General features: G+C 45.5%; 3 protein-coding genes across 3 annotated transcripts; 2 read left to right on the forward strand and 1 right to left on the reverse strand.

Moving 5' to 3' along the window:
• The first annotated feature begins 6,211 nt into the window (after positions 1–6,211).
• Positions 6,212–19,923, forward strand: LOC123096108 (probable pre-mRNA-splicing factor ATP-dependent RNA helicase DEAH4). The gene is made up of 16 exons (XM_044517712.1): positions 6,212–6,519; positions 6,861–6,953; positions 7,039–7,143; positions 8,616–8,833; positions 10,409–10,461; positions 11,224–11,340; positions 12,459–12,550; positions 13,268–13,354; positions 13,504–13,718; positions 14,239–14,331; positions 15,433–15,556; positions 15,641–15,782; positions 17,039–17,108; positions 18,332–18,489; positions 19,186–19,361; positions 19,451–19,923. The coding sequence occupies exons 1-16, from the start codon at positions 6,296–6,298 to the stop codon at positions 19,599–19,601; spliced, it is 2,118 nt and encodes a 705-aa protein (XP_044373647.1). The 5' UTR covers positions 6,212–6,295; the 3' UTR covers positions 19,602–19,923.
• A 977-nt stretch (positions 19,924–20,900) lies between these two features.
• LOC123096109 (exosome complex component RRP43) lies at positions 20,901–24,703 on the forward strand. The gene is made up of 7 exons (XM_044517714.1): positions 20,901–21,460; positions 21,559–21,628; positions 21,710–21,815; positions 22,314–22,380; positions 23,000–23,075; positions 23,953–24,242; positions 24,444–24,703. Exons 1-7 carry the CDS (start codon positions 21,242–21,244, stop codon positions 24,534–24,536), a joined length of 921 nt encoding a protein of 306 aa, XP_044373649.1. The 5' UTR covers positions 20,901–21,241; the 3' UTR covers positions 24,537–24,703.
• A 650-nt stretch (positions 24,704–25,353) lies between these two features.
• LOC123096110 (dolichol-phosphate mannose synthase subunit 2) lies at positions 25,354–28,904 on the reverse strand. The gene is made up of 3 exons (XM_044517715.1): positions 28,705–28,904; positions 25,878–26,021; positions 25,354–25,787 (listed from the first exon to the last, which is right to left on the reverse strand). The coding sequence occupies exons 2-3, from the start codon at positions 25,965–25,967 to the stop codon at positions 25,632–25,634; spliced, it is 246 nt and encodes an 81-aa protein (XP_044373650.1). The 5' UTR covers positions 25,968–26,021; positions 28,705–28,904; the 3' UTR covers positions 25,354–25,631.
• Positions 28,905–71,694: the final 42,790 nt, after the last annotated feature.

Below are 71,694 nucleotides of genomic sequence, written 5' to 3' on the forward strand. Positions count from 1 at the left end.
GCATAATCTCATAGTCATAGGAACATGTATAAGTCATGAAGAAAGCAATAGCAACATACTAAACGATCGAGTGCTAAGCTAACGGAATGGGTCAAGTCAATCACGTCATTCTCCTAATGAGGTGATCCCGTTAATCAAATGACAACTCATGTCTATGGCTAGGAAACATAACCATCTTTGATTAACGAGCTAGTCAAGTAGAGGCATACTAGTGACACTCTGTTTGTCTATGTATTCACACATGTATTATGTTTCCGGTTAATACAATTCTAGCATGAATAATAAACATTTATCATGATATAAGAAAATAAATAATACTTTATTATTGCCTCTAGGGCATATTTCCTTCACCACCATCTTCACGAACTTTAACCCGGGAGCTCGCACCACCATCTTCACGAGCTTGAATCAGGGAGCTCGCACCACCATCTTCATGAACTTGAACCGGAGAGCTCATACCACCACCATCATCAATCACTTGGACCGGAGATTGAGCACGACCACCATCACCTCCATCACCACCATTCACTTGGCTTGTCGAGGCACCGCCTCCCATGCCGAAGCCACCATCACCGCCCCCACCACCCATGCTGAAGCCACCTATGTTGAAGCCACCACCACCAACCATGCTGAAGCCACCTCCTCCACCCATGCCGAAGCCACCACCACCAACCATGCTGAAGCCACCTCCTCCACCCATGCCGAAGCCACCACCGCCATTGCCGAAAGAAAAGCCCCCTCTAAAGCCAACACCACCACCGGCCATAAGATTTTGGAGCTCCATCTTCCTCCAGAGCATGATCTCCATTCTTTTCATCTCCCAAAATTCTCTTGCCATTGCATCCATGCCCTCCAGGTTCATCATCATGAACCGGTCCTCCTCGACGGTCCTCTCGTCCTTCCTCTTTTGCTCCTCTAGGAAGATCTTGCACTCCTTGAAGGCACACCTCTTTTTCCATTTCTCCTCCTTGTGCTTCTCTATCTTCTCGGCCAGGGCAACTTTTGCATCCCAATGCTTGGCTAGCATAGCCTCCTTCATCTTCGCCATCTCACCAATTTGATCCCTCAAAGTGATTGCCTCGGAAGTCCTCTTGACTCTTGCTTTCTACTTTTTGTTTCCATCCGACTTGCCCTTGTTTCTTCCTCCTCTTGGTGCATCATCACTATCATCATCATCTTCAACCTCCACTTTGATGCCTCTTTTAAGGGGATCCCTTGTCCCTCACCCTCCACTTCTCATTATCCCGGAGCCATTTCCAACAATGTTGAAGATTGAATAACCGGCCATTGGAGGCCGGTATTTGCTTGTAGTACTCATTGGCGATGCGATCCTACACATAATCATTTAGACAATTGTGAGCTCATAATCTTCTTATGCACACGGCTAGGGACTTAAAGATGAAGAAATGCCCACATAATCATCAATAGTGGAGCCACTTGGTGGTGCATTCCGCACTTGCTCCAAGCATCCAAACCAACGGGAGCAAGCTTTGTTGATGATGTCCCAGCGGCCTCGAAGGCCCTTCAAGCTCTGGCCGGATGGGAATGGCATCATTTGATGAACATTGTCTTTGATCCTTCGCCAATAGTTGCCATAAGTTTGATCCTTGCCGGCGATGGAGTCAAGAAAGATGCTTTCCCGTGCTTTAACTAAGCACACATCCTCCATCTCCGTGTAGTTGCCGGTCCTCCCGAACTGAGTATCATAGTCGGGCTCTGGGTTCTCTTGCACATCATCATCATCTTCATTCTCATCATGCACCTCCACGTCGACCTCAACGTATGATGCATCAAAATTACCAAGAGAGGCACTCAAATTCATCGTGCTCTCGGCCAACATCTCCGTATATGTGTAGGGCACATTTTCGCTACAAAAATCGACGGCCAAAGCTCAATCAAGTGTTCCCAAAGGCTGAAAATGAAGATGATCGGTGCAAAGCAATCAAGAGAACTTTTTTACCTCTCAACCGTTTCATGGAACACGTTGTGGGCATGGTCGTTGACTTGGTCATCAATATGGATGCCGAGGACGGCTGGAGGCTGAGGAGGAGCCCGACCCCTTGACGCGATCGCCTTCTTCCTCGGAGGCTTCGCTCACGCGCTGATGGGGCCGGTCGAGGCGGTCTTCTTCCTCTTGGGCGAGGCGCGTGGAACCGAAGCGGGGGCAACGCTCGATACTGCCGCGCCGGGTGCACCGCTTTGAACGAGATGGCTCCCTTGCCCCTTCCTCTTGAGGGTGGCGGTGGCGGCGACGGGAGGAGTTGGAGCCATGGGAGGCCCAGGCGGACGGACCAGCGACGGTGGCGGCGGCGGAGGAGCATGGTATGACGCACCTGGCGGCGGTGGTGGCTCCATCCAGCTGAATTCCGGCGCGGCGAGGCCAGACGGCGAGGTCGGAGGACGGATGGGCGGCGACATCGGGGCGGGAGGCGGGAAATGGAAGTCGGCGGAAGTGCTTCGCGACAACTGAAAAGGGATCCAACAAAATCGAGGGGATTCCTGCACATATGGAGGAAATGGGCTCGCAGATGCGGGATCCCACAAAAAAATCTGGGACGGCCCGATTTGGCGGATCTGCTCGGCCGGCGATACGGGATGGACCCTGCAAACGGACGGTTATTTTAGCGGATGCCCCGGTTTGCGGGATCTGCTAGAGATGCTCTATGAGATGATCTTCAGGTCGACCCCGTTCTAAGGTTGAGAGAGTCTGATTGAAGATGCTCTCCGACATCCCTCCGAGCTTGGGAGGCACAGGTAAGCCACATGGACCCTCTACCTCTAGGTAAAGAATTGAACTCATCGTAAACAACAAAAAACAGAAAATGGTGTAGCCGAAGAACAAGAGAGGAGCAACAACATTGGATCAGATGAAAGAGAAGGCATGAGGAGGAAGAAGAATTGGTAAAACTAGAAAACAACCAGTGGAAGATTAACACGCCAAAAATTACTTAGTGATCGGATCTCTGAAATTTGTGTAAGGGCAAATCTAGATTGGACTAGTTATCACTAAAATTGAAAAGAAATAACAAAGGAATTGAGGCTTCAAACTCTTTTCTTAGTACAATTCCAATGTAAATAGACTGATGTGCCCTCTATTCCTAAATACCTAGCCCCACTATTTATGTTTGTTGCACAATGATGAAGGCGCGTCATGCAAATTGTTCGAACCCTTGATGGAGTATAGCTCAACCATATGCGACTGTTTGATCAACTTTCACCCTTTGGCCGAGGGACTCCAGTTTTGTAATCATTTGCTTTCTTATAGTCCCACCAATTGTCATGAATATGTGTCTCTTCTCCTTCTTCCTCAACATCCATGCTAAATTCCTCCAATCTTTTTCTCTTGCCTCCAATGGAGAGGTTCCTGGCCACGGTCCCAAGCTTCCATATATGGAATCAGATGTTGCCCCTCATGGTTCATTGATTGTGAGGGGGTCGCTTGCAGTTCCTAATCTACAAGATTGCAAGAAAAATGGTGGGTGGCATTGGCAAACTCATTACCGCTGCCAACCGTGGCACTTTGGTCAAATTGGTCATCGTTGCTCAAAGTTGTTCACCACCTTACTCCTCTTATCCTGCCAAACGAGACGACCAAAATCATTACCAAGCTTCAACGATCTTTTCTCCGGGCAATGACAGATAAGGTCTCCAGGAGGGGGGGGGGTGCAAACTGATGTGGGAACTAGTATGCCACCCGACTGCACTTGGGGGATTGGGAATTCTTAACTTCGACAAAATTGCAAGGGCACTTCGGCTCCAATGGTTGTGCTTAGGGTGGGGTGGACCGAGGCCATCTATGGCTTGAGTGGGCTTGGGAACCCAGTGCAACATCGCGGACATGAACCTTTTCTAGAAGTGCACTGCTATTACTGCTGGAGATGGAAGGAAGACCAGATTTTGGCATACACCATGGCTCAATGGTGCAAAACTAAAGGATATCACCCCCTCAGATTGAGTTGTCCAAACTCAAGAATGAGGGGATATGTAAGGGATCACATGCAAGCTTTGTAAGATAATTCCTAAATTCACCATGCATATTATGCTTGGGATATCGATACTCCATTAATATCTGGACCATGGTCCGAGATTGGCTCGGCATTCATGATCTATCCTTCAATGATTGTCCAAACTTCCATAATTTTCATAGTGCTGGTCTATCGTGATGCACATCAACATCTATCGCAGGAAGGCTTTGGCATCCATTGCGATGCTCACGTCGTGGGAAATTTTGAATGAGAGGAATGCTTAGGTATTCTGGTATATTTATACCTTGCCAACATCAAGCGGAGGCTGCGTGTTGGGAATCATCGGGGGTAGACATTTGAGATCGATCATGGTGTGAGAGTAGTTCCTTATGTGTATTTCCACCCTCGGGCGGGCATTGTAATCCTAAACTGCATTCTTAATGAATGAAATGAGGCAAAATCTTTTCCCCATGTTTAAAAAACCATTTGCCTCCGCCTCCGCCCATGGCCCGTGCCCTTCACCACAAGGACGCCCCGCCTCTTTCATTGCTTCTGTCAATGGCTTGGACGACAGGGTCGTCCACCACAGCATGTTTACTTGCCACAAGAATGCCACCGCCGCAGAGGATCGCCACAACCAGAGGTCCACAAAGGTATTGCTATTCATCACCACTAAAAGTAGGACTAATGTTCTAACTCCATTGCAAATATTCTTCCTCTACTTAAAATCAAATCTAACTATCATCATTGAAAGAATTCCTCTTTTCTTTCCATGTTCTCTCTCACTATGGTAGTTTTATGCCTGCTAGGTGCTTGATGGAATTCCTAGACATGCATTCTCGAGGAAGGTATGACAAATAATCCAGATGAAGTGATTAATTGATGATATTCACCTGGCGTCCCTTCCTAGAATAGATATAAGTTCTTTCTTAGCATGCTAGAGACGAGATGACTCGTGATGGGAAAACCAACACACTCATAGAGTGATTCGTTACTGCGTGCTGGGAAAACCATCATGACTCCAAAAAAATATTCATATTTTCTTTTTGAAAATATGTGTGGGTTTTAAATTTGTTCATGTTTTCTTTATAGATTTAGAAAAATGCTCATCAACTAAGAAACGAAAAACAAAAGGAAAGAACCGAAGAGAGCTAGGTTAAAAGGGAAAATACAAGGGAAAAAACAGAAGGAGGAAAACAAGGTTAGAAAAAAGAATCAGGAATCTATGGAACTTGTGCGCACCCGCTGTTGTAGTTGGGCTGGCCCACCCCGTCACCCCTGCTGCTTGCGCGTTGTAGGTTCTATCCTTCACGACAAGCAAAGACTAGCATTTTTTGGAATATACGTGCTTGAAATATATGCACGTTTGCAAAGCAACATTTTAGTATTGTAGGACTAGCCAACCCAATAGGGCATATGCTTGAACTTTGAAATGGGATATGATGTAGCTCGGTAGCTCAAAACAAAAAGGTAAACATAAGATAAACCCAAGCACCCTGCTTCCTTCGGCCATGTTGTCATCGTCGTCATTGTCGCGACTTTCGGTGTTGGTAATCTACCAGTTCTTAGTTTCTTTCATTAACTTTTTTTCCTGCTGATTTTTGTTTTTATTCTTTTCAAAATTTATGAAAAATTTCAAAAAAAAACCCATGAACATTTGTTAAATTATTATTTTTAAAATAAATTTTAAATTTCAAGAAGACTTTAAAAATTATGATCATTTACAAAATCCAAAGAAAATTCTGAAACAATTCATGAAATCCTTTCAATTTATTTACATATTTTTCAAAGGAGAGTATATTTTAAAATTCATGAATATAGTTTAAACTTCTTAAACATTTTCTATGTTCATTATTATAAATTTGTGCCTTTTTAATATATCAACTAGGAAACACGCGACGCGCGTGTATGTTGCCAAGTCGCCGATGACATCACTTACAGAATCTGCACAGCGCGCATGCGATTTGCATGGTGGATCAACGGTTGGCCGTCCGTCGCGCCGCAGCACGTTCTTGCGCTAGCTATACGTTACAAACAAAGTTTTGGAAAAACATAAAAAAAGAACTGGGCTAAAAAACTGGGGCATGGTGTTCTCGCGGTCCCACTACAAAAACCGGCCGAAACCGGGAATGGGCCCAGCCCACATACGAGCAAGGCGCGCGTTAGCTCCTGTGAGTGGGGAATAGAACGACTGGGCGAGGAATAGACGCGCCCGAACCACGCACGCTTGAACTTTGAAAGCCGTCGACCATCTGCCTGCCCTCTGCGCAGCCCAGTAGCTCAAAAAAAACAAAAAAAAACTAAACCCTAGCACCCCGGTTCCTTCGGAGATGCCGTCGCCGTCGCCGTCGGGGCCGCCGGTGCTGCCAATCTCGGAGCACGAGGACGAAATCGTGGCCGCCGTGGAGGCGAACCCGGTGATCGTGGTTATCGGCGAGACCGGCTCCGGCAAGAGCACCCAGCTCTCCCAGATCCTCCACCGTCGAGGTTACACCCGCCGCGGTGCTATTGCGGTCACCCAGCCCCGCCGTGTCGCGGCCGTCTCCGTCTCCAGGTGCTCCCCTCTCTCCCAAGCGTGCGCGCATAGTTAAATTTGCTAGAGTGTGGGTTAGTTGCGTGGGAAGTAGGCGCCAGGGAGGTAGGGAGCATATGGTTCTACTTCCTGATGTATCATGCTACCATATTTGTCTTCCTTGTGGGCTGCGAGGGCGCAGTTAGATCAATTGGCTGGATTGCGGAGATACCAAACTCTGATATGTTACAAATTACGAAGGAACATAATGCTCGATTGGAGTATTGTTTTGTTGCATAGAAAATACACTAAGAGCATAAACACCTAGAAGGAACTGCCCTGTATGATACCTGAAATGAGAGACTAACTTCAGTTATTTTCAGGAGGGTGGCACAAGAGCTCGGTGTCTCAATTGGGGAAGAAGTTGGTTATGCTATTCGGTTTGAAGACCGAACTTCAGAAAAGACTAAGATCAAGTGAGCTTCAGAAAGCTTCAATTCTCTAGTAACTTATGTATTATGTCCTGAGTTCTTGGATTGAATATTTTGAATCAATTCGTAGGTACCTCACAGATGGTGTTCTTCTGCGTGAAAGCCTGTCAAATCCTGAGTTGAAGCAATACTCAGTAATTATCTTGGACGAAGCTCATGAACGTAGCTTGAACACGTATGGTCATCTTTATGTTACACAGATTTACAGGAATCTTTATCAAAATTTAGAGTGTTTTTAATCAAGTTTTGACATATACTTCTGCAGCATGTTCCTAAACCTTAATTCTAGCATTTCTTATTTATTACCCCCTCTGTCTCAAAATGTAAGACCTCTTTTGACACTATGATAGTGTCAAAAAACATCTTACATTTTGAGACAGAGGAAGTACTATAGAGGCCTTATTACTATAATATAATCTCTCAAGTTAAAAAGCGTAAGCTTATCGTAAAAAATATGCCATGAAGGCATGCATTATTCAATAGTCTATAATCTCTGTTGACAGCATAGTTTTATCTAAGATTCATTATATGAGTGTTGTACTTTTCTGTGGCCATCCAATTTTTTAAGTGATAGCCATCACTACCCAGCACAACTTATATTTTATTGAACTACAGTTCGCCAAGCTCTAGCATAAATGCATAGCACAATAGAGTAAGAACTTTGAAGCTATCAAACTAGTAGGATGACCAAATACTGTTATTTTGGCATCTCTTATCATATTGTGTATCGAGTTTGAACATATGTAACCTATACCAGCAATTTGACTTCTCTGTCCAATTTATAATCTGAGTTGTGAACTTGGGTTAAAATGAACTTTGTACTATCCTATTTGATGCCTTCTTTCTTTACTAGTAGGAATTTAGTGCACAATACATACCAAATAATTAATTAACCACTCACTAATATATGTTTTCAAATACTCCTCCGTCCTATACTAATTGATGCTCAAACGGATGTATCTAGACATATTTCAGTGCTAGATACATCCGTTTGAGCGCAAATTAATATGGGACGGAGGAAGTAATATATAACACATTACCTAAATTGTAATTTTCTCTAGTAGTACATGCTTGCTTGGTTACTCTTTAGATGAGATGGCCTCTGACTGCAAACATAAAGTAACTTCTAGCTCTTGGATGCATATGTTGATGTTGTACCGAAGTAGAGTTACTTGGGTTCTAGGTGTGAGAGGCTTTAGGGAAAGTTTGCCACTGGCATGCTATTGCTGGTTTGTTAATACGTAGAAGGTAATCGGGAAGACTGACAATTTAAACATTAGGATAACAACTGAAAGAGGGAACACATGGATTAGGATAGCAACTGGAAGAGTCACACTTAAATACTTAATGGTCAATGCTGATAATCACATATTCACACTCGTTGTTCTGCATGAGTTGATACTATTCTATCTTTACCCAGACTTTCTGCAGCGTAGCTAAACAGATTCAAAGGTTACATGAGAGAATAAGAAAATGGATTCAAACTTCCGATAACATACTCATCAGGACCAGCTAACTGGTTGTGGGAACCTGTGGATGTAATCTAGCTACCATAGTCTTGAAATGATAGTATTTTCTTCCTTCGTTTTAGAGTGGCGTTGATTGTGAACTTATCTGTAGTGGCTCATTTTGATTTTTTTGTTACAGTGATATCCTTTTAGGTTTAATGAAAAGATTGATCAAACATCGAGCTTCAGATTTGAAAGTTCTCATCACTTCGGCGACTCTTGATGGTTTGAAAGTGTCAAATTTCTTCTCAGGATGTCCTGTGTTGAACATCCCTGGAACTATATTCCCTGTGGAGAAGTTTTACAGCACAGATCGTCCAACAAATTATATTGAATCTTCTCTCAGAACAGCTATAGGTACGGATAATTTTTTGTTTGTGTAACTACTGCAGTTATAAACTTCTACAATAGAATGCCAATATGTTTCTGGTGCTTCCTAAGTAGACAAATAGCTATATGTATTTATCACTTTTCTATTACATCAATCAGAAATTGATTCATTGTCAGCAGACCTAAGATTTTTATCTAATGTCATGAATGGTTTCATATGTGCCAACGAGAGGGCATTTGGATTTATAGTGGTATGAGGGTAACAGGTCAGTACCCCTTGAGCTGCTGTTGGATACTGCGTTGGTCAAATTGGCTGGTAGAGACGAAAAAGTGTAGGGGCAGAGCCATTTCCTTTTATTATTTTAAGACTTCAAGGCACTTGGTCGTAATACAAAAATGCAGTTAACTCTATCATTCTAACAGAAAAGCACAATTTGCAAATCCAACTGAATCCAAGTGCACCTAACAAACTTCTGTTGTTTAGGTTGCTAGAAACCTCAGTGAGAGTAGGCTTATCTCCATTCGTGTTCTCTGTTGCTAGGTAGATACCACTGTGAGATTGGTGTGTGTTTTCCTTTTCGTTTCCAGTCTGCAGTGGCTGCTGTCTTGTATGGACTCAGTGCTCTCTTCTTAAAGATAAGATGTGCAAAGCTTTTGCATGTTCTCTAAAATAGACCATTTTTTCACTTTGGCTGTTTCTACTGATGGTTTATCCCTGCAAACTGGCTTAACTTTAACCACTTATAAGTCGATGAATGAAGTCACATTGTTTATCAAGAATATCCATTTGAGCCATTAATGTATGGTATATCGTACATCATTTCATGTGTTTTTATATAATATACTATCCAACAAAGTGCTCTTGTTATTTGGAAAAGGTAAAGAAAATAAAATGTTTGCTCTCATGAGGATTTGATCATCTAGGATGACTCCATCCCTTTCATAGTTGTTCGTCTGATTTTGACATATCCATTGGTGATTGGTTCAACATCTGATGAGAATATTCCCTTAAGTAGTAGCACTTTGTCCCTGATGAGTAGGTCCTGTACACCCCACCAAACACTAGGATACCCACATATCCCAGACCACTGACATATCCCCTCCCCGCTGTTGATTCTGCCACCGTACTGGCTGCAATTTGCCTCCCTTGTCGTCTTGTTGCCATCGTGTGGCTGTCACTGTCTTTGATGAAAAGGGAGGTGGTGCAAGTGTGGGGTTGTGGTGGTGTGAGCTGCTATGTCAAAAAGAGCAGCCTTGGGAGGGTCATGTACTACTGGTTGCTGGGCCATTCCCTTGGCTCTTATCCATTTGACACTATAATTTTGAAGGGCATTGACAGGAAGGCGTATACAAACTACAGGTTTGCCAGCTAACAGCCTGCATGCCTTTTGGTGGCATGGAAATTATTTGATGCATGCATAAATACGATCAGAGAGTAATGTTTATATTGTATGACTAATTATTGGTGGAAACTAACATAGATTATAGGGAAGTCATATAATTATGTCTCTAGGCTTTGTTTAAAGTTTTGGCCCTGATGATTTATATAATTATGGGAGATCTTATTTTCAGTAATAATGCCCATAGACTTTTCTCCAACAGATATACATGTTAAGGAAGCTCCTGGGGATGTATTAATATTTATGACAGGAAAGGTCAGTATCTCAAAATTGGCCACTGTTTATGCTCTTATATGCAACTTTGAAGGACATTATGTGGTCTTTGACACTAAGGAAAGACCTTGACTTGTTTCTTAGCAGATTTAATTGCAGAGTTTATATTAGTTTGTCCTCTTTTCTTGCATTGTTAGTGTATCTATATCTATCTATACCTACTAATAATGTCATTAGTGCTTCTGCCCGTCCGCCTCAATAATTTTGCAAAAAAGTCCTTGTGTTTTTGGTAATACAGAGAATCCCAGTTTGTCCTTAAGGTCAAAACAATTACTTGAGATGGTTTTAATGCCTAATACCACTTGGCCCTAATTTATGACCAAATTACAAATTATTCTTATAAGAGAATAAAATATTCCCTGTGTTTTTGGTAATACAGAGAGTCCCAGTTTGTCCTTAAGGTCAAAACAATTACTTGAGATGGTTTTAATGCCTAATACCACTTGGCCCTAATTTGTGACCAAATTACAAATTATTCTTATAAGAGAATAAAATATTTTCTCTTGATTATCTTAACTGATTCCTTTTTTAATTTTGATACTGTATTTTATTCCTCCTGTCTACAGTGACTGATAATTTTAATTTTGGAATAGCTTTAGAACTTTCATATGTTGTCATTGATATGGTTTTAAAATGTCTGGAAGTATTTTGCATAACTTTGTTCATGAAGGGGCTTTGTGTTGGATGCAGAACCCTCACTATTGTTTTGTCATACTTATACAAACTTGTTGGTACCTTTTTCAGGATGACATCGACAAGATGGTGTCAAAATTGGAGGAAAGAATTCAAAATCTCGAGGAAGGATCTTGTATGGATGCTCTTGTCCTACCACTCCATGGTTCTTTGCCACCTGAACAGCAGGCAATCAGTTAATCTCCCATTGCATATTTTTCTTCCTTAATTCTTTTACCCCAATTTTTTTCACATATCCATCTCATGAATGCTAGCTTGCTCTCAGTTTTATTTCGAAATCTTAGGGTGTGCTTTTTTCCCAGCACATGTGCAACTACAAATCACTTTAAAAAGGTCCCAATTACAAAAATTTCATGGTATGTTTTTAAATTTAACAATTAGGTTCATAGAATTCAAGTTTTGACTTTGTTTGCGGTCTACTTGAAGTACTTTGAAATTCACAGTGCACTCGCATAAGCTGAAATGAAGCAATATTTATTGCATAAATTCTCTCTTTGCTTTGCAAATTAGCCTGTGCTTTTTCTAGTTGAGGATGAGCAGCTGGTTTTCTGCATGAATAGTTGAATCTTATAATTTACATCAAGTTTTACTATTTGTAGCATTTCAATAAAACTCACTGGTATGTGTCAGTTACAAGCCTCCTGAATACCTTACTGGAACATATAATGTCAATCCATCTCAAAACCATATGGTCCTGTAGTAAGGCCTTCTGAAGATTTTTTTTCCGAGCACATCTATCACTCCAAATCACATAAAGACCTTTCAACTAAGAGGAATATATCATGATATGTTCTTTTTGTAGAATTTAGCTATAAGTTCCTGGAACTTAAGTTTGACTTTGTTTTGGGGTCTGTACGAAGTACTTTAAAACTGACAATTTGGCATAAGTTTGATTTATTTCGTAAAGTTTTCCTAGTTTGCTTATAAAAATTGTATATACTCTTTTATTTGACTATGAGAAGCTGATTCATCTTTCACTCATGATCATATGCTTTTAGAATGTTGCATTGCATTGCCTTGCTTTGCAATTGTTTCTTAGCGATCAATTATTGCTACTTGATAGTGTATTTTGTTTTGTGAACCTTTCTGTTGTTATCTTTGAGCTATCATATTGCTACAATATTACCTATTTAAGGTTTTGTGTTAACTATGCACATGATCTTGCTCTCTTACCTCTTTGCTTAGCAGCATCCATTTGTTTTATGTATGTTTGGTTTGATTTCACTTTGGTCGTAAGCATTTGATACCTATAGAATTCTTGCTGATCTGTTGAGTTTTATTTATAGGTTCGGGTGTTCTCTCCAGCACCTCCAAATTGTCGACGGTTCATTGTTGCAACAAATGTAGCTGAAACTTCGTTAACTGTAGATGGTGTTGTGTAAGCAAGTAAACATTATCAGTTAAAGTGCACATACGTCCAGTTTCCATCTCCATACTCTTGTTTTTATATTTAGTTTTGATTACCGAAATGTTGTGTTTCTAAATTAGGGAATCTATATCGACTTCGCGGTTTTGTAGAAAATATAATCAATCAAATACCATTATTTTACGGACTAGTGTATCACTGCATCCTGTTTATCTCCGACACTAGCTTACTTGAATTCTGTAGAAGATTGATTTGTAAAATGTAGATGGCATACTTTTGCCTGTTATGCCATGAATTTCCATCTAACTTGCACAACTTTCATTTGACAGCGCTAGTTACACATGTGAATTCATGATTCATGCATTGTATTGCATCCTGAGGTGTTAGTGCTATGGTTAATAGATTATATATATCACCAAGATAAACATTAAAACTGTCTTATCAATTGTTAAGAACTGATGAGATCCAGTTATCAACTTCAGTATATTTTAATGATTATATCAATAACGAATTATCTGTATTATGGTGTTACTTTGGATGAATGAGATGCTTTTGATTTGTTTTTTTTTCTCTCATGCTAAAATGCTGATGCAGCAGCAACTACCCAACTGAAACCGGACTATTAAAATTTGCAATATTTTCTGTATCTAGCTGAGTACTCAAATGTCCTGCAATTTTTATGTTCCCGGAGAGGCATTTTATTAATAGTGCTATATCTTATTTCACCAGGTTTGTGGTTGATTGTGGTTATGTAAAGCAACGTCAGTATAATCCGTCAACTGGAATGTATTCACTTGATGTAGTTGAGATTAGCAGGTAAATAGTAATGGGATATGCACTCTGGTTGTCTGTCTGCATCTTATCCAGACTACTTTCGTTCACAGATGTCTAGCTACTGTCTCAATTTTTTTGTCTAGCTTTAATACACACAATATGAATCACTGATTTTTTTCATGAATTACTAGAGTGCAAGCTGACCAGCGAGCTGGACGAGCTGGAAGAACTCGGCCTGGCAAGTGTTATAGATTATACCCAAGTTCCATCTACCAAAAGGAGTTTCTCGAGGCTACAATTCCTGAAATTCAACGAACCTCCCTTGCTGGAAGTGTTCTGTATCTGAAATCATTAAATCTTCCTGATATCGACATTCTAAAGTTTGATTTCCTTGACCCACCATCACGTAAGATAAGATTCAGAATCTTTTATTCATAGTAATCCTTCTGCGCTCACTTTGTAAAGCTAATTTTCATCTAATTAAGTACTATGTGTGGTAACCTAAGCAGCTGCGGGCTAGTCTTTGTTCAGGCATGTCATAACTTAGTCACCTTTCTTGTGCTGCTGGGTCCAGCCTTGACTATAGAATTTAGTGTGCCGCATCATGTTTGGTCAGCCCAATGACACTAGTTTTGTGGTGCACGAGCCTAACAGGAACGCCGATATAAAAGTTCTTAAAAAAGTAATTGTGCATAGGTCAGTTAGATGCTGTTTGCACTTACCATTTTCTTCGTGAGTTTATCATATTGTATTTCCTGAAATTGCCTACCACTGTCATTAGCTGCTTGGTGTCACTTGTCAGGAATCTGTGACTCCAAAGACCCTCATGGAAACCCCAATTATTTTTGTCCGTAGTGATCCAGGTGGATAAAATTTAGGATTATCTTCTGTCTCCCTATTAATGGACCAATGCTTATGACCTGCAGGTGAATCATTAGAAGATGCTTTGAGGCAGTTATACCTCATTGATGCAATTGATGAAAGTGGGCAAATAACAGATGTTGGACGCCTTATGGCAGGTATAAGTTTGAGCGTGAAATCAATTGTTATTCAAACCTATCTTGAATGATGTCTGTAGGAAAATTGCTATTATACCAAACCGCAAGCAGCTCTGGGTGGCTGGGTTTTGTGTGTGTGTGTGCGGGGGTGGGGTGGGTGGGGTGGAGTTACACCTATGCCCATTTGAAGCTGGGGCATTACCAAAAAATCACCTACAGAATTGAGATCAGGCAAATGAATACTCATTGTAAAGCACCTTTTGAGATCGACACGAGCTGTTCATGTGAACAGTACGCATGGGTACTGTACTACTGTTGCTCATGAATTCTTCGTGCAGCAGTCCTCCATGTGTTGACATTTTGTTGAGGAATGCTCTTGTATTCCCCCGAATCCACCCTTTTGTGTGGTACACCTATATGCATGGATTGAACTACACACCTGCTATGATGCCCTATCACTAGTTTTAAGTGCTAGATAATAAATTGTCCTCTTTGCTGTAAATCTTACTGTCCAGGTATTGTATCACATAATTATCGAACTATATGTGGTACTCTTAGGTAAATTGTTCCTATGCACTTAGTATGCTGAAGTGAATTATAGCATACTGTAACAGTATCCTGCATGGATATCACCATAATAACCACGCAAAGATTTTATAGTCAGGAGGGGACCAGTCTGCTGGTAGAGTTGATATTAGTAATGAGCATGGAGGATTTCTGTGAAGTACTCCCTCCGTTTTTATTTACTCCGCATATTAGTTTTGGTCAAAGTCAAGCTTTACAAACTTTGACAAAGTTTATAGACAAAAATATTAACATATACAATAACAAATCAGTACCATTAGATTCGTTGTTGAATGTACTTCCACATCATATAGATTTGTTATGCTAAATATTTATATTCTTTTCTATAAATTTGGTCAAACTTTACAAAGTTTGACTTTAGTCAACTCTAATATGCGGAGTAAATAAAAACGGAGGGAGTAGTTAATAAAAAGTTACTATTTCATAATTTTCGCTGTGTTATTAAAAGGTTTTTGTAGGATAAGTTTATTTTGTTCTGGTAAATTTTAAATAATCTGATTTGGTTGTCTAAGTTGCATGCTGTGATTTTTTTTACAGAGCTCCCTCTTGACCCTTCGCTTTCAAGGACATTGATTGAAGCTAATGAACTGGGATGTCTGTCTCAGGCATTAACTGTTGCTGCAGTCTTGTCTGCTGAAATCACACTGCGGCAAACTAGAAGGTGACCATTTGTTTTTTTTAATGTATTTCATGTAGAATGGTCCCATTAGCCAATTGTAATGAACTTGTTACTTCTTATGTACAGCAAGGAGATGGAAGGAAAGAGAAAACGGCAACAGCTCCCTGATGGTTCTGGCTGGGGTGACCATGTACAATTGCTTCAAATATTTGAAAGCTGGGATCAAGCAGACTATGATCCAAGATGGTGCTCAGATCATGATCTACAGGTGAATGAAAATAAACTGTGATTCAAATATGATGAGAAGAAAATTTGGATGAGTGAGCCCTTAATCGCTTAAGTTTGTGAACATACATGCAATCATATCGGACCTTCTTGGAACAGTCAAGCTGTATCAAGAACTGTTGTCATTGTTATAACAACAGGAGATTAGAGGGTAGTATCATTAGTAACGTAATCACAACAATGATTCGTAGGGGGTTGTACGGCGACCTTATACCGAAGGTCGTCGTACGCCGACAAACTTGACACTTTGATGTTTTTTATAATAGGTTCGGTCGCGACCTAGGCTCCCTGAGTCATTTGAGACTCCCAGACTTGATCCTAGGGTCCCTGAGTGATTTTTGGAGCTCTAGTGCCCTCCCTTTGTTTGTATTCAAGTGAGAGTCAGTGAGGGTACATGCCCATGGGGGGCTTATATAGGCTAGGGGTCCTTGACAAGACCAAGGCCACACTTGGTGGTGGTAGGTAGGAGGTGTACATTGGTGAAAGTTGGTCGATTAGTCCATGGTGGACTAGGGAGAGAGGGAGTCCATAGCTTATGGTGGACCAGATCCTCTCATCCCTCCACCGTTGCGGGCTTCTCTCATCTTGGGCCTTCCTTGACTTCTTCTTTTTATGTTCTCCTCTCTTATGACTTGTTGACTCGTGCTAGTTGCTTGGACTTTCATTGACTTGACTTGACTTTGTTGTCAAAGACTCAAAGTCTCATGATTCAAATTATGCCCACAACTTCTATTTGAGTTTGTCAAGAGGACAAAGGGAAATGATGTTCAACAGAACTGAGGACGCTGACAGTATATGGTTTGATTCTGATGCTTTGTTTAAATGTAAGGATCGTCTAGTATTTTAAATTGAGTGAGTTACTTGAAAGCTAGGGAATTATCTCTTCATAAACAATACCATTTTGTGAGTGTGGCAATGCCTAAGCCTGTAATTCACCGCTCAACGTTTGGCCCAACTGTTCTTTGTCCTTCATTTGTTGGGCATTTTACCTAAACTTGTACTCCCTCCGTTACATAATATAAGATGTTATTACAACCAATATGTATTGGTTGTAGTAACATCTTATATTATAAGCCGGAGGGAATAGTTTACTATTTACAGCTACATACATGACAATAGAAGTATGATTAAGTTGACGTGCATCTATATATTATCTTTGAAAGACTTTGCAGTCGCACTTTGTTTTGTACAAAACAAAAGGTTTCGTTCTTTATGTTGACCACCAGACTATCTTTGCAGGTACGGGGCATGAAATTCAGCAAAGATGTGAGAAATCAATTAAGTCAGATTATTCAAAAAATTGCTAAAGGTCAGTTTTCTACTTGTTATATGTTTTGTTTCTCAAAATTCATGACGAAAACTGCTCCCCTGTTTCTCCTATACCGAGACATGTCTCTCTGGTAGAGCTGCTTTTTATATAAAGAACATGTATTGCTTCAGTTTTGATTCCTAAGAATTACATTCAAATTGTAAGACAAAGCTGAAGAGTGAAGACTACTGTTATATGCTCTTAGGATTTTTTGCCTTCAGGATCACATGCACCCATTATTGGCTTCGAAACTTGTGTTCCAAAAAATCCACGCCTGTACAAGGGCATTCCCAATGCTCTTCCACCATCAGCTCTAAACCATGCAACGTTGGGTCTGAGCTGAGGTGGCAGGACAATTAGTGAAGACATAGATTAAAGTTATATCTACATGTAGATTGTATCTTGTCCCAAACTCCAATGACTTGGGAACTCATTTGCACACAAGCAGTCGATAACACCAATGGGCGCACCTAACATGTCTCAACATATGCCTTTGCAGAATTTGTGAAAAATAAGTATTACAGAAGATGGGTTCAATCCTTCTATCTTCTTTTTTTCTTGGCACTGCACTTATTGTGATATTCTTGCCAACAAAAATTGCACATGTTCGCCCCTCAAAAGAAAAATGTATACATGTTTGACATGTATTTTTCCCCCAAGTGTACAAGTACTAAAGCAAATTGCGGGTGCATATGATCTTAAGAGCATAAAATTCCAGTCAATAGATGCTTGATGCTCTCTGTAATTTGAATAATCCGTTCAGATTGTGTTGTCAAAATTCTTCTTTATAGAGTATTTGTAGGCTGTATTTTGTCTAATTTTATTTTGAAGTTAAATATAATGAGATAGCAACTAAACAGAACAGCAAATTTTGTTTGTTAAAATAGCACAGCAGATTTTGTCCGTGCATGTACATAATTAGTCTTTGTTGCCTAATGGCAGTATATTTTTTGTCCTTGAATTAGGGCTTCCTATTGTTGAAATGTGAGCAGACATGTGAAGTTATTAATGTATATGCTGTCTCCTATTGAAATTTCAGCACAACACGTCAAATAATCATATTTTATGCACCAAAAGGAGATATTATGACAGCTACACCATGTTGTCTATATCAGTTGAAATATCGTGTAGATTGCTCTCCCTGAGATGCTGGAAACTGATTGGAGTATTTCCCATCCAGTTTTGACTGCATTTTGTAAGCAAACTTGCTTTGTAAAATTCAGGTCCAACAGATTTGCAAGCAAGGAGAGGACGGAAGAGTGACCCTGACTACAGAAAATTGAGGAGAGCACTTTGTGTAGGATATGGCAACCAGTTAGCTGAGAGGATGATTCATCATAATGGTTACCATACGGTTGGATACAGGACACAACTTGTGCAGGTATAACCGTGGTAGTCTGTCTGTTAGATTCAGTTAGTTTTGCAATGCTAGGGATTACAAAGTAAGGAAGACTGAAACCGGCAGTCCATGCAGAAACTAACACCTCTGTTCAAATCCTTTATACTTGCAGAGATTAATATGTAAAATCAGCAAACCGCAAGCGGTTTTTCTAAAGCTGTGATCTACTCCTTCCGTCCCATAATATAAGAGTGTTTTTGATACTAGTGTAGTATCAAAAACGCTCTTATATTATGGGACGGAGGGACTACCATTTAACTCCTTTTGACCATTTAAATCCACCACCACTGAAATCGTCCTGCACAATTAAAATTTAGAGATAGTGGAATCAAAGGTAATAATTAGTATGTCTCATTTGTGCCTGTCTTGACTTTCCTATGGAATTAGTGAAGCTGCCAGTTGCTACTTGAAGTTCATAGTTATTTCTCAGAGATGCTTAATATGTTTATTATAGGGGACATAGAGTTTGTTGTTTGTGCCATTTGGAGACCATAGTTATGACATGCCGAATATTACTTGTGAAGAACAGTTGTGTCATGCCACAAGAATTCTAATTCATTGACATATTTAACCTCCTCTTGTGGAACTGTGCCTTTGTGTTGTTTTATCACATCGTGTAGTCTGCTACTTTAATTGTGCAACTCCACTGGCACCTTTCTAAGTACACCATTTTTGCAGGTGCATCCATCTTCTGTACTGGAAGGTGATGAATACGGGAAGCTGCCTGTGTATGTCGTCTACCACGAACTAATAAATACTACCCGCCCTTTCATGAGAAATGTTTGTGGGGTCGAGCAGACTTGGGTTAAACCAATTTTGAAGAAGCTTGAGAAACTGAACATAAACAAATTAAGGTATGAAAGCCATGTATCTGAAATGGTGATCATTCTGGTGTCATAATACAATGCTAGCTAGACAAGTAACCTTGAGTGTCTTGTTGCAGCGGCGGTTCAAGTGCGTTGACAGATTCCGGACCTCTAGAGGAGAAGCAACCAGGCTCGCCGACAAAAGCTGCAGCTGCTAAGCAATCTGACGTGGATAGTAAAATCCAGGCGGCCCGAGAGCGCTACCTTGCGCGGAAAGGCAAGAAGTGACATATTAGTGATCTTCCAGTAGTATGATTATTTTGAAGAGAGCGAAGGATGCATAGAGCGCATGAACACGAAAAGAGTAAACACATTCGGAACTGAGCTCGTAGAGTGATGTACCTCGCTCAGTTTGCTCTAGATATGGAGCTTAAAGCCCCAAAATTACCTCCGGTTATTCCAGATGTTTATAATTCCATATCTGCAGCACCTGCTATTGTGAACATTAGAGTGCACTAACACTTGTCGATGTACTGGTGCACTAGGTCGCCGAAATGTGCATCTAAGACTCCTAGATTTTCTTTACAGAAAGTACCAACTTACAAGCTGATGTGGGCTATTTTTATGGACCCCAGTAGCTAGCGAACGAGTTCGCTGGGGATGGTGGCAATTGTGAATATTTTACATGGCAATTTTAGTTGTATTGGGGTGGCAATTTTTGGAAAGAAGGAAAAATATGCGGCAAAAAAGGCAGGATTTGCCATCTCCTACTGCATGAAGTTGCCATTAAAAACGTTTGCTTGCCATCCCCTTTGAGCAAACGTTCACCGCATTCACCAATTATCATTTTTGTTTTTATTGAAAATTAGGGAGAAGCGGGCTCACCCTGAAATTGTAGGCTCTTTTCACATCCGGATATAAGAAATTCAGACGATACAACAAGCCAGGGCTCAGTTGAAAAAATCACTAAAGAAATACAACTGGTATTACCGCATACATGTTATCGTTGTCTTTGTTTATTATGCTTGTCCTCTGAGATCCAATCCATTAGGGAGACGATTCTACATTATTTGGACCACTCCCGCTTAACTAGGAGGTTAGTTTATCATGGTTTCTACCTCTTTCGCTTGACCGTATCAGTGCAATTTATCATAGTTTTGACCCTTTCAGAACGTGCTTGCCTTGCCACAACGCCGTCGCTACACACATGAATAATAACTAGCAAGCTAAAACCTATCACAACCCTGAAAATAAGAAAACAAGGTGCCTTAACTTGGTTAAAAATGGAGAACATTAGAAATTAATTTTCGACTGATGAAATGCATACTTCACATATAACTAAGACAGACTGGCCTATACGTAATTTAGGTACAAGTAATATAGTCTTGTACTTATTTTCTGTAAGAGTAAATTTCCATGATATATTTTTTATTTTATTTGAAAAACTTCAAAATGCAGTTTTCTTAAGCTGCTCATTTGGCACCCATATTTGGATCGGAATTCGCGGAATTCAATTGCGAATCCCGACACCAACACATTTCATAAGTCTTTTTTCCTTTTGCAATTACAATTCCAAATTCGCTCGCCCCCGACGCTCTCATTTGGCAGGAACCCTAAACCCACCGAGCTCATCTCCCCAGCGCCGCCGCCGAGGGAACCCCACCAAGCTCATCTCCCCGGCGACCTCCCGCCCCACCCCTCCTCAAATCGTACTCCCTCCACCACCAGGACCTCCCCGACCCCACGCACCGCCGCCGGCGAGGGTGGCCACGCGAAGCAGCCGGCGCTGATTAGCCGGTGTCCGACTGTACAGCCCAACAAGACCGCCAAAGATACCCAGGAGGCCGGGAGAGGCATAAACCCTAGGAAGCCCGCGGCTCTTCCCTCTCTCACCCGACAGAGCACGCCGCGACCCGCCGACCACGAGAATGAGCGCGGAGACCGACGAGACGGCGGCCGGCGGGCTCGCGGGGGAGATGGAGGTCGAGGCGTACCGCCGCCTCTTCCCCCTCGCGTTCCTCGAGCGTCACCTCCGCGAGTCCGTCCGGCCTGATGCCCGCCGCCTCGCCGAAGCCCGCCCCACCACCGTCGCGCTCGGCGCCGTCTCCTCCGCGCACGGCTCTGCCCTCGTCCGCCTCGGTGACACCGTAAGCTTCCCTTTCTCTCTCACAACCTATCTCCGGGTCCCATTGCCATATTGGCGTTGCGCGCCACCTGTTTGACGAAATGCCTTCCGTTGCCGCAGGCCATGCTCGCGTCGATCAAGCTCGAGGTGATGTCGCCCCCTGCCGAGACCCCGGACCAAGGATCAGTCGGTTCGTGTGGCCTTGCTCTTCCTTTAGTCGCTGCTGGTGCTCTAGTTTTACAGTTTGGCTAACTTCACTGTGTTTCCACAGCTGTGGAGTTTCACATGCCGCCTATCTGCTCCCCGCTTGTAAGACCAGGACGGCCAGCAGAGGCTGCGCCGGTCATCTCCAAGGCCCTGGAGGATGTCCTCATGAGGTTTTTGTTGTGGCTTGCCATTTTTTGCGTATCTTCACCTCGCTGATACAAGGGATGAATGTTTTACTGTATATTCTGCTTTCAGCAAACTGTTATGGTGTACTTTTAGATAGTGGGATATGACTACTTATGTTGGTTCATTCTTCCACATGAAATAAGGATGTCACACCTACAAGAGCACTGTTTGAAATATTCGTATGATTCTCTTTTACCACAGATGTAAATGGGTCGTTTCAGATATATTTACCAGTACCACAGATTATTTCTGTGAATTGAAATCTCAGGGGTGTGATTTTACATTTCTTTCACTGCATTAAATTCAATTGATTATTTGATTGTTTCAAATGGAAGTTATAGGATAGGTATTAGTGTGCTTGCTGCTCTGGGAGATTTAAGTTTGGTTGATAGATGATCACACAAATTTTCTACCTACGGTGCTGTAACCTGTCTTTTCTCATATATGGCACTGAAATTAATTTATTGTATCCTATTTTGTAGCTCTGGGATGTTAAATTTGAAGGAGCTCTGTTTGATCAGTGGGAAGGCTTCGTGGGTAGCATATCTGGTAATAGATTTTGATGTTGTGATCGCCGGTATTCAATTATTCATAGAATCAAAGTATATCCCTGACCAGTCATCTTTAGAAGTCATCAGGACAAAATTCATGTGATAGTGAGTTGAATAAGAATGAGAAAGGCCTCCACCCTTAGTGCCTATCCAAACTTCCAAGTTTCACTGAGGATTGACGCTTACAGTAGCGCTCCTCAGTGGAGTATGATCAGCTCTGCGCAGCAACAAACAAGATAAACAGAACTCTGCACAACAGTTAAAAATGATAAACAAAACACAGCACAAAGTAAAGAAAGAAAGAGCTTATGCGTAATACCTCTGTCTCTTTGTTACTGTGCTGATGTAGTTAGAATTTGATGATGGTGGTTAATTTTAGCACCTACCTCTACATTACGAGAATTGCTTGTGTAATTTTGTGTTCATGCCTCGCATATTCATATGGTAGCACCATATATGTTGTTTCTCTAGATTGCTGCACTGGGCAAGCATGTGTGATGTGTGCTTATTCATTGTACAAACCCAATGATGAAACACAAGTTTGAGATAGCCGTCTGTTAATAAGTTCGCCAAAGAGATATGTGCTTCTTTCGTTTCTTGACACCTCTATTTTGCAGGATGTCTATTGTTTGAATGCTGATGGATCTCTGTTTGATGCTGCACTGATCTCAGTGGTGGCTGCATTTACACATTGTATGTTTAATTTACTTTCACTCTTAATTGATTTGATATCCTTCAAATATTTGTTTGACCTATAATTGGAAACATTAGTATTGGTATTCTGCTGGTGTTCACTTAATAACGTATGAACTGTAATGATTCAGTCTTCTCTTCCCATATTTTGTATATTGCAATCGCCTCTTGTAGTTAACTGAGGAAGTTTGTATACATGCTCAGATTTTAATCATACCTGACCATCATATTGTTGGTTGTTTGTACTTCATATGGTTTGGTTTATGAGTTACGGAATTTATGTAACCTTTTGAAATGTCAAACAACAAGAACCATATAAAAAACAGTGTGTCCATCATATTGTGTGTGCCGAGTTTATGTTCTAATGCGAGTAAGTTACAATGGCATGACTCATGATTGACTTTGTTTTTTAAACTAAACTGACACTGAGTCTAAATAACCTCCTCATACGGAATAGTGAGGTGATTTTATTTTATGTTTGGAATAAGTATCTTTTTGCTCCTTGGTTTGGTATATTTTTATGTGGAATTTTCAAATGAATGTGAATAATCTCGTAACTTGATTTTCTCGATCTTGGTAGTTCAGTTTTGAATTGAGGATCTGGGTGAATTATGATAATTTGTTTCTACTGCATTAAGCTTATGCTGGGTTTTGAATATGAGAATACATTTCATTTCTTGAGAGCACCGGCCTGAAGTTGTGTACACAATTCTACGATACAAATGAACCTGTCAGAGGAAACAATACTGTATTACTTAGTTACTTTCCTTCAAAGGACTTGTTGTTAACTGACGATATTTGATTTTTATTCTCACTACATGAAAATCTTGCTTGATTTTTGTTACTTCTCATTATTAATACTATGTTGCATTCACAGTGGAAATTCCCCTAGTATCTGTTGGTGATGATGGTAGAGTGTTTACTGTTGGAGGCAATGAAGGCAAAACCAAATATGAATTGGTAAACAGAGAAAAGAGGAAGCTTACTCTTGGTGACATTCCATTTCCTCTCACATGTGCACTTCACAAGGATAGTATTCTAGCGGACCCAACTGCTGAAGAGGAATCAATAATAGAGACCTCTGTGACAGTTGTTCTAGATTCTTCCGGACGCTTAGTGTCAATACAGAAACCTGGAGGTGGAGTGACGTCCATGGCAACAATTAAGGTTTGATTTCCAATCCCTTTCCCCATATATATAAAAATGAAAATATGGTTTATTTCCTGATGTATTAGTAATTTAGTATCCATCCAAGTATGACAACAATTTTAGCTGATTGGTATTGGTTTTATTTTATCACGATAACTTAATGGATGGAAGGTTCACAGTGGATGTAATGGAAGAGCTAATGATCTTTTATTTGCGCAGGCGTGCATTGGCTTGGCAAAAGAAAGAGGACAAAAGTTGAAGGAAATACTCACGGACTCCGTTGAAGCAATGGAAGTCGACCAAGCTGAATAAGTCTGTGCAAATAGTTCTAATTCAGTGGTTGTACTGCCACTGGTAGTGACATAGAAATTTTGTTGCTTTTAACTGTGGGTGCTATTTTTCTAGTGATGAACGCGAAGATATAACATTCTGTACCCTGCATATGACTTTTCGTTAGTGGCGCCGTAATTTTTGTTTGAGAACGTTCTTGATATTTATTTTCCCAGTAGCTCCTCTAGAGAGTCTAGACGTCGTTTCTGTATTTGTGTGCACCCATTGTTCAGTGGTGGTTATCTATGGTTTTGTATTTTTCGTTTTGATTTATTGGTAGTCTAATAATTTTGCTCAAGGAATGTCAATCTACTTCATTTCAGTGAAAACATGGGGAAAATGTTTTAGAGTCAGAAAGTACTTTAGCCTTTTGTTGTAGAACTCCCGAGGCTTCAGAAATACTAGTACTGTATCCGATTCATATTACTTTGTCGCTTAAACAGATGTATCTATTTCAGTGCTATATATATTCATTTGAGCGACAAGTAATATGGATCGAGGGAGTAATTGTTTTTCCTATGTCACATGAATAACTAAGAGAATATAACTATTCCCTTGTTCACCCTATTTATGGTTGGTTCTGAAAAGAGTCTGCTAGGTTCTACATTTTCGACCATTTGGAGCGATCATGTGCTTCCGGGTTCACTGACGAAAGCACTTTGGCTGACATTGACACCGAGAGACGAAAATGAGTTTAGAGACCCCAATAGTCCTAGCCGTAAAAGATGGATACATGTACCCGGGCAGTGCTGTAGCTTTATGTCAAACTTTTGTACCCGCACCAAAAGAGAACTACACAGAAGCAGAAGCATGATACATGTTGAGTGCCGACTACATTGATCAAACACATCATCCGAGAATTATCGATGTAACAACACTTGATATTTGACCCATGTTTATTCTTGGAATGGCATACACCTTGCGATCGATAACTACCAAGAACACGCAGTCACGAGAAAGCCTTGGATCACAAGTGAAGGCGACTCAATGAAATACAATCATCCACGAAACCTGTCTACTAGGTTCTACAAGTAAACCAGAAATTCCACTGGAACAGCGGGGGAGTCGCCAAATCCATCAAGCAGCCTTCTTTTTCTTCGATTTCAGCATCACAAGACCGATGAATATACTTAAGAACGAAAGTAGCACCACACCGGCAAACACAGGGATGAAGATGGCGTATTCTTGAGGTAGAAAGTATTGGTGGACAAAATGGTCATCGTCAACAAATGGCTAGTTGGGAAAAGAGAAACAAAATCACCATCGATACATTAACACAGAAACATATAGAAATGAAGCATGTAATGCCCAGAAGTTACTAACCAAGATTATGACCCAGAAAGTGTAGTAGGTAAAGATGGATAAACTCGTCATGGTCAACACAAGGCCGACCGCCTTGTCTCCCATTTCCATTTCTTCAGAATTTGTAGGAACCTACTCTTGATTTGAGATACACAAATGGGTTTCCTGCATACAGGTAAATGCAAACATGGTGAGTATCCAAATAACTTCACACGGTAAGGTTCATAAAATGGAGTGTCAAGATAGTGAAACTACATCAAAATAAATAAATACTCCATAATAATACCAAAAGTCCTGGTGTACTCTGAGGTGCAACATGGTATGTAATAAACCTGAGCAACCACTCCACCGATAGAGCAATAAACTACACTAGATGCAAAATCATCAACCAGATATCTAGTGTAAGCATTAACTCGATTGTGCCATGACCAATGCCATATTATACTTTCGGCCTAAATTTAGGCGAAATATTTCTGCATTATCATATTTTGCTGAACTTTTGACGACTAATGGACGCAATACTAGGTAAATCTCATATTGCAAATACGACAACTGGGGAACTCAGCCTGAATTCAGTAAGCAACCAACCAACAAGCATTGCATTTCAATGTTGCAGCAAGTAAAACTTGCTCACTGAATTCCTAAGCACCAACCAAATAGAGTTCAAGGTGTCACATGTCATTTGGGACAACCGAAATACAGAGCTATTATTTTCAGGGCGGTGAAGAAGCAACAAAGTCATGAAGTCAACAAGTACGCAGATAAATCATCTCCACCGACCACTGCTAGTCCTGCAAACTTCTTACATGAAGAACACAAAAACCTTGTACAATGAAACTTGTTTGATGCTTACATATATTCAGTATACCAAAAAATAGCTGCCAACAGAACACCTTTCTTTTGAAATGGATTAACAGAACACCTTTCATCGGCTAGATCATGCTTTGTTATGGGCAGTGGTGCTACTACAATAACTAAGATTTTGCTGTCCCTTTTTCAAGAATATAAGAATTTTCTAACGACATGGAGTCACATTACACATGATGCATCTAGGAGATACTGCAAAAGGTAATTCATCCTTTGTTGAATTTCAATGATATGCGAGATTTCACTGTTGATGGTAACACACAAGGTTCTGCAGTTCTTCCGCTTCATTACAAGAGGTAGACCCGTAGATCCACAAGTATGGTTCTTGATTTTGATTAGCGCAAATTATATGGAGTTACTACAGTTCAAATAACGTCCTGTCATCGATTTGTATTTTGGTCTAATCGTTTCTGAAGTAGTAGCTACACAAGCACCGCTGAGCAAGAACACAGTATACAGAGATCCCCAACAAATTCAAAAGCAGGCAGGTGAAATCAACCAATGGCTCCACAATGAAGCAGCGAACTCAAAAGTGATATGTATTATTACGTAGTGAACTTAACTCTTGCGTCCATAAATGTCAAACCTTTAGGAGAAAATTCGAGCTATTTAATGGGTAAAAGGGAATAATCTCTTCCATCATTTCCTATTTAGACCTTCTGTTTCTACCTTTGTGTCTTTTAAAATAAGATTAAAGCATGGACTGCCAGAGGCAACAGGTGACCAAATTGGCAACATAGGTGATCAGAAATGAAATAGATGCACGTTTCTTTCAATATCATATACATTGTACTCTACGGCTGTATGTGTAAATACAAGATAAAATGATAGATAGATATTTTGTCTGGATGCTTGTATAATAACCGAACAAGAGCATCAGCATGAAATAGAGGATATAAAAAAACCCCACCATTCTAGTTACTTGTTTATCTGATTTGTTCTAACAACCCAAGCATAACCGCAAGCACCTAGTGGTCCTGCTAAAGATAACACACTGAAGCAAGTGCTCTCTCAGTGAATGGGGTCAAGGAGGACATGCAAATAATTTGTCTAAATTACGCATCACATATTATAGGAATAGAGTTAATCAGATCTAAGAATGCTTCAGTCATGTATGCGCTACACACTTGGTTCATGGTCCTCATACAAAAGCTACCAAAGACTGGAAAAAAGACAGAGGGCCTAACACGGGAATGGAGAATGGGTTCATTCTCGACCATCCAGTAAACAAATTCGCGTCAAACTGAACGCTTTGGAACATGTTACAAATTTGATATGGACACAATAATCAAGCTTGTGGTATGTCATGTGCAAGTATGCATTATATCCCAGTCATGCATCCTGAGCAACATCTTACATACAAGATGGCATTACTTTTTTTCTTGCATTCAAATACTACGGAGGAAGGAGACATTTCAATCTTTCTGTGTCTCTTGACTTTTAAGTCTGAACACACCTCAGTATATGCACCAAGTTCAAGACAAGAGAAACAATATGTGGTAAATAAAGCAGAACAGAAATTAACTGGCAACAAACTGAATTCTACTATTTCTTTGATAGGAGAGTGTTCGCTATCTGAGTTGCTAGTTTCTACATTTTGTAAAAAGCAAAGACGATTGGAATTGATTTTTTCAATCACGAAGTCGGATGAACAGCCTTATGTCCGTTGTCACAGAAATTAACTAATCCCAAGCAGATCAGGTACTCGCCTTGCTCCCAATTGGCCCCTGCAATCAGAGAAGAGCCTCGTGCTCTGGCTCAAGCCACCGCCGCCGCGAGCGCACACAGCCAGCTCATGCTCTGCCTCGTGCTCAGGGCCAAGCCACGCACATCAAAACGCCGCCCGGTCGCGCGCATCGGGACGCCGCCCCGAGCCTCACCTAGCCCGCCCGAATCGCCCTTACGCCGCCCCCGCAGCGCCGTTCCAGCAGAGGCGAGAGAGGTGAGGAGAGAGGGGAAAAGGGACAGAGGGGACACGCACCTACGCCCTGCCGCAGCCGTCGCCCTTCAACCGCCGTCGCCGGAGCGCCACGATCTAGCCGACGCCGCACGGGACAGGGATGAACGAGGGATGGAGAGAAACCAAACAGGCAAACTTTGCCTGGAGTCCGATCACGAACGTCCGTAGATAATCCGACGGAGCCGGATCCTGCATCTGTTTGGCCAACTTGTCAACCATACAAGTCCTCCGTCTATCAACTATAGCTGGCCAAACGGGCCGGCCCGGCCCGGCCCATCTTAATCGTGCCTGGCACTGCCCGGCCCGCCGAGGCACGATTATTATACCGGCCGTGCCGTGCCAGCCTGCATGCTGCAGCCTGCAGCCTAGGCACGACCCATATGCTAATCGGGCCAGCCCACAGGCACGCTAGGCCCGCTAATCTGCCTCCTATTTTGCGCACTGGACGTCTTTTAGCCTATTTTTACCTGTTGGGCCACATTAGGATACGTAAAAAAAAAAAAAAATCGGGCCGTGCCGTGCCGGCCCGCGTGCTCGGCCTTCAGGCCCAGGCACGGCCCCTGGCGTGCCGCGTGTCGGGCCTGGCCCGTTTAGCACGTGCCGTGCCGTGCCGGCCGTGCTACCGGGCCGGCCCAGCTATCCCGGCCTGTTTGGCCACCTATACTATCAACCCATCGTAAAATAAGCCCCTAAAAAATTCAGTGTAAAATAAAAATAAAAATTCCAGCCAACTTCATCTTCCCGATGCGCAACAGACGGATCTAGTGTCGACGAAGGGCCTTTAAGAGTTTGTGTCACCAGATTTGTTTGCTCTCAATTGATTGGCTGTTAATACGACGACTTGGATATCTCTTTCCATGTTGTTCCGCAGCATTGTTTCGTTTCTCCAGCTCTCTGAACCGGTGGTGATGGATTGCAAGCCCGTATTGCGTTGGATGATGCTCTAGCCGATGCAAGAGATGATTGACTATTGCGGTGTTTAAAGCCTAGGATAATGAGAGAGTTTGCAGGTGTCCCTTTTCCTTACCGTTGGTTTAGTGCAATTTCAATCTTCGGTGGATAGTGTATAATTGGAAGAAGAAAAAGGCCAGTGTCACAACCCTAGTTGTTGGTAATGTTCTAGAGTAGCTAAGCATAGCATGCATCATGTTTAAATTCAAATGAATTTGAAACCGAGGGATTTTCAAAGCCTCCTAATTTAATTAAAAGGGTTAAAACCCCAAAATTTCTTCAATGAACCCAAAATGCGCTTATAAACCCTAGGGATTTTGGCAAGAGCTCATCTTAATTATTTGAACCTATCCCAAATTTTTTAATGAATACAAGGGTTTATTGTGGACTTTGAATTAAATAGATATTGTATTTGATTTTGGGCTTACATTCAGCTATAAAAGAAAGATAAACCCCAAAAATTCTGAACCTTTTTGCATAGCGTCGGAAAGGTCCAGCGAAACTACACTTAAAATTTCAGAAGATTTGGCATTAATTTGGTCCCCTTTTAAATTCAAATCAGTGGCCATTAATAGAAAACAAAAAATAAAAATAGAAAGGTTTTTACCCCATGGCCCAGCACTGTAGCAGGCCCACCCCATCAGGGGCTAGGTCTTCTTCTTCCTCGCACTAGTCAGACGAGTAGCGTGTTCACCGCGCGCCACATCCCCTCGAACCTGTTGGGAAACGTAGTATAAAAGAAAAAAAATCTGCCAAAGGATCACTATGAAGACACAAATAGGTTGATCTAATCTTTACCAATGAACGCAACGAAGATTAGAGGTTGGTGGCGAAGTTGATGACGGTTCCTGTAGCTAGGATTTAACCTCCCAACCGCGATAATTTTTCTCCTCTTGATCTAGGATCAAAGAGATGATTCCTTTTTCGGTATCCACGCGTATGAGATCAGATCCGGCTGGACTTCGACATCCAGAACGAAAGCCTATGGTGGAGCAGCCTTACGGCGGAGGGAGTTTTTCCAGAGAGAGAGAGATTTGGCATTGATTTGGGTCCCCTTTTAAATTCAAATCAGTGTCAATTAAAAGAAAACATAAAAGAAAAGTAGAAAGGTTTTTACCTGGCGGCCCAACACTGTAGCAAGCATAGCCTACCAGAGGCTAGGTTGTCTTCTTCCTCGTACCAGTCGGACGAGGAGCGTGCTCGCTGTGCGCCATCCCCCCTAGAACCTGTTGATGCTGATTCCTGCAGCTAGGATTAAACCTCCCAACCATGATAATTTTTCTCCTTTTGATATAGGATCAAAGAGATGATCCTTTGTCGGTATCCACGCGTACGAGATCACAGATCCAGCTGGGCTTCGCCATCCATAACCAAAGCCTATCGGAGTATTAGATGTATGGTGGAGCAGCCTTACGGTGGAGGTAATTTTTCCCTTAGAGAGAGAGAGATTTGGCATTGATTTGAGTCCCCTTTTAAATTCAAATATGTGGCAACTAATAGAAAATGAAAAAAATAGAAAGGTTTTTACCTGGAGGCCAAACACTATAGCAGACTCAGCCCACTAGGGGCTAGGTCATCTTATTCCTCGCACGAGTCAAACCTCCCAACCACGTGAATTTTTCTCCTCCTAATCTAGGATCAAAGAAATGATCTCTCTGTCATGCGTACGAGATCACGGATCCATCTGGGCTTCACCTTCCAGAATGAAAGCCTACCGGAGTACTAGATGTGAAGTAGCCTCACGTCAGAGGGAATTTTTCTAGAGAGAGAGAGAGGTGGTCAATGGCAAAGACGACAGTCCCGTCACCCGTGGCTGTGGATGTCGATGATCGAGATGTCCACGAATCGTACCTTGCCGAAGATGGAGCAGTCCAGCTCGTCGAACGCCTCGGCTGATCCAGCCATGTAGTTCTTGTGCCCATGTCAAGGAACCAGACCTTGCCACACTTGTCATCATCGTGCGTTAGCGTGATCACCGACCTCTCCTCGTTAAGGAATGTGTGCCCCCGCGTGCGTGTTGGCGGGTCAATCTCCGCCAATGCCATGGCCGAAGCACGAGCGTCTAGAGGCACCATGCTCTCATGCACATCCTCGATCTGCGCCATCGTGAGCCGTAACCCTCGCCCTTCTCAGCCAAGACGAGGATTGCTGCCAAGGCCACAAACTCGTTATGCCGCTTTCTTAGGCCCTTTCCAGTGCTCCAAGGTGTACCGGTGCTAAGGGTGCCACATAGGCAAAAAAGTGATGTGGCAGATCAATTAAAGAGGAGAGAGAGCATAATGGTGACCCCAGGAGGAAACGATGCTAAGTGCGTGGACCTATGCAAAATGACTATCAACCAATGCATGAAGGTGTTTTGGTGTTAAAACATTAAATGAGTGAGGCTTAGCTACAAAAGTTAAGCACCCATGCATTGGGGAGAGTAGTTGCTAAGCTTTTAATGCATTTAGCACCCCACCTTAGCACCAATGCATTGGAAGAGGCCTTATCACAATACCAGCATTTTCCCAGTCGTCTTCGTTGTCAGGACCACGTGTCGGCACTCCCGGCTGTGAAGATTGCCTCGATTTGCACCCGCGGTTGCCACCGCCTCTGCGTCCACAACTGCCAGCATTACCCGAGGCATTGATTCCCCGTTGTTGTTGTTGTTTATTTCTGGCCTCATAGCCCCCTTATGTCAGAAGCAGACGTCCGTCGCTAGCGCTCTCCCGACCATCATCTAGCCGGTCCTCGATCACTCACACAGCTGCCCCGTGAGCTCCTTGATGGAGAGTGTGCGCAGATCGAACTGAGTCTCTGTGGATATCATCACCCGCGTGAAATGGGAGGGGATGACGCAAAGATTTTTTTGGACGTGTTTGGTTTTGGTAATTGATGACAATCCCTATGGACTAATGGTGAAAGAGCATGGTGCCTCCATGTTTGGTTTTGGTAATTGATGACAATCCCTATGGACTAATGGTTTGTCCATAGGCATTGCTTGAAGACCATTTCTTGGTTTCAAGGGTATAAGAAGAAGATTATGTGTTGACCGAGGTGTTATTCAAGGAATTACCCAAAGATTGGTCATGTGAGAGTTGAGCCTATTGCAAGCATGTCTTGAAGAAGATTGTGTGAACATTCATGTTTACCTTCAAGACATCATCTATATAAAGAGAAGATAAGTTACAAGGTTGATCGACTAAGTCAAAGAGTGATTCAAGTTGATCAATACACAAAGTGTATAAGATGTACCGAGTGGGATCAAATGATCTCATGGTATGGTAAGCATTCTTCATTAGGCTTTTAGTACTAACCCATGATCTATGTGAGGGTTCTTTGTGGGGTTAAGTATTTTTCCATGGGCTTGCATCAAGATGAAGATCTCATATAACCCATGGAGGTTGATATCAAGTGGTGATTGACATCAAGGTTGTGTTGCGCAAGTTTAAGTGGAGCATCACGAAGAGATCACATGCTTGAAGCTTGCCGTCTATTGTGGTGACAATGGACTCATGAATATTTGCTAAAGAGTGGCTCGCCCATAGTTGAGTATGGGGGAGAAATCTACTAGTATTCATCGAGCCAGCGCAATCAAGAAAGGTGGTCCAACTTGAGGTGGACAATATCATCATCATCATCCAGGTTATAGGATCGATAGCCGTACTATCGGGGGGGGGGGGGCTCTCGAGTGAGTAGCTTGTTCGTATCGTGCGTAGAGAGCTCAAACCTTTGCATCCTTGGCATCATCTTTCTTGGTTCTTGTTTGTCCTTTTCTCTATGTGAGTTTTAAAGCTTGTACTTATCTTCATGATAAGCTCAGGTTCATCGAAAACATATTTCCTTTGCATCTTCCTTTGTGTTTTCGATGTTGAAGTTTTTGTTTGTTCTTCACTCATGGAGGTTTTACACCTCTATATCATTGGCATATTTCTCTTGCCACTTCTGAAGATTTCCAGTCGTGATTTATCAGAGTTCATTTGCAGAATTTATGATAACTCTGGTTTTACCTGCTCCAGCGGTTGTACCGCTGGTGTAGGCGGTTGTACGAGCCGGGCCGGTGCTTCCTGTGAAACCACCGCCTGAGGGGTGATTCCCTCGGGTAGTAGGGCTCCAAGTAGTGGCAAGGCGGTTCTACCGCCGTTCCACGAGCAGTTGTACCACTTGGAACTTAGCCACTACAGGAGCACTACGAGGTGGTGGTACCGGACCTGCTACTGGCTTTAGTACCGCTCGAGGGTGATTCCTCTTGGGTGCTATGGGTGGTAGTAGGCGGTGGTGGCCCGATAGTTCCCATATGGCTTTGGCAAATCGGTATTACTAGTGGTCTTGGAGCGGTTGTACCGCTCCAGACTTAGCCAGCACGAGTGCGTTGGTCTGGTGGTAATTGTACCAGACCATGTACCAGTTCTAGTACCGCTCGCGGGTGATTCTGCTTAGGTTATTGGAGCGGTAACTGGCGATTTTTGTCCGGTTGTTCCCGCTGAGCTCGACTTGGCATTACTATCAGTGTCACCTCTGGTTGTACCGCCTAGTGCCCTAAAATGGGGAAACCTGCAAAAAAGCAGTTGCACCGCTCCTTGGACCAGTTGTATCGGTCCTATGTATTTCCGTAGCATAATGGGCAGATTCATGGGGCCTATAAAAGGGGGTCTTCTTCCCCAACACCCCAAGGTTCTTGAGCAAGTTTTCCTCCATCATTGTTAACCTCTCGGAGCTTGCTTTCTCTCTATTCCCTCCATGATTCTTGCTTCTATTTGAGGGAAAAGAGAGAGGAGATCTAGATCTACATTTCCACCAATCCATCTCTCCTCTAAGTGAGGGGAACACTTTGGATCTAGATCTTGGAGTTCTTTAGTGTTCTCCTCCTTTGTTCTTCCTCTCATATTCCTCCATAGCATTAGTTCTTATGGTGGGATTTGAGAGAGAAGGACTTAAGCACTTCGTGTGCTCTTGCCATTGCATTTGATGCATAGGTTTGAGTTCTCCATGGTTATTCGTGGAAGTAAAAGTTGAGAAGCTTATTACTCTTGGGTGTTTGGGCACCCTAGAGCTTGTTTCTCTTGGGTGCTTTGGTGCCCTAGGCGGCTGGTGTTGTTGAAGCTCAATCATTGTGCTATAAAGCTTCGGACAAGCTTCGAGAGCCTCCAATTAAGTTGTATAGATTGCCCCGGGCAATTTGTACGGGTTCGGTGACCGCCCCCAAGGGTTGCCAACTATACGGGTTCGGTGACCGCCCTCAAGGGTCCCTTAGTGGAATCACAACACCTTGCATTGTGTGAGGGCGTGAGGAGATTACGGTGGCCCTAGTGGCATTTTGGGGATCATTGTGCCTCCACACCTCTCTATCGGAGATTAACATCCTCAAGGGTGTGAACTTTGGGATACATCGCCGTCTCCGCGTGCCTCGGTTATATCTTACCCGAGCCCCTTACTTATGCACCTTACTTTGTGATAGCCAAAGTGTTCATGTTATATATCTTGCTATCACTTAGTTGTTTATATTGCTTAGCATAAGTTGTTGGTGCACATAGTTGAGCCTAGTTGATTTAGGTTTTGTGCTTGATAACTAAACTCTAGTTTTATTCCACATTTGTTCTAGCCTAAACCGTAATTGTTTTAAAGCGCCTATTCAGCCCCCCTTTAGGCAACATTGTTGGGGAACGTAGTAATTCAAAAAATTTCCTACGATCACGCAAGATCTATCTAGGAGAAGCATAGCAACGAGCGGGGAGAGTGTGTCCACGTACCCTCGTAGACCGAAAGAGGAAGCGTTAGTTAACGCGGTTGATGTAGTCGAACGTCTTCATGATACAACCGATCCAAGTACCGAACGTACGACACCTCCGTGTTCAGCACACGTTCAGCACGATGAAGTCCCTTGGGCTCTTGATCCAGTAGAGGGTCGAGGGATAGTTTCGTCAGCACGACGGCGTGGCGACGGTGTTGGTGATGTGATCCGCGCAGGGCTTCGCCTAAGCACTACGACAATATGACCGAGGTGGTAAACTGTGGAGGGGGGCACCGCACAAGGCTAAGAAACAACTGTTGTCTCTTTGGGGTGCCCCTGGCCAGGTATATAAAGGAGAGGGAGGAGGCCGGCGGCCATGAGGGGGCGTGCCAAGGGGGTGCCCAACTAGGATTCCCAATCCTAGTTGGACTCCCTTTCTATTCCAAGAGGGGAAAGGAGGGAAGGAGAGGGAGAGGGAGAGGAAAGAGGGGGCCGCGCCCCCTCCCCCTAGTCCAATTCGGACTGCCCTTGGGGGTGGGGGGCACGCGCCACCCTGTGGCCTGCCCTCTCCTACTCCCTTATGTCCCATTAAGGCCCATAACTTCCCTGGGGGGTTTCGGTAACCCCTCGGTTCCCTGATAAATATCCAAAACGTCCCGAAACCTTTCCGGTGTCCGAATACCTTCGTCCAATATATAATTCTTTACCTCTCGACCATTTCGAGACTCCTCATCATGTCCATGATCTCATCCGGGACTCCGAACAAACTTCGGTCACCAAAACACATAACTCATAATACAAATCGTCATCGAACGTTAACCGTGCGGACCCTACGGGTTCGAGAACTATGTAGGCATGACCGAGACACATCTCCGGTCAATAACCAATAGCGGAACCTGGATGCTCATATTGGCTCCTACATATTCTACGAAGATCTTTATCGGTCAAACCGCATAACAACATACGTTGTTCCCTTTGTCATCGGTATGTTACTTGCCCGAGATTCGATCGTCAGTATCATCATACCTAGTTCAATCTCGTTACCCGCAAGTCTCTTTACTCGTTCCGTAATGCATCATCCCGCAACTAACTCATTAGTCACATTGCTTGCAAGGCTTATAGTGATGTGCATTACCGAGAGGGCCCGGAGATACCTCTCCGATACACTGAGTGACAAATCCTAATCTCGATCTATGCCAACTCAACAAACACCTTCGGAGACACCTGTAGAGCATCTTTATAATCACCCAGTTACGTTGTGACATTTGATAGCACACAAGGTGTTCCTCTGGTATTCGGGAGTTGCATAATCTCATAGTCAGAGGAACATGTATAAGTCATGAAGAAAGCAATAGCAATAAAACTAAAGGATCATTATGCTAAGCTAACGGATGGGTCTTGTGTTGGGGAACGTAGTAATTTAAAAAACTTTCCTACGCACACGCAAGATCATGGTGATGTATAGCAACGAGAGGGGAGAGTGTTGTCCACGTACCCTCGTAGACCGAAAGTGGAAGGATTAGAACAACGCGGTTGATGTAGTAGTACGTCTTCACGATCCGACCGATCCAAGTACCGAACACACGACACCTCCGAGTTCAACACACGTTCAGCTCGATGATGTCCCACGAACTCCGATCCAGCAGAGCCTCGCGGGAGAGTTCTGTCAGCACGACGGCGTGATGATGGTGATGATGATGCTACCGACGCAGGGCTTCGCCTAAGCACCGCTACGATATTACCAAGGTGGATTATGGTGGAGGGGGGCACCGCACACGGCTAAAAGATCAATGATCACTTGTTGTGTCTCCAAGGGGTGCCTCCCTCCCCGTATATAAAGGAGTGGAGGAGGGGAGAGGCCGGCCCCCTATGGCGCGCCCCATGAGGAGTCCTACTCCACCGGGAGTAGGACTCCCCCCTTCCAAGTAGGAGTAGGAGAGGAGAGGGAAGGGAGAGAGGAAGAGAAGGAAAGGGGGGCGCCGCCCCCCTCCTTGTCCAATTTGGACTAGAGGGGGAGGAGGCGCGCGGCTGCCCTGGCCGCCCCTCCTCTTCTCCCACTAGGGCCCAATAGGCCCAATAAACTCCCCGGGGGGTTCCGGTAACCCTCCGGTACTCCAGCTTCCGGTGTCCGAACATAGTCATCCAATATATCGATCTTTACGTCTCAACCATTTCGAGACTCCTCGTCATGTCCGTGATCACATCCGGGACTCCGAACTACCTTCGGTACATCAAAACACATAAACTCATAATACTGATCGTCACCGAACGTTAAGCGTGCGAACCCTACGGGTTCGAGAACTATGTAGACATGACCGAGACACGTCTCCGGTCAATAACCAATAGCGGAACCTGGATGCTCATATTGGTTCCTACATATTCTATGAAGATCTTTATCGGTCAAACCGCATAACAACATCCGTTGTTCCCTTTTTCATCGGAATGTTACTTGCCCGAGATTCGATCGTCGGTATCTCAATACCTAGTTCAATCTCGTTACCGGCAAGTCTCTTTACTCGTCCCGTAATACATCATCCCGCAACTAACTCATTAGTTGCATTGCTTGCAAGGCTTACAGTGATGTGCATTACCGAGAGGGCCCAGAGATACCTCTCCGACAATCGGAGTGACAAATCCTAATCTTGATCTATGCCAACTCAAAAAGTACCATCGGAGACACCTGCAGAGCACCTTTATAATCACCCAGTTACTTGTGACGTTTGGTAGCACACAAAGTGTTCTTCCAGTATTCGGAAGTTGCATAATCTCATAGTCATAGGAACATGTATAAGTCATGAAGAAAGCAATAGCAATGTACTAAACGATCGAATGCTAAGCTAACGGAATGGATCAAGTCAATCACATCATTCTCTAATGATGTGATCCCATTAATCAAATGACAACTCATGTCTATGGCTAGGAAACTTAACCATCTTTGATTCAACGAGCTAGTTAAGTAGAGGCATACTAGTGACACTCTGTTTGTCTATGTATTCACACATGTACTAAGTTTCCGGTTAATACAATTCTAGCCTGAATAATAAACATTTATCATGATATAAGGAAATATAAATAACAACTTTATTATTGCCTCTAGGGCATATTTCCTTCAGTCTCCCACTTGCACTAGAGTCAATAATCTAGATTACACAGTAATGGTTCTAACACCCATGGAGTGTTGGTGCTGATCATGTTTTGCTCGGGAGAGAGGCTTAGTCAATGGGTCTGCAACATTCAGATCAGTATGTATCTTGCAAATCTCTATGTCTCCCTCCTTGACTTGGTCGCGGATGGAATTGAAGCGTCTCTTGATGTGCTTGGTTCTCTTGTGAAATCTGGATTCCTTTGCCAAGGCAATTGCACCAGTATTGTCACAAAAGATTTTCATTGGACCCGATGCACTAGGTATGACACCTAGACCGGATATGAACTCCTTTATCCAGACTCCTTCATTTGCTGCTTCCGAAGCAGCTATGTACTCCACTTCACATGTAGATCCCGCCACGACGCTTTGCTTAGAACTGCACCAACCGACAGCTCCACCGTTCAATATAAATACGTATCCGGTTTGTGACTTAGAGTCATCTGGATCAGTGTCAAAGCTTGCATCGACATAACCATTTATGACGAGCTCTTTGTCACCTCCATAAACGAGAAACACATCCTTAGTCCTTTTCAGGTATTTCAGGATGTTCTTGACCGCTATCCAGTGATCCACTCCTAGATTACTTTGGTACCTCCCTGCTAAGCTAATAGCAAGGCACACATCAGGTCTGGTACACAGCATTGCATACATGATAGAGCCTATGGCCGAAGCATAGGGAACATCTTTCATCTTCTCTCTATCTTCTGCAGTGGTCGAGCATTGAGTCTGACTCAACTTCACACCTTGTAACATAGGCAAGAACCCTTTCTTTGCTTGATCCATTTTGAACTTCTTCAAAGCTTTATCAAGGTATGTGCTTTGTGAAAGTCCAATTAAGCGTCTTGATCTATCTCTATTGATCTTGATGCCTAATATATAAGCAGCTTCACCGAGGTCTTTCATTGAAAAACTCTTATTCAAGTATCCTTTTATGCTATCCAGAAATTCTATATCATTTCCAATCAACAATATGTCATCCACATATAATATTAGAAATGCTACAGAGCTCCCACTCACTTTCTTGTAAATACAGGCTTCTCCAAAAGTCTGTATAAAACCATATGCTTTGATCACACTATCAAAACGTTTATTCCAACTCCGAGATGCTTGCACCAGTCCATAGATGGATCGCTGGAGCTTACACACTTTTTAGCATCCTTTGGATCGACAAAACCTTCAGGTTGCATCATATACAACTCCTCTTCCAGAAATCCATTCAGGAATGCAGTCTTTACATCCATTTGCCAAATTTCATAATCATAAAATGCGGCAATTGCTAACATGATTCGGACGGACTTAAGCATCGCTATGGGTGAGAAAGTCTCATCGTAGTCAACTCCTTGAACTTGTCAAAAACCTTTTGCAACAAGTCGAGCTTTGTAGACAGTAACATTACCGTCAGCGTCAGTCTTCTTCTTGAAGATCCATTTATTCTCGATGGCTTGCCGATCATCGGGCAAGTCATCCAAAGTCCACACTTTGTTCTCATACATGGATCCCATCTCAGATTTCATGGCCTCAAGCCATTTTGCGGAATCTGGGCTCATCATCGCTTCCTCATAGTTCGTAGGTTCGTCATGGTCAAGTAACATAACCTCCAGAACAGGATTGCCGTACCACTCTGGTGCGGATCTTACTCTGGTTAACCTACGAGGTTCGGTAGTAACTTGATCCGAAGTTACATGACCATCATCATTAGCTTCCTCACTAATTGGTGTAGAAGTCACAGGAACAGATTTCTGTGATGAACTACTTTCCAATAAGGGAGTAGGTACAGTTACCTCATCAAGTTCTACTTTCCTCCCACTCACTACTTTCGAGAGAAACTCCTTCTCTAGAAAGGATCCATTCTTAGCAACGAATGTCTTGCCTTCAGATCTGTGATAGAAGGTGTACTCAACAGTCTCCTTTGGGTATCCTATGAAGACACATTTCTCCGATTTGTATTCGAGCTTATCAGGTTGAATATTTATCACATAAGCATCGCAGCCCCAAATTTTAAGAAACGACAACTTTGGTTTCTTGCCAAACCATAGTTCATAAGGCGTCGTCTCAACGGATTTAGATGGTGCCCTATTTAACGTGAATGCAGCCGTCTCTAAAGCATAACCCCAAAACGATAGCGATAAATCAGTAAGAGACATCATAGATCGCACCATATCTAGTAAAGTACGATTACGACGTTCGGACACACCATTACGCTGTGGTGTTCCGGGTGGCGTGAGTTGCGAAACTATTCCACATTTTTTCAAATGAAGACCAAACTCGTAACTCAAATATTCTCCTCCACGATCAGATCGTAGAAACTTTATTTTCTTGTTACGATGATTTTCCACTTCACTCTGAAATTCTTTGAACTTTTCAAATGTTTCAGACTTATGTTTCATTAAGTAGATATACCCATATCTGCTCAAATCATCTGTGAAGGTGAGAAAATAACGATATCCGTTGCGAGCCTCAACATTCATTGGACCACATACATCAGTATGTATGATTTCCAACAAATCTGTTGCTCGCTCCATTGTTCCGGAGAACGGCGTTTTAGTCATCTTGCCCATGAGGCATGGTTCACAAGTACCAAGTGATTCATAATCAAGTGATTCCAAAAGTCCATCAGAATGGAGTTTCTTCATGCGCTTTACACCAATATGACCTAAACGGCAGTGCCACAAATAAGTTGCACTATCATTATCAACTCTGCATCTTTTGGCTTCAATATTATGAATATGTGTATCACTACTATCGAGATTCAATATAGATAGACCAGTCTTCAAGGGTGCATGACCATAAAAGATATTACTCATATAAATAGAACAACCATTATTCTCTGATTTAAATGAATAACCGTCTCGCATCAAACAAGATCCAGATATAATGTTCATGCTCAACGCTGGCACCAAATAATAATTATTCAGGTCTAAAACTAATCCCGAAGGTAGATGTAGAGGTAGCGTGTCGACCGCGATCATATCGACTTTGGAACCATTTCCCACACGCATCGTCACCTCGTCCTTAGCCAATCTTCGCTTAATCCGTAGTCCCTGTTTCGAGTTGCAAATATTAGCAACAGAACCAGTATCAAATACCCCACTACTGCGATAATTAGTAAGGTACACATCAATAACATGTATATCACATATACCTTTGTTCACCTTGCCATCCTTCTTTTCCCCCAAATACTTGGGGCAGTTCCGCTTCCAGTGACCAGTTCTTTTGCAGTAGAAGCACTCAGTCTCAGGCTTAGGTCCAGACTTGGGTTTCTTCTCTTGAGCAGCAACTTGTTTGCCGTTCTTCTTGAAGTTCCCCTTCTTCTTCCCTTTACCCTTTTTCTTGAAACTGGTGGTCTTGTTGACCATCAACACTTGATGCTCCTTCTTGATTTCTACCTCCGCAGCCTTTAGCATTGCGAAGAGCTCGGGAATTGTCTTATCCATCCCTTGCATATTATAGTTCATCACGAAGCTCTTGTAGCTTGGTGGCAGTGATTGAAGAATTCTGTCAATGACACTATCATCCGGAAGATTAACTCCCAGTTGAATCAAGTGATTGTTATACCCAGAAATTTTGAGTATATGCTCATTGACAGAACTATTCTCCTCCATCTTGCAGCTGTAGAACTTATTGGAGACTTCATATCTCTCAATCCGGGCATTTGCTTGAAATATTAACTTCAACTCCTGGAACATCTCATATGCTCCATGACGTTCAAAACGTCGTTGAAGTCCCGGTTCTAAGCCGTAAAGCATGGCACACTGAACTATCGAGTAGTCATCAGCTTTGCTCTGCCAGACGTTCATAACATTTGGCGTTGCTCCTGCAGCAGGTCTGGCACCTAGCGGTGCTTCCAGGACGTAATTCTTCTGTGCAGCAATGAGGATAATCCTCAAGTTACGGACCCAGTCCGTGTAATTGCTACCATCATCTTTCAACTTTGCTTTCTCAAGGAACGCATTAAAATTCAACGGAACAACAGCACGGGCCATCTATCTACAACAACATAGACATGCAAAATACTATCATGTACTAAGTTCATGATAAATTAAAGTTCAATTAATCAAATTACTTAAGAACTCCCACTTAGATAGACATCTCTCTAGTCATCTAAATGATCACGTGATCCAAATCAACTAAACCATGTCCGATCATCACGTGAGATGGAGTAGTTTTCAATGGTGAACATCACTATGTTGATCATATCTACTATATGATTCACACTCGACCTTTCGGTCTCCAGTGTTCCGAGGCCATATCTGCATATGCTAGGTTCGTCAAGTTTAACCTGAGTATTCTGCGTGTGCAAAACTGACTTGCACCCGTTGTATGTGAATGTAGAGCTTATCACACCCGATCATCACGTGGTGTCTCGGCACGACGAACTTTCACAACGGTGCATACTCAGGGAGAACACTTATACATTGAAATTTAGTGAGAGATCATCTTATAATGCTACCGTCGAACTAAGCAAAATAAGATGCATAAAAGATAAACATCACATGCAATCAATATAAGTGATATGATATGGCCATCATCATCTTGTGCCTTTGATCTCCATCTCCAAAGCACCATCATGATCACCATCGTCACCGGCGCGACACCTTGATCTCTATCGTAGCATCGTTGTCATCTCGCCAACTATTGCTTCTACGACTATCGCTACCGCTTAGTGATAAAGTAAAGCAATTACATGGCGATTGCATTTCCTATAATAAAGCGACAACCATATGGCTCCTGCCAGTTGCCGATAACTCAGTTACAAAACATGATCATCTCATACAGTAAAATTTAGCATCATGTCTTGACCATATCACATCACAACATGCCCTGCAAAAACAAGTTAGACGTCCTCTACTTTGTTGTTGCAAGTTTTACGTGGCTGCTACGGGCTGAGCAAGAACCGTTCTTACCTACGCATCAAAACCACAATGATATTTCGTCAAGTTAGTGCTGTTTTAACCTTCTCAAGGACCGGGCGTAGTCACACTCGGTTCAACTAAAGTTGGAGAAACTGACACCCGCCAGCCACCTGTGTGCAAAGCACGTCGGTAGAACCAGTCTCGCGTAAGCGTACGCGTAATGTCGGTCCAGGCCGCTTCATCCAACAATACCGCCGGACCAAAGTGTGACATGCTGGTAAGCAGTATGACTTGTATCGCCCACAACTCACTTGTGTTCTACTCGTGCATATAACATCTACGCATAAACCTGGCTCGGATGCCACTGTTGGGGAACGTAGTAATTTCAAAATATTTCCTACGCACATGCAAGATCATGGTGATGTATAGCAATGAGAGGGGAGAGTGTTGTCCACGTACCCTCGTAGACCGAAAGCGGAAGCGTTAGAACAACGCGGTTGATGTAGTCGTGCGTCTTCTCGATACGACCGATCTAAGTACCGAACGCACGGCACCTCCGAGTTCAGCACACATTCATCTCGATGACGTCCCACGAACTCCGATCCAGCAGAGCCTCGCGGGAGAGTTCCATCAGCACGACGGCGTGATGACGGTGATGATGATGCTACCGACGCAGGGCTTCGCCTAAGCACCTCTACGATATTACCGAGGTGGATTATGGTGGAGGGGGGCACCGCACATGGCTAAAAGACCAATGATCAATTGTTGTGTCTCCAAGGGGTGCCTCCCTCCCCGTATATAAAGGAGTGGAGGAGGGGGAGAGGCCGACCCCCTATGGCGCGCCCCATGAGGAGTCCTACTCCCACCGGGAGTAGGACTCTCCCCTTCCAAGTAGGAGTAGGAGAGGAGAGTGTCGGATGTGGGGCTCCGGCAAACCCTTAAGGTTCGGACACTTGGGTGCGCGCGAAGTCTTTCCCTCCTACCGATCTACGCTCTAGCTTGCTAAGATCTTCCGGACAAACTCGACGAACTCGCAACACAGAAAGACACGAGGTTTATACTGGTTCGGGCCACCGTTGTGGTGTAATACCCTACTCCAGTGCGGTGGTGGTGGATTGCCTCTTGGGCTGATGATGAACAATACAAGGGAAGAACAACCTCCTGAGGTTGAGGTGTTCTTGTGCTTGTGAACTTGTGGCGTGGGAATTCCCTGCCTCTACTGTGGTGGCTAGCTCTACTTATATAGGCCCTGGTCCTCTTCCCAAATATCGAGCGGGAAGGGAGCCAACAACAGCGGGCAAATTTGAAGGGGGACAGCTAGTACAAGCTATCCTGACAAAAGCGGTATTCGCTTGTGAAAAGCTCTGGGGTGACGCCGTCTTGGGCTCCACGATGACCTCCGCCTTGCCGTCCTCCGGTCTTGGTCTCGTTGCACCAATATGGCAACCTTTGCCTGATGCCTCGGTACTCTTCGCCTGCGCTGGCCGTCTTAGCACCAAAGAGGAAATAGAGACGCTGCGCGCACTGACGCCCGCCTGGCACCCGCCTGGTGCCGTTCGTCATGGCTCACGTCACGAGAGCCTCGTGAGGTTTGCCTCGCCTTGATATCTCCGCTCCTCGTGAGCCTGCCTGGCTAGGCCACTCCAGAGGAGGTCTTGCGTCGTCCTCCTCGCGAGGCTTGGACCCTCGCGAGGGTCTTGGGTGCCTTGTTGACGAAGATGGGCCGTACGGCCTGCTGCTTAGCCACGCTGTGGGCCGCAGGCAGGCAAGTCTGGGGACCCCCGTTCCCAGAACGCCGACAGTACCCCCCGGGCCCAAGGTGCACTCGGGCTTGGCTTCGCGGCGAAGCCAAGGGTCAAGTTCGGAGCACCGCAAGCCCCAAAAGCCTGCGGCCTTGGTCGACGCGTGGCGGTTGATTGGACGTGGGCGTCTCCGCTTCCCCACGCTGCCTCGGCAACTGCTTGCCCTGACAAAGGCTGGCGCGGGCAGGTCTTTCCTTCATTGCTTCTTCTTTGCCTTGCTCCAGATCCCCTTTCTCACTCTTTGCCGCCACTGCTCCACATCTGCTCCATCCTCGCTCTGCATCTGCCGCCCATGGCGCCGCGCAAGGTCAAGACTTCCTCAACAATGGCTTGGTATGAGCCGGCCCTCGAGGCGCCCACCGTCACGGAGAAGAGCCTCGCCTCCGTGCGCCTGCTGACAGCGGGCGAGGGCAATGAGTGGGGGAAGACGGAGCTCCGGCTCGCGTCCGACGAGCCAGAGCCCGAGGGGAGCACCTTCTTCCCCTTCTTCTCGAGCAGCATCGCCGTCGGGTTGGTTCCTCCCTTCTCTGATTTCTTTTATGAAGTCCTCGACCACTACGGGCTGCAGGCGTTGCATCTCCATCCCAACTCCGTCCTCCTCCTGTCCATCTTCGCCTACTACTGTGAGGCGTACCTGGGCGTCATTTCTTCTTCCTCCGCGTCAGCGGCGAGCACACCTCCGGGTGTGCTAATTTCATTGCGTGCGGCAAGGCCAACTCGATCTCGAGCACCAGGAAGAGGGCCGACAACATCCGATCCAAATGGGTCATGATGGATGCTCAACGCGCCGACCCGCGTCTGGCGTTGCCAACAGCGGCGCCCCCTCCTAACGGGGGGTGGCCCAAGGCGGAGCTTGTCGACGAGCGGGCATCGCTGGTGTTGGGGCAGATGATGACCGACCTGAGGCCGGGCAACGCGAGGGCGGCCAAGATAACAGGGGCGATGCTCCTTAGGGAGTTCTTGATGCTGCGGGTTGCCCCACTCCAGGCGCGCGCCCCCCCTCTGGGAGCTTGACGAAGAGGAGAACAAGACCCGCCTGAGGCCGGGGGACCTGCCTGGCGATGAATTGGACGCCGTCCTGCGCCTTATAGTCGGGGACAACCAGGAGTACCAGCCTAGCGCCTTCCTTCCCCTGTTCAAACGCAGGGACCGGGAGGAATTTGTCGCCTCCAGGCCGACTTTTGATGCGCGCGGGCTGGTGCCGCCGGCGCTTCCGGAAGCTCCTATGGCGCAGAGCCCGGTGGAGGTGTCTTCTGGTGAGTCCCGCGGAGAGGGAGAAGAGGAGGAGGACTCGGAGAAGACCCTGGAAGAGGTGGGGGAGACTCCCCCCGTGAGCAAGGCCGAGATTCTCCGCGCCCTTCCTGATGATGCCGAGGCCGAAGCCTTCCAAGGGGAGAGAGAGCAACCCCTCATCCCGACAAAGGGTAGGTCGTCGCTGGTGGCCCGTGGTGCCGCCTCCGCCCTGGCACCTCCTGGGGCTGGCTCCGGCTCTGCCTCTGCTCCGCCTGGTGCCGCCGGAGCCCGAACGCCTGCTCCTCAGGTCCTGAAGCTGTCAGGCTTCAAGCCTCTCAAGCGGTCAGTGGAATATGTCGCAGTGGATCGGTAAGTGTCTTAAGCTTCGCCTTGCCCTTGCTTGTACTCGTCGTTTCCTGATATTCTCCCTTGGTTGATCAGGACGACATCTTCAGCGAAGAAGAGGAAAGAAGACGCAGCGGCCGCGCCCTCCGCGGGGAAAGGAGGCAGCAACGCCCGCATCTCCCCGGCCCGATCGTCCTCGCGAGGCCAAGAGGAGCATCGCCGCGTGGAGTCATCCCCCATGGCCCCGCTCGCTCCGGAGGTGCCGGTACTTGGCGCGGCTGACGTGGTCCCAGCTGCTCCGGAACCCGTGGTCTCCCAAGCCCTGGTGATGATGTCGCTTCCTCCCACTGCTGCATCTCCTCTCCCTGGTCCTTCTGCCCCGGCTGCCGTCTTGGAGCGTGCCCTTGCGGAGATGACCCAGCTGCAGGCGGATGTCCCGAGAGCGGACCCGCGCCTGGTGGCCGGGCGTCTGGAGCTGGCCTCTGGCTGGCTTCACTCTGACCTGGCGGTTCGCGCGGCGCTGGGCCAGGCTGCTGCGGCTTCCGAGAAGGAGAAGCAACAAGCCGCCAACACTTCAGGCGATCGCGAGGTGGCGCTAAAGGACGCTAAGGCCGCCCGCGACCACTGCCAAGTGCTGGAGGGCGAGCTGCAGAGCCTGCGCGACAAGCACGCCGAAGAGGTGTGCTGCCGCCAAGCGAAGGAGGAGGAGATGAAGGCCCGGGAGGAAGTCGTCAAGAACCGTGATGCAGAGTTGGCGGAGCTGGGGAAGAAGCAGGCCGCCGAGCGCAACCGGTTGGAAGAGTTGGAGCGGAAGATGAGGTCGAGGGAGGCCGATCTTGACGCCAAGGCGCGAGTCCTGGCAGAAGACCGCGTGGCCTTTGCCGACCTCGAGGAGAGGTCTAGCAAGGCGCTGAAGACGCTCTACGAGCATGGCCTGGAGAAGCCTCTGGACACCGACGAGGACGGCCCTGCCCAGCTACTTCCTCTCGTGGTGAAGGTGCTTGAGGAGGTTGTTGATGGTCTCGGTCCCATGGCGGAGGCAGAAGCTCGCGTCCTGTCTTCAGCCGCGCTGACTCGCGTCTTTAGCCACCTGCACCTTCGCGACCCCAACGCTTGCCTTGACGAGCTGCTGGAGCCTGTAGCTGAAGATCAGTACGAGGCGGCTGCCGCGGCCGTGTAGGATCAGGTGGGGGCCTTGCTGCGGAGGTTCCGTGGCTTTGTCTCCGCTCCTCTGTCCGGCGTCGTCGACCTTGTGGCTGGTGGTGAAGACAAAACCGCTCACGAGGGAGCGCCTTCCGCAGACGACGGCGACGTCTAGAGGTGACCCGCGGCCATTCTTCCCGTTCCGTTCTTGCGACATGCGACATGCCTCGTGGAGGCGTTTAGACTTTTATTTGGTATTGTGAGGACAATATGCTTGTAATATTTGCTTCGAGATTTCGTGACTTCCTTCCTATTTGCTTTGCATTCTGCGTCGGCAGAGCCCGGCCCCGCGCATACCTCAACCGCCATTGGGCCGACCGGAGACCAGGACGGACCAAGGAGTGAGGGGCTACGTGACCAGTTAGGCTCCTTAGTCGCGATGCTCAGGAGTCCCCCTTGACGCGCAAACAACATATAGGGAGAGTTCGTGGGGATAGATTAATGTTCTACGTCGGCAGAGCCCGGCCCCGCGCATACCTCAACTGCCATTGGGCCGACCGGAGACCAGGACGGACCAAGGAGTGAGGGGCTACGTGACCAGTTAGGCTCCTGAGTTGCGATGCTCAGGAGTCCCCCTTGACGTGCAAACAATTTCCATACCTGCCCTCGCCGAGGCCTCGGGAGGGGCGCGCGATGCCCAGGTCCGCGGGACCTGGTTGGGTGGCGTGCGCTTGGGCGTGACCCGAACGCAGCCCCCATGCCTAGCCCCCATGCGCGGCTCTCCCGAGGGGAGGCGTTGCGGTAAGGCTGGGCGCTGAGCTCCGGGCTCCCTGAGGTTGGCATGACCGTGGGGTCGCCCTCAGTTGTTTATCACCAGCGCGGAGCATAGTGCTTCCGCTTGTGCACGGGCATAGCCGCTCCTCGGCAGTGTCGTCAGCCAGCGCGAAGCATGGTGCTTCCACTTGGGCGTGGGATGGGGGCCCCCCTCCGGGAGGAGCCCCCGGGGCGTGTACAACCCCGCCCTGACACGTGGCTTGCACGACAGGGCTGCGAGGTGTATCTGGGCACTCGTGAGCCAGCGCGGGACTCACGAGGCCCTACCTCAAGGCGGGTTGCGCCTGGTCTTGAGTCTTGGTGACTGTGTGTTCCTGCGAGGCAGTTAGATGCAAGCACTCTACGTCCTCAGGTCCCGGCCCTCGAGCGAGCTCAGCCGCCGCTGGTATGCCAGGTCGCGATGCCGTGGTCAAGGCCAGGGGGTGAGGGCTGGAGAGCCAGTAAGAGCTCCTGAGTCGCGATGCTCAGGAGCCCCCCTTTTAACGTGCAAGCGGATTGCATGGGGTAAACAGACCCGCGGCGGGCGGCAATCGAGCAGGCGATAGCCGTTGGCAGGTTAAGCAGATCAACTTGGATAAATGCAGGACGATACATGCCACTGGGTCTGGCCCGAGCGGCTTGGGGATGATGCAGCCTGAGAGGCGCCCCCAGAAAGGCAAGCTAAAGACTTAAGCAAAAGAGATACATGCCACAGGGACGGACCCATGTGGCCTGGGAATAATGCAGCCCGAGGGGCGCTCCCAGCTTAAACGAACTTGGAAGATGTCACCTGGTTCTGTAGACAAAGTAGAGTTGGTGCAGCTGAAGTCGCGCGCTGAAGGAATGGCTCCTCATGAGCCACCGGGACCCTGAGCCTTGGGAGGCTCTGGGGGTTCAGGAGGTTCCCTGAAGACCGTCTCCATCTCCTCCAGGACGGCGTGGAACCTGGCCTCCTGAGCCGCTAGGACTTGCCGCATGTTGCGCTGATAGGCCGACGCCACGCTCGGCAAGCCGAAGGGCATGCGAACGTAGCTGTGTGGTGGGCCCTCGCAGCGGCCCACACGCGATGGCCAGAAGCGCTCCTGAGATGCGGCCCTGTTGAGCCCTGGGACGTCGACACAGACACGCAGCCCGGCATCCTCGCCTGGATGGGGAGCTGCGCCTTGTGAGCGGCTGTGGCCACACATGGCTCTTGCTTCTTGCAGTTCCTGGGTGGTCTTGGTGATGAACTCCTGGGTGGTGGGCACTCCTTGATCTGTGCTCTCCTGAGGAAGGTGTGCCGTGAGGCACGCTTCCAAGTGGTGCCCAAGCGCCTCCCTCGTGAGGTTGGCAAGGTCTGAGGCCCTCCAGAAGAGAGCCCCCAAGCCCTGCCTGAGGAGGGCGCCGGGCGCGCTTTCCTATGCGATGGAGGGAGGCGCCCCTGGAGCGGGCGCTGATCCTGACGAGGCTCCTGCCGCGACGCCATCTTCTTGGGGTCCTGTGCGGTGCAGCAACTTCTTCTTGGGGATGGTCTCCGGAGGGCCTTCACTTCTGCTGTCGGGGTCGTCGATTGTTGCGGCTTGAAAGGCGCGCTCAAGGGAGCATACCGCATCCCTCTCCTCACACGGGACCGTGATGATTCCTCCGCTTCCTGGCATCTTGAGAACGTTGTAGCCGTGATGAGTGACTGCCATGAACTTGGCCAGGGCTGGATACCCAAGGATGGCATTATACGGCAGGCGGATGTGCGCGACGTCGAAGTCGATGAGCTCGGTGCGATAGTTCTTGCGCTCCCCGAAGGTGACAGGCAGGCGGACCCGCCCTATCGGTGTGGTGGAGCCCTCGGTCACTCCTGAGAAAGGCTTGGTTGGCTGGAGATGCTCATATGGCACTTGGAGGTTGTCGAACGTGTCGATGGATAGGACGTTGAGCCCTGCGCCACCGTTGATGAGAGTCTTGGTGACTTGCACATTGCTGATGACTGGGGAGCACAGCATAGGGAGGGCGCTAGCGGTGGCTGCACACTTGAGCTGGTCTGCCGAGTTGAAGGTGATGGCACATTGGGACCACCTGAGCGGGCGCGTGGCCTCGAGCTTGGGGAGCACCGCGTTCACCTCGCGAGCGAACTGTTTGAAGATGCGCTGAGAGGCTGGGGCCTGGGCACCGCCCAAGATGCAGGCGATCGCACGCGGCTCCTGAAAGCCCCCAGCCCCCTCGTCCTGGTGGTGGTCGTCGTTGAAAGTGCGTTATATCGACTAGAGGGGGGGGGTGAATAGGCGATATTTATAAATTCTTCACTGAGGAATTTGTGGGTGAGGAAATTCCTTAGCGAAGAACTACTTGCAGCGGAATAAGTACTCAAAAGTATGCATAGCAGAACACAAGCATTGTCATCATGATGAAATGAAAACAAGCACAGAGTACAGAAAGCGTAAACACAGGATAACACAGGATGAAGACAAACAGACTGAGGAAATTGAACTGAGGAAATTGAGGAAGTCTTCAGTCAAAGTCTTCAAACACAGATATGAACAAGTGCACAACACAGTTATGAGGAAATGAAAGAGTTGAGGAAATAGAACCAGTAAGCTCGGTGAAGACAATGATTTGGGAGACCAGTTCCAACTGCTGTCTCAGTTGTACGTCTGGTTGGAGTGGCTAGGTATTTAAACCTGAGGACACCCAGTCCCGGACACACAGTCCTCACCGTATTCTCCTTGAACTAAGGTCACACAGATCTCGTCCAATCACTCGTGGTAAGTCTTCAGGTGACTTCCGAACCTTCACAAACTCGGTCACTCGGCGATCCACAATTTCCTCTTGGATGCTCTAGACCATGACGCCTAACCGTCTGGAAGAAGCACAGCCTTCAAAGGTAACAAGCGTCGGATCCACGCAGGATCAATCTCTTCAGTGATGCTCAATCACTTTGGGTTTGTAGGTGTTTGGGTTTGGGGTTTTTCCTCACTTGATGATTTTCGCTCAAAGTCCTCGGAGGATGGGATGCTCTCAAATGACAAGTGTCAGTTTCTCTCGGAGCAGCCAACCAGCTAGTGGTTGTAGGGGGCGGCTATTTATAGCCTAGGGAGCAGCCCGCATGATAAGACATAAATGCCCTTCAATGATATGACCGTTAGGTGGGTAGATATTTTGGGACAGCTGGCGCATAGCACAGCAACGGTCGGAAATTTGAGGTTCAAATTCCTCAGGGCTATCATGTTCCTCACTGTGTAGGCAATCCGCACTAGCGAATTCCTAACTCCTCAGTCAGAACAAATTCCTCAGAGACCAGAAGAACTTCGTCTCTGTCACTGAAGAATATGACTGAACTGTATGAGATTTCCAATGGCTTCAATCGAAGGGATTGGTAGGTGTAGGATTTTGAGTTGAGCATCACATGGAAATTTTTCCTTAGTATTTCCTCGACCCCTTTAACAGTACGGTGTTTCCTATGACTCAAGAAAGAGAAAATGAAACTACGAAAACAAAAGTCTTCACGCTTCATATTCCTCAAATGAATACCAAATCTTCAAGGTCACACAAATTTCTTCACCTTCAAAGTCTTCAGAAAGTCTTCAGAAATCCAAAGTCTTCAGTCGAAGAACTTCATTTTTAGGGGTCGACTTTCTCTGTAATTATCAAACTCCTCATAGACTTATAGATATGTGTACACTCACAAACGCATTAGTCCCTTAACCTATAAGTCTTCAATACAGCAAAATCACTAAGGGGCACTAGATGCACTTACAATCTCCCCCTTTTTGGTGATTGATGACAATATAGGTTAAGTTTTCAACGGGGATAAACATATGAAGTGTAAATACTGATATTGAGGAATTTGATTGAAAGATATAGAGGAACTCCCCCTGAAGATGTGCATAGTGAGGAATTTGCTTTTGAAGAAATGCACACTTGAAGAGTTGAATCATGGAGATCTCCCCCTATATCTTGTAATTCATACACGCATTTGACATAATATATGAAGAATTTGAAATGCATGATGAAATATGGTGACTGATGTAATTCAGCATGCGTGCAATAACATTAACGAGGAATGCAGAAGAAATAGCAAAAGTATCAGGTCACCATAGAGTTTAAGTTTACAACTCGATCCAGCAAAGTCTTCAAAAGAACGAGAGTTGCAACTTAAAAAAAACGCCCATTTAAGATAGACCCACTTGAAGACTAACTCAAATTTCTCCCCCTTTGTCATCAAATGACCAAAAGGGTCGAAAATGAGGACTAACGCCCCTGAAGAATATCAAGGTGATGAAGGAGCGTCAGTGTTGTTGGGGTCGGTTGTTGGAGTAGGGCCTGTCGCAGTGTCGTCCAAATCTTCATGTTCATCAGTGTCACGTGATGAAGAATAGGAGCTGGCCACCAAGGAAGGAACCTTGACCTTATTGTACTTCTTCGGAGGAGGTGCAACCCAGTCAAGATCATCCTTGAGACCCATTGTCTTCAGATCTTCTTCACTATAGACTTGAGACAGAACAACCCAGGTGCGGTTGAGGATTTCATGAAGGTAGTAGTGGTTTTTCTTCACTGCATTGTGGGTAGCAGTCATGTTGTGAAGAATTGAACCAAACTGACGCTTGACCCATTTATGATTGCGATCAACCTTCTGGTGAAGACTGAGGAGAAGCTCACGGTCAGTCATCACCCTGGGTGCTGTGCCTTGAGGATTTTGCTTGGGTGCGTTGGCGGCAGAGTCATGGGTGGCAGAGTCATCATTGGTGGAGTAGGATGCAGCCTTGCGAAATTGTCCATCCAATGGACGAATGCCTTCATCAATTACAGCAGTAGCCTTGCCCTTTTCATCAGCTGAGGAAAATGTCCGTTTGAGGACTTCAATTGGGGCAAGTAGCTCCAATGGTTCAGTGTATCAGCTTTATAGTTGAGTGAAGACCCTGTCCTGATGAATCTCATAATCCAAGGTGCATAAGGCTTCAACTCAAATGGTGACATGGCGACATTAGCCAGAGTCCTCATGAAGAAATCATGGAAGTTGATGGGAATGCCATGAATGATTTTGAAAAGCAGATTCTTCATGATGCCAACGGCTTCTTCTTCATTGGAGTCATGGCCCTTGATTGGACTCAATGTCTTCGTCAGAATGCGATAGACAGTCCGAGGCACATATAGCAATTCCTTCACAAGGAATTTTGTTCTTGAGGTCTGATCTGACTTCAAAGGCTTCATCAGCACTTGCATATAGTGATCAGTAAGCTCAGGTTCATTGTAGACGCAACAAGCACCTTCAAGGGGTGGACTGAGAGGTAAGGCACGAAGCAATTCAGTAGCTGGTGCCTTGTAGTGTGTGTTTTCAGACATCCAGTCCAGCACCCATGAATTCACATCTTCAGAATTTCCGGTGATGTGCAGCGTTGCATAGAATTGAAGAATAAGTTCTTCATTCCAATCACAGATGTCAGTGCAAAAATTTAACAGTCCAGCATCGTGAAGAACACTGAGGACTGGCACGAAGCACGACAGAGATTCCATGTCCACGTGAGGAATGTGCTCATGATCGAAGACTTTGTCCTTGTCGAACAGCACTGAGGAATAGAAATTTGCCTGCCTGGCAGTCCAGAAACGCCTCTTCCTTATGCGAGCAGAGTCATAAGGGTTGTAATCAGTGAAGAATACATGCTCGCCAAAGAAGGCATCAGTCTTGAATTTTTGCTTCCTGGAGAATGGATCCTTTGGTTTGGGCAGAGGAGTGTCAGTGAGTTGCATCACAACCTCAGGAATCACAATCTCAGGTTCTTCAGGCTGAGGAATTTCTGGTTCCTCTTTAGTGGCAGCCTGGTTCTTGAATTCTTCATTTTCAGTTTCTTCAGCACTAGCGGCTGGAATGTCTTCATGAGCTTCATTAGATCCTATTTGAACTGTAGTGACTGGGGACTGAGGAATTTGCTGCAGTGGAGTGAAGAGTGGAGAATTGGGGTGCTGACTTTCCCAAAAGTCATCATTCATCACAGGTGTGGTACAGCCAATGTCCACATCTTCATCTTCAATTTCTTCAATGCCGGCCTCTTCAGCAGTAAACTGAGGCACAGGCGAGGAAACAACTGGGGTTGAAGGGATTGCATCCACTTCAATTTCTTCATCCATCTGCTCTGACGTAACAGCAGAAGGAGTTTCTTCATCAGATCCGCTAGGGATCACATATTCTTCACCAAAAGGAACAAGGTCCTTTGATGGCATGGTTGAGATTGGAACAACATCAATCGGGTTTGCAAAAGAGCTGGTCATAGGCTTCATTTTCTTCGGAGCAGAAGAATCTGAAGAAGCTGATGCTTTCCTTTTCTTCATTGCTGCACGCTCTGCAGCCTTGGTCTTCTTCACATCTGATGCACATGGAAGGATTGGAGTTGGAGTAGGCGCAGGTGGAGCAGAGGAATTTGGTGCAATTTCTTCAGGCACAACTGATGCAGTTGCCCTGACCTCTTCATTTTCTTCAGGCGCACCACAAGTGGGTGCCCCGGGAATTTCATCAGTGGCTGGAATGCAGTCATCAGCCCTGGAACTCACATTATCTTCAGCAGCCTGATTGTCATCAGCGGTGCTGGCATGTTCTTTAGTTTGTTGAGCTGATGCTTCAGCCGGAGTGACTTCAATATGCACAGGGGCAGCGGCACTTGAAGTGAGTGTCTTCATCAGATTGACGAACCTGACCTTGGCTCCTTTCCAATCAGCATACTAAGCATTGAAATCATCGCCGAGGACTTTGATTTTAGACTGAAGCTTTACGAGTTCATCAGTTGTCATAGAGACAACGTTGTTCTTCAGAAACTTCTCCTTCCTGTACTGTGCTTTCTTGAGTTGCCTGGCCTTCTCATATTTCCATTTTTCTTTACTGATGGGTCAGCATGTGACTTTGGCCAGGTTTCAACTTGAAATCAGGCATAGGAGTGTTTGGGTCCTTGTGCCAGAGATCAATATAGTCGAGGATCAGCTTTGGATCCAAAAGCAGTGGCACTTCTGTGCCCTTGGCTCTAGCGGCCCTGACTTGCCTGTGTCTGATGATATTAGCAAGTTCTTCATCATCTGCTTCATCATCTTCAGACGGTACTTGGAAGGCGACCTGCTTCTTCTGAGGACTTGGGCGAGAGCCTCGTCCTGCAGTGGTCTTAGTCTTCAGCAGAGAGGGTCCTGTTGAAGAATATGGTGCAACTGAGGAACTAGCTGAAGCTCCTGAGGCAATGGAGATGCCTGTAGTCCTTTGGCATGTGGCAAGATGCACAGGTGCTGAGGATTTTGTCGGAGCAGCTGAGGACTTTGGAGGAGCAGGATCGGCTTGAGGAATTGGCCGTGAGGGCTTAGCTAAGGAAATTGGCCATGAGGGCATTGAAGAAGAGGCACTTGGCTTGTGCGCAGGCTTCTTTGCCATGGATTTCTTCGGCCTTACAGAGGCCTCAGCAGCAGCAGCAGTGGAATCTTCGTTGAATTTCCTCACTGCATCTTTTGCCTGTTTGGCCAACTTGGCCTAGCGCTTGGCCCATTCTTCAGGAAAATCCTCACCGCGCTTGATGCTAGTGGGATCTGCCTCTTGGCCAGGTGCCAATGAAGGTCTTGAGCATGGAGGAGTAACAGCGAATTTCTTCATGTATTTTGGAGTCACATACCTGTACTCCCCCCACTCTTTTGCCCATCTCCTTTCTATCCTCTGAATGCGCACCTTGCGCTGATTTTTATCTTCCTCAGGGGGTGTGCAGTACCCAGCATAAATGTCCTCAGGGATTTCAAAGGCAGTATTGACCTCAGGCTTCTTTCCTCCTTTCTGTGGCCTCTTTTCATTAGCCATTTTCTTTAGTTGAGGAATTTGAACAATTGAACTCTCTGAAGAAGTATGCAACTTTTCTTCAGGGAATGCTGCAAATGAGTTAAGTTGATGAGAACCTAGTGATTCAGCAGCGGACATGAGTACCTGTGAACAGAGTATAGCTGCGAGGAATTTGGAGAGGTCATATGCGTTCTCAGAAGGTTTTTCAATAAGAACAAGTTTGAGAAATTTGACCAGATGAGTCTTGAGTAATTTCACTAAGCGTTCTTTGTCTTAGGTTCCAGAGTTGTATAGATTGAAGATCCACACAATTGAGGAATCTTGAAGTAAAGTGATGCTTAGAGAAACGAATCAAGAGCAGATGACATGTGATGTATTTAGTGTGTGAGGATTTGAAGAAAAAAAACACCTTTGAAGATTTTGTAGTTAACATTTGAATCAAAGTGGGCAGTAAAACTAACTTTTAATTACCCTGAACGAAGAATACGACGAACTGGGATGTGGAGAAGTGAAGCTCGTCTGTGTAGATCTTCCACGCCCTAACTTGGCAGAGGAAGACGGCTACGGCGGCGGCGGAGTGAAGATTTCCGCGGCCGGCGTGAGTACGGCGGCGACGAGGTCGAGGCAGTGAAGCTCTTCCTCACCGTTGACGATGATGTAGTGGCGGCGCTAGGGTTTGAGAAGCTCGAGCTTGGAGAGAGGTCGAGCGGAGTAAAAGAAGTGAGGCAGGGGAGAGGGGGTATTTATAGCCACGGTGAAAAACGGTTCGCCCGAAGAAATTGGACGAACGTGCCCCTGACCCTTCTCATTCGCATGACATGTGTCACCCACGTACTGAGAAGTGGAGATCGTGTTAGATCGTGGGTGAATAGATAAGTATATCGTGCGAAGCGGAATGGTTTGAGCGGCAAAGCTGAAAATTTGGATAAGATAAGTTAAAAGTTCCGTTCGCAAATTCTTCAGCTGACAAGGACGCAGTGAAGATTTTGAATGAGTTTCAAATAGAACGCACATGAAGAATTTGTGAATAGATTGGGTTGAGTATAGCATAGAGGGGGAAGGGTCCGATCACATTCACTTAGCAGAAAAACCAACTTGAAGAATTAGCCATAAGTGAATGCTGTAGAGGACATAAACTCATATATATATATATATATATATATATATATATATATATATATATATATTAGCCAATGAAGAGAAATGACGGAAACAGTGAAGATTTTGCAAAGTTGAAGAATATGAACAACTGAGGAATTTCAAAACTGAGGAAAAACTCAAATTGAAGATTTTCAACTTTTGTGGTGGCGTGACCCACCGTATAAGAATGATGATTTCAGACACCGCGTACAATTGTCGTAGGGTTCTGAGAATCAAATTCTTCATTAATTTCTTCACACTTAGAGTGTTATTCTTCATTGATTGAAGAAAAACGTTTCTTCATGTGTTGCACATCTAAGTCATCAATTTTGCATAAGTGTTAGGATGAGTGTGCTTTTCAAAGAACATTCGAAGATTCTAAGATATTTAGCTCACACCGCAACTTGCTAAATCTCTTCTCATCCAAGGGCTTTGTGAAGATATCGGCTAGCTGTTCTTCAGTCTTCACATGCTCAATGGAAATGTCGCTCTTCAACACATGATCGCGAAGAAAATGATGACGAATCTGAATGTGCTTTGTCTTTGAGTGCTGAACTGGGTTGTGGGCAATCTTGATGGCACTCTCATTGTCACAGTAGAGAGGCACATTCTTCACGTTGATGCCGTAGTCCTTGAGAGTTTGCTTCATCCATAGCAATTGAGCACAGCAAGAACCAGCAGCAATGTACTCAGCTTCAGCAGTAGACAGTGATACGCAGTTCTGTTTCTTCGAGGACCAACAGACCAAAAATCGTCCGAGGAAATGACATGTACCAGATGTTGACTTGCGATCCACACGATCACCAGCATAGTCAGAGTCAGAATATCCAACGAGATCAAAAGCCGAGCCCTTGGGGTACCATAATCCTAGTGTTGGTGTGTGAGCTAGATATCGAAGAATATGCTTCACAGCCTTATGGTGTGATTCCTTCGGTGTAGCTTGAAATCGGGCACACATGCAAACACTAAGCATAATATCTGGCCTAGATGCACATAAGTACAATAAAGAACCAATCATGGAGCGGTATACCTTTTGATCGAAGTCAATACCATTTTCATCAGTGCACAGATGGCCATTTGTGGGCATAGGAATTTTGACGCCTTTGCAATCTTGCATGCCGAATTTCCTCAGTACATCCTTGAGGTATTTCTCCTGAGATATGAATATGCCATTGCGCCGTTGACGAATTTGAAGACCTAAGAAGAATTTCAACTCTCCCATCATAGACATTTGATATTCTTCACTCATCATATAGGCAAATTCATCACTATAACGTTGGTCAGTACAGCCAAAGATGATATCATCAACATATATTTGGCATACAAACAATTCATCATCATATGATTTAGTGAAAAGAGTAGGGTCGAGTGAACCGGGTTTGGAGCCTTTCTTCATGAGGAATTCCTTCAAAGTATCATACCCACCCGAGGGGCCTGCTTGAGGCCATAGAGGGCCTTATTTAGTCTGAAGGCTTTGTCAGGATGCTTAGGATCTTCAAAACCTGGCGGTTGAGCAACATATACTTCTTCCTCAAGCTTACCATTGAGGAATGCACTTTTCACATCCATTTGATATAAAGTGATATCATGATGGTTAGCATAAGCAAGTAATATGCGAATAGCTTCAAGTCTAGCAACAGGTGCAAAAGTTTCATCGAAATCAATTCCTTCAACCTGTGTGTAGCCTTGAGCTACTAGCCGTGCCTTATTCCTCACCACAAGGCCATTTTCATCTTGCTTGTTGCGGTAGATCCACTTTGTGCCAATGATATTGTGTTTGCGAGGATCTGGACGATTGACCAGTTCCCAAACGTTGTTGAGCTCGAACTGATGTAATTCTTCTTGCATGGCCTGAATCCACTCAGGCTCCAGAAATGCTTCATCTACCTTAGTGGGCTCTGAGATAGAGACAAAAGCATAGTGCCCACAAAATTTAGATAAATGTGAAGCTTTTGAGCGTGTGAGAGGACCTGGTGCTTCAATGTCATCGATGATCTTCTCAACTTGCACTTCTTTTGCAACGCGAGGATGAGTAGGTTGTCGTCGAGGAATTTGATCAGCATTTTCTTCAGCACCATTTTCTTCAGCAATTTCTTCAGGTGCATTAGCTCGACGTTCTTCACGTTCTGGAATGAATTCTTCAGCAGATTCTTCGGTAGGAATGACATCCTCAGTAGCCTTGAACTTGATAGTTTCCTCAGGTGCTGGTTCATCTATCACAAAGGGTAGGTGCTCTCTTTGCGAGCCATTAGTTTCATCGAACCGCACATCTACAGTTTCAACAACCTTGTGAAGAACAGTGTTGAAGACTTTGTAGGTGTGCGAGTCCTTTCCGTAACCAAGCATAAAACCTTCATGTGCTTCCGGTGCAAATTTAGCATTGTGATGAGGATCTCTAATCCAAGATTTAGCACCGAAGACTTTGAAATAACTCACATTGGGTTTCTTGTCAGTGAGAAGTTCATAGGCAGTCTTCTTGAAGAATTTGTGAAGATATACCCTGTTGATGATGTGGCACGCAGTATAAATTGCCTCAGTCCAGAAGTGATGAGGCGTCTTGTACTCATCAAGCATAGTGCAAGCCATCTCAACAAGAGTTCTATTCTTGCGCTCCACGACGCCATTTTGCTGAGGAGTGTAAGGAGCAGATAACTCATGAGTGATACCAAGTTCATCAAGATAGTCATCAAGACCAGAATTCTTGAACTCAGTTCCATTGTCACTTCTGATGTGCTTGATCTTCACACCAAAGTTGGTTGAAGCCCTCGAGGAAAATCGTTTGAAGACTTCCTGCACTTCATGTTTGTAAGTAACAATGTGTACCCATGTGTAACGAGAGTAATCATCAACAATAACAAGCCCATAGAGAGATGCGTCATTTGTGACAGCTGAGTAATGGTTAGGACCAAAGAGGTCCATGTGAAGCAATTCGAATGGTCGAGTAGTGGTCATGATAGTCTTCGCTGGATGCTTAGCCTTGGTCATCTTTCCAGCTTCACAAGCTCCACACAGGTGATCCTTGAGGAATTTGACATTCTCAATGCCAATGACATGCTTCTTCTTCGCAAGCGTGTGCAAATTCCTCATGCCTGCATGACCAAGTCGTCGATGCCATAGCCATCCTTCTGAAGCTTTTGCAAGTAGGCACACGGCTGGTTGCGGTCCTGTAGAGAAATCAACAATATACAAGTCTCCTCTCCTAAAGCCTTCGAAGACTTTGGAATTGTCAGCTTCCATAACCACAACACAACGATACTTGCCAAAGACAACTACCATATCAAGATCACAAAGCATTGAGACAGACATGAGGTTGTATCCTAAGGACTCGACAAGCATGACTTTGTCCATGTGTCGATCCTTTGTGATCGCAACCTTACCTAGACCCAATACCTGACTTTTGCCTTTGTCAGCGAAGATGATATGCTTCAGATGCGATGGTGATAAGGGAGCATCAATCAATAGATTCTTGTCACCAGTCATGTGATTTGTACATCCACTATCGAGGACCCACTCAGTGGCTTTGGGTTGATCATCCTGCAGATGAATTAGTGCAGCTTACGAACTTCATATACTTCATCAGTGAAGAATATGACATCAAATTCATCAGATCAATTTCATCAAGCAATAGAATAGATAAAGCAGTATGAGGACGTGAGAAATGAAAGTTCATTTCTTCATGATTAGCCTGCGTCCTTTCAGGCAACTTCAGGTCTCCAGCAAATTCTTCAGACGTTCAAGCACGTCTGGAGACCTGACCCTGCAGAAGAGATTAGTTCTTTTTCTTCACCACCCACATCTGAAGGGGTGGCAAAGAGTTCATCACTCTGTGAGCTCCATATGAGAAAGGTGGCATAGAAGCCAATCCGTTTCGTTTCACATAAGAGAAGTTAGGGTAAGCATATGAATAAGCAGAGAAATTCTTCGAGGACTTATGAACATAATGATTAGAAGAATAATGCTCATATTCATGGCCCTTGGCTCCACCCTGCGAAACAGAGTTGTTAGCACGATGATGTTCATATGAGGACTTTGATCCTCTTGAGGAATTTGACCCATGTGAGGAATTTGGTCCGTATGAAGAATTTGATCTGGGGTTCCTATTCCTCACAGGTGGTGTCATGCGGACATTCACCTGAAGACTTTCAAGGCATCTTTTGGGAACCCAGATTTTCTTCATAGGAGAACCGTTCCTGCAGTTAGTGCCAACATATCTAGCAAATACTTCACCATTCTGATTTTTGAACAGTTTATAGTTGGAGTCAAATGACTCATCAGAAGAATGAGGAGATTCACATGTAAAGCCAGATAAGTTAGATGGATCAACTGGAGGTCCCTTTGTAGCAACCCATGAGGTTTTGGGGTACTGCTCAGGCTTCCAATATGTACCATCAGCATTGAGTTTCCTCTCAAAGGCAATACCCTCTTTCCTAGGGTTCCTGTTGAGGATCTGCTTTTTAAGCACATCACAAAGAGTCTGATGCCCTTTGAGGCTTTTGTACATGCCTGTCATGTACAATTCCTTCAGCCCTGCATCGTTAGTGATACTAGCAATGTCCTCAGATGAGGAATTAGTGATAGCAGAGACAGTTGAGGAATTTGTAGCATTTGAAGCATTTGAACATTCAGGTGAAGAATTAGCAGATTCACGTTCAATGCATTTCAAACATGGAGGAACAAATTCTTCCTGAGCAGCGCTGATTTGTTGAGCAAGTAATGAATCGCGCTCCTTCTGAAGATCTTCATAACTCACTCTTAGCTTCTCAAGATCTTGCTTTCTTTGAAGAAATTCATAAGAAAGCATCTCATGATCAGACAAGAGAGTGTTATGATGACCTTGAAGGTTGTCAAACCTAGTCTGAAGTCTCTGAAGATTTTAGTCAAGGTTTTAGTGCGATCCATTTCTTCACCCAACATATCATCACTTTTGTCTAGCATGTTTTGAACCTTTTCAAGGGCCCTTTGTTGTTTCACAGCAATCTTAGCAAGTTTAGAATAGCTGGGCTTAAGGTTTTCATCAGATTCATTTTCACTTGATTCAGATGAGGTATATTTGAGTACCTTGGCACCCTTTGCCATGAAGCAATAGGTGGGAGCGTAGTCATCATTGCCTTCATCAGCCTTGTTGGTGAGGTCATTTTCTTCAGTGTTGAAGATAGACTTGCTGACGAATGCAGTAGCGAGGGCTAGGCTCGCCACACCGGATTCGGAATCCTCAGATGCCTCCTCTTCCTCATTTTCTTCAGATTCAGCCTCAGAGTCCATTTCCTTGCCAATGAATGCCCGAGCCTTCTTGGAGCTGCTCTTCTTGTGAGATGAAGACTTTGAGGATTTTGATGATGAAGATTTTGAGGATTTCTTCTTTTTCTTCGCATCATCAGAACTGTAATCCTTGTATTTCTTCTTCTTTGATTCCTTTTCCCACTGAGGACAATCTTGAATGTAGTGTCCTGGTTTCTTGCATTTGTGACAAAGCCTCTTCTTGTAGTCACTGGATGAGGAATCATTGCTCCTTGAGGGTCTTCCAAAGCGACCACGTCTTGAGAACTTCTGGAATTTCTTCACGAGCAGTGCTAGATCATGGCTCAGTTCTTCAGGATCACCAAGGCTGCTGTCAGAGTCTTCATCTTCAGACTCAGAAACTGCCTTGGCCTTCAGTGCACGTGATCTGCCATAGCTCGAACCATAGAGATCTCTCTTTTCAGCAAGCTGGAACTCATGAGTGTTTAGCCTTTCGAGGATATCAGCGGGATCAAGTGACTTGTAATCAGCACGTTCTTGTATCATCAATGCCAGAGTATCAAATGAGGAATCAAGCGATCTCAACAGTTTCTTCACCACCTCATGGTCGGTGATGTCAGTGGCACCAAGTGCTTGAAGCTCATTTGAGATGTCAGTGAGGCGATCGAAGGTTTGTTGAACATTTTCATTGTCGAGTCTTTTGAAGCGGTTGAAGAGATTGCGAAGAACATCAACTCGAGAGTCACGCTGAGTTGAGACTCCTTCATTCACTTTGGACAGCCTATCCCAGATAAGCTTAGCAGTTTCCAAAGCACTCACTCTTCCATACTGTCCTTTGCTCAGATGGCCACATATGATATTCTTCGCTTGAGAATCGAGTTGCTTGAATCTCTTCACATCGGCTGCGTTCAGTGAGGGTGAGACAGAGGGAACACCATTTTCCACAACATACCAGAGATCGTTATCAATTGCCTCAAGATGCATTCGCATCTTATTCTTCCAGTAGGGGTAGTCCGTCCCATCGAAGGTAGGACACCCAGCAGAGACCTTGATCATACCTGCGGTCGACATAACTAAACTCCAGGCGGTTAAACCAAAATCACACAGAACAAGGGAGTACCTTGCTCTGATACCAATTGAAAGTGCGTTATATCGACTAGAGGGGGGGTGAATAGGTGATTTTTATGAATTCTTCACTGAGGAATTTGTGGGTGAGGAAATTCCTTAGCGAAGAACTACTTGCAGCGGAATAAGTACTCAAAAGTATGCATAGCAGAACACAAGCATAGTCATCATGATGAAATGAAAACAAGCACAGAGTACAGAAAGCGTAAACACAGGATAACACAGGATGAAGACAGACAGACTGAGGAAATTGAACTGAGGAAATTGAGAAAGTCTTCAATCAAAGTCTTCAAACACAGATATGAACAAGTGCACAACACAGTAATGAGGAAATGAAAGAGTTGAGGAAATAGAACCACTAAGCTTGGTGAAGACAATGATTTGGTAGACCAGTTCCAACTGCTGTCTCAGTTGTACGTCTGGTTGGAGCGGCTAGATATTTAAACCCGAGGACACCCAGTCCCCGACACACAGTCCTCACCGTATTCTCCTTGAACTAAGGTCACACAGACCTCGTCCAATCACTCGTGGTAAGTCTTCAGGTGACTTCCAAACCTTCACAAACTCGGTCACTCGGCGATCCATAATTTCCTCTTGGATGCTCTAGACCATGACGCCTAACCGTCTGGAAGAAGCACAGTCTTCAAAGGTAACAAGCGTCGGATCCACGCAGGATCAATCTCTTCAGTGATGCTCAATCACTTTGGGTTTGTAGGTGTTTGGGTTTGGGGTTTTCCTCACTTGATGATTTTCGCTCAAAGTCCTCGGAGGATGGGATGCTCTCAAATGACAAGTGTCAGTTTCTCTCGGAGCAGCCAACCAGCTAGTGGTTGTAGGGGGCGGCTATTTATAGCCTAGGGAGCAGCCCGCATGATAAGACATAAATGCCCTTCAATGATATGACCGTTAGGTGGGTAGATATTTTGGGACAGCTGGCGCATAGCACAGCAACGGTCGGAAATTTGAGGTATCAAATTCCTCAGGGCTATCATGTTCCTCACTGTGTAGGCAATCCGCACTGGCGAATTCCTAACTCCTCAGTCAGAACAAATTCCTCAGAGACCAGAAGAACTTCGTCTCTGTCACTGAAGAATATGACTGAACTGTATGAGATTTCCAATGGCTTCACTCGAAGGGATTGGTAGGTGTAGGATTTTGAGTTGAGCATCACATGGAAATTTTTCCTTAGTATTTCCTCGACCCCCTTTAACAGTACGGTGTTTCCTATGACTCAATAAAGAGAAAATGAAACTACGAAAACAAAAGTCTTCACGCTTCATATTCCTCAAATGAATACCAAGTCTTCAAGGTCACACCAATTCTTCACCTTCAAAGTCTTCAGAAAGTCTTCAGAAATCCAAAGTCTTTAGTCGAAGAACTTCATTTTTAGGGGTCGACTTTCTCTGTAATTATCAAACTCCTCATAGACTTATAGATCTGTGTACACTCACAAACACATTAGTCCCTTAACCTATAAGTCTTGAATACACCAAAATCACTAAGGGGCACTAGAGGCACTTACAGTTCCTTCTTGGTGGCGGCAGCGGGGGAAGACCGGCGTTGCCCTGGGGGCGATCCTCACGAGGCGGGTCCCTCCCGGCGCCCTCGCGAGGTTGGTCCTGCCAGCGGTCCTCACGAGGCCGGTCGCGCGACTCCTGGCGCGGGCCACGGTCGTCCCAGCGTCCGCCTCCGCGTCCTCCTCCGCGGCCGTAGCCCCGGTCGTTGCGCTCGGGGCGTCGACCGTAGCGTCCTTCCCGTATGGCTATGAGCTCTTGGCAGTCGCTGGTGTCGTGGGTGTTCAGGTTGTGGAAGGCGCAGAACGGTCGGCCGTTCTTGGATGACTTGGGCTGATCTCTACCTCGCTTGGTGTCGGGCTCCGCTGCGAGCACTACTGCCTCTTTGCGCTTCACGTCCCTGGCCTTGGCCTTCTTCTCCTCCGCTCCTGCAGCTGGTAGCTCGAGGAGAGAGAGGTGCCCCTCCTCAGCTCTTGCGCACTTGGTCGCCAGGTTGAACAGCTCCTGAGATGTGCAGAGCTTGTCGTGGATAGCGAGCTCTTCCTTCATCTTGACGTCACGGACGCCGTCCGAGAACGCGGAGATGATGGCTTCGTCCGTGACCTTGGGGATCTTGAGGCGGGTGTTGTTGAAGCGCTGGATGTACTTCTGGAGGGTCTCTCCTGGCTGCTGCTTGATGCGGCGCAGATCACCCGCGGCCGGTGGGCGGTCGTGAGTGCCCTAGAAGTTGGCGACGAAGCGGTCGCGCATCTCGTCCCAGGAGGAGATCGAGCCGTGCTGCAAGTTCAGGAGCCAGGAGTGGGCCCATCCTTGAGAGCCATGGGAAACCAGTTCGCCATGACTTTTTCGTCGCCGTTGGCCGCTTCGATGCTCAGCTCATAGAGCTACAGGAACTCCGCATGGTCGGTGGTGCCGTCGTAGCGAGGAGGCAGATCCGGCTTGAACTTGCCTGGCCAGGCCACGCTATGCAGCTCGGGGGTGAAGGCGCGGCAGCCGGCCGTGGTCGCCGGGGCCCGCTTCTGAGGTGGAGCTTGGTCCTGGCGGGGTCCGTGCTGCGCCACTGCAGGTGGCATGCGGTCTTGACGAGGTGGCGTGGGGAGCGCCGGTGCAGCTTCTTGCGGCCGCGGGATTTCTTGACAGCTTCTTTCTTCACGCGCGGGCGCCGGGCGCGGTGGATCACGCCGCGGAGGCGCGCGCCTTGGTGCCAAGGCACCGTTTTGGGGTTGAGGTGGTGGAGGCATGCTATGAGCCCCGTCGCCCGCGGCTGGTTGAGTGGGAGGCAGAGAGTGGGACGGCGCCGGAGAGCCCCCTGCGGCACGGACGAGCTCAGCGACGTGGTTGAGCCACTCCTCATAGACGTCGTCGACGGGGCGGTAGCGCAGGAGCTCGTTCGCCGCGATGAGCGCGGCCCTTGCCTCCATGGGAGCGCGGTGCGCGTGAGACAAAGAACCGGCAGGGGTCAGCGACGGAGTAGCAGTGCGGCCGTCCTGCCGCACCGAAGGATGGAGCGAGGACGCCTACTGCTCATTCCCCGCCGGGCCAGTGGCAGCGTTGGCGGCGGGAGACGGAGAACGATGAGGTGGCCCGCCTACGGGAGCCGTCTGAGCGACGCGGGCGGAGAGGGCAACCCGACGCTCAGCTCGAGCACGGCGAGCGTCCGCCATGGAAACAACGGAGCGATGGAGCAACGAACTGATGGAAGCGAAACTACGGTGCACCCCTACCTGGCGCGCCAAATGTCGGATGTGGGGCTCCGGCAAACCCTTGAGGTTTGAACACTGGGGTGCGCGCGAAGACTTTCCCTCCTACCGATCTACGCTCTAGCTCGCTAAGATCTTGCGGACAAACTCGACGAACTTGCAACACAGAAAGACACGAGGTTTATACTGGTTCGGCCACCGTTGTGGTGTAATACCCTACTCCAGTGCGGTGGTGGTGGATTGCCTCTTGGGCTGATGATGAACAGTACAAGGGAAGAACAGCCTCCTGAGGTTGAGGTGTTCTTGTGCTTGTGAACTTGTGGCGTGGGAATTCCCTGCCTCTACTGTGGTGGCTATCTCTACTTATATAGGCCCTGGTCCTCTTCCCAAATATCGAGCAGGAAGGGAGCCAACAACGGCGGGAAAATTTGAAGGGGGACAACTAGTACAAGCTATCCTGACAAAAGCGGTCTTCGCCTGCGAAAAGCTGTGGGGTGACGCCGTCTTGGGCTCCACGATGACCTCCGCCTTGCCGTCCTTCGGTCTTGGTCTTGTTGCACCAATATGGCAACCTTTGCCTGATGCCTCGGTACTCTTCGCCTACACTGGCCGCCTTAGCACCAAAGAGGAAATAGAGACGCTGCACGCACTGGCGCCCGCCTGGCACCCGCCTGGTGCCGTTCGTCATGGCTCACGTCACGAGAGCCTCGTGAGGTTTGCCTTGCCTTGATATCTCTGCTCTTCGTGAGCCTGCCTGGCTAGGCCACTCCAGAGGAGGTCTTGCGTCATCCTCCTCGCGAGGCTTGGACCCTCGCGAGGGTCTTGGGTGCCTTGTTGACGAAGATGGGCCGTACGGCCTGCTGCTTAGCCACGCTGTGGGCCGCAGGCAGGCAAGTCTGGGGACCCCCGTTCCCAGAACGCCGACAGAGAGGGAAGGGAGAGAGTAAGAGAAGGAAAGGGGGGCGCCGCCCCCTCCTTGTCCAATTCGGACTAGAGGGGGAGGGGGCACGCGGCTGCCCTGGCCGCCCCTCCTCTTCTCCCACTAGGGCCCAATAGGCCCAATAAACTCCCCGGGGGGTTCCGGTTACCCCACGGTACTCTGATATATGTCCGAAACCTCCCGAAACACTTCCGGTGTCCGTACATAGTCGTCCAATATATCGATCTTTATGTCTCGACCATTTCGAGACTCCTCGTCATGTCCGTGATCACATCCGGGACTCCGAACTACCTTCGGTACATCAAAACACAGAAACTCATAATACTGATCGTCACCGAACGTTAAGCGTGAGGACCCTACGGGTTCGAGAACTATGTAGACATGACCGAGAAACGTCTCCGGTCAATAACCAATAGCGGAACCTGGATGCTCATATTGGTTCCTACATATTCTATGAAGATCTTTATTGGTCAAACCGCATAACAACATATGTTGTTCGCTTTGTCATCGGAATGTTACTTGCTCGAGATTCGATCGTCGGTATCTCAATACCTAGTTCAATCTCGTTACCAGCAAGTCTCTTTACTTGTTCCGTAATACATCATCCCGCCACTAACTCATTAGTTGCATTCCTTGCAAGGCTTATAGTGATGTGCATTACCGAGAGGGCCCAGAGATACCTCTCCGACAATCAGAGTGACAAATCCTAATCTTGATCTATGCCAACTCAACAAGTACCATCGGAGACACCTGTAGAGCACCTTTATAATCACCCAGTTACGTTGTGACGTTTTGTAGCACACAAAGTGTTCTTCCGGTATTCGGGAGTTGCATAATCTCATAGTCATAGGAACATGTATAAGTCATGAAGAAAGCAATAGCAATATACTAAATGATCGAATGCTAAGCTAACGGAATGGGTCAAGTCAATCACATCATTCTCTAATGATGTGATCCCCTTAATCAAATGACAACTCATGTCTATGGCTAGAAAACTTAACCGTCTTTGATTCAACGAGCTAGTTAAGTAGAGGCATACTAGTGACACTCTGTTTGTCTATGTATTCACACATGTACTAAGTTTCCGGTTAATACAATTCTAGCATGAATAATAAACATTTATCATGATATAAGGAAATATAAATAACAACTTTATTATTGCCTATAGGGCCTATTTCCTTCATCTTGTCCATCACATCATTCTCTAATGATGTGATCCCGTTCATCAAATGACAACACATGTCTATGGCTAGGAAACATAACCATCTTTGATTAACGAGCTAGTCAAGTAGAGGCATACTAGGGACACTCTGTTTGTCTATGTATTCACACATGTACTAAGTTTCCGGTTAATACAATTCTAGCATGAATAATAAATATTTATCATGATATAAGGAAATATAAATAACAACTTTATTATTGCCTCTAGGGCATATTTCCTTCAGTCTCCCACTTGCACTAGAGTCAATAATCTAGATTACATAGTTATGATTCTAACACCCATGGAGTCTTGGTGCTCATCATGTTTTGCTCGTGGAAGAGGCTTAGTCAATGGGTCTGCAACATTCAGATCCGTATGTATTTTGCAAATCTCTATGTCTCCCTCCTTGACTTGATCGCGGATGGAATTGAAGCATCTCTTGATGTGTTTGGTTCTTTTGTGAAATCTGGATTCCTTCGCCAAGGCTATTGCTCCAGTATTGTCACAAAAGATTTTCATTGGACCCGGTGCACTAGGTATTACACCTAGATCGGATTTGAACTCCTTCATCCAGACTCCTTCATTTGCTGCTTCCGAAGCAGCTATGTACTCGGCTTCACACGTAGATCCCGCCACGACGCTCTGTTTGGAACTGCACCAACTGACAGCTCCACCATTCAATATAAATACGTATCTGATTTGTGACTTAGAGTCATCTGGATCAGTGTCAAAGCTTGCATCGACGTAACCATTTATGATGAGCTCTTTGTCACCTCCATAAACAAGAAACATATCCTTAGTCCTTTTCAGGTATTTCAGGATGTTCTTGACCGCTGTCCAGTGATCCACTCCTGGATTACTTTGGTACCTCCCTGCTAAACTTATAGCAAGGCACACATCAGGTCTGGTACACAACATTGCATACATGATAGAACCTATGGCTGAGGCATAGGGAATGACTTTCATTTTCTCTCTATCTTCTGCAGTGGTCGGGCATTGAGTCTGACTCAACTTCACACCTTGTAACACAGGCAAGAACTCTTTCTTTGACTAATCCATTTTGAACTTCTTCAAAACTTTATCAAGGTATGTTCTTTGTGAAAGTCCAATTAAGCGTCTTGATCTATCTCTATAGATCTTGATGCCCAATATATAAGCAGCTTCACCGAGGTCTTTCATTGAAAATTCTTATTCAAGTATCCTTTTATGCTATCCAAAAATTCTATATCATTTCCGATCAACAATATGTCATCTACATATAATATCAGAAATGCTACAGAGCTCCCACTCACTTTCTTGTAAATACAGGCTTCTCCAAAAGTCTGTATAAAACCATATGCTTTGAGCACACTATCAAAACATATATTCCAACTCCGAGAGGCTTGCACCAGTCCATAAATGGATCGCTGGAGCTTGCACACTTTGTTAGCACCTTTAGGATCGATAAAACCTTCTGGTTGCATCATATACAAGTCTTCTTTAAGATATCCATTAAGGAATGTAGTTTTGACATCCATTTGCCAAATTTCATAATCATAAAATGCGGCAATTGCTAACATGATTCGGACAGACTTAACCATCGCTACGGGTGAGAAGGTCTCATTGTAGTCAACTCCTTGAACTTGTCGAAAACCTTTCGCAACAAGTCGAGCTTTGTAGACAGTAACATTACCGTCAGCGTCAGTCTTCTTATTGAAGATCCATTTATTCTCTATGCCTTGCCGATCATCGGGCAAGTCAACCAAAGTCCACACTTTGTTCTCATACATGGATCCCATCTCAGATTTCATGGCCTCAAGCCATTTCACGGAATCTGGGCTCATCATCGCTGCCTCACAGTTCGTAGGTTCGTCATGGTTAAGTAACATGACCTCCAGAACAGGATTACTGTAACACTATGGTGCGGACCGTACTCTGGTTGACCTACGAGGTTCGGTAGTAATTTGATCTAAAGTTTCATGATCATCATCATTAGCTTCCTCATTGATTTGTGTAGGAATCACTGGAACTGATTTCTGTGATGAACTACTTTCCAATACGGGAGAAGGTACAATTACCTCATCAAGTTCTAGTTTCCTCCCACTCACTTCTTTCGAGAGAAACTCCTTCTCTAGAAAGGATCCATTCTTAGCAACGAATATCTTTTCGGATCTGTGATAGAAGGTTGATACGTCTCCAACATATCTATAATTTTTGATTGTTCCATGCTGTTATATTATCATTCTTGGATGTTTTATAATCATTTTATAGCAACTTTATATCATTTTTTGGGACTAACCTATTGACCCAGTGCCCAGTGCCAGGTGCTGTTTTTTGCTTGTTTTTTTACATCACAGGAAATCAATATCAAACAGAGTCCAAACACCGTGAAACTTCTTGGAGATTTTTTA

The sequence above is a fragment of the Triticum aestivum genome, chromosome 4D (assembly GCF_018294505.1).
Source record: "Triticum aestivum cultivar Chinese Spring chromosome 4D, IWGSC CS RefSeq v2.1, whole genome shotgun sequence".
NCBI classification, from domain to species: domain Eukaryota; kingdom Viridiplantae; phylum Streptophyta; class Magnoliopsida; order Poales; family Poaceae; genus Triticum; species Triticum aestivum.

Bases quoted from the DNA above. Each gene is read 5' to 3' on its own strand.
- LOC123096108 (XM_044517712.1), top strand. From the start codon at position 6,296: ATGCCGTCGCCGTCGCCGTCGGGGCCGCCGGTGCTGCCAATCTCGGAG. The intron at 12,551-13,267 runs GTAAGCAAGTAA...TTATTTCACCAG, and splicing joins TTAACTGTAGATGGTGTTGT to GTTTGTGGTTGATTGTGGTT. The intron at 17,109-18,331 runs GTCAGTTTTCTA...TGTAAAATTCAG, and splicing joins TATTCAAAAAATTGCTAAAG to GTCCAACAGATTTGCAAGCA.
- LOC123096109 (XM_044517714.1), top strand. From the start codon at position 21,242: ATGAGCGCGGAGACCGACGAGACGGCGGCCGGCGGGCTCGCGGGGGAG. The intron at 21,816-22,313 runs GTTTTTGTTGTG...CCTATTTTGTAG, and splicing joins CTGGAGGATGTCCTCATGAG to CTCTGGGATGTTAAATTTGA. The intron at 23,076-23,952 runs GTATGTTTAATT...TTGCATTCACAG, and splicing joins GGTGGCTGCATTTACACATT to TGGAAATTCCCCTAGTATCT.
- LOC123096110 (XM_044517715.1), bottom strand. From the start codon at position 25,967: ATGGAAATGGGAGACAAGGCGGTCGGCCTTGTGTTGACCATGACGAGT. The intron at 25,788-25,877 runs GTTAGTAACTTC...TTTCCCAACTAG, and splicing joins CTTTCTGGGTCATAATCTTG to CCATTTGTTGACGATGACCA.